The sequence below is a fragment of the Rutidosis leptorrhynchoides genome, chromosome 11 (assembly GCF_046630445.1).
Source record: "Rutidosis leptorrhynchoides isolate AG116_Rl617_1_P2 chromosome 11, CSIRO_AGI_Rlap_v1, whole genome shotgun sequence".
NCBI lineage: Eukaryota > Viridiplantae > Streptophyta > Magnoliopsida > Asterales > Asteraceae > Rutidosis > Rutidosis leptorrhynchoides.
Window position 1 is genome coordinate 370450795 of NC_092343.1, and position 72089 is coordinate 370522883.

Below are 72089 nucleotides of genomic sequence, written 5' to 3' on the forward strand. Positions count from 1 at the left end.
TTGTAAATTCTGCCATTTATTCTAGAAAAATGAAAACGACGAACGGCTAATTGGAGATGGCCACAAACATCTCAAATAATCACTGGTAAATAAATCTAAGCAATTCATATAGCCAATTCGTACAGTTTTACAAAATACTACGGACTTCCTGATTTGGATAGAATTTAGACATGTTGTTTTGTAACACATATAACGCATAGCAAACAACGGTTTCAGAAGCTAACATACAAATGACATATGTGCAAAAACATGTAAATAACCACATACCAGAAGCACAAGTCCTAAGTCCATCTACAAATCAAGTTATGTCATTCGCTGCAAATTGTTTGGACAGATTCAATTCGTTTCAGGAGGTCATATTCGAACGCATATAACCGAACATCTAGGAACAATTAGCATGCATACTCTACATGAAAAGTGAAGTACTAATCATATAATTTTCAAAAATCCTCAGCTCATAATCCAGAAATCAATTTAAATGGCGTTTTACATCTGTTTAAAACGTTGATCAACAAAAGTCGGGTCTAATAATCAATTAAGCATAACGGGAGTTTTAAAAATCCAATTAACATGATATCCGAGTCTATCTTGAGTGTTTTTCACTTGTATTTTCAACCATGTAACATACATAAACCAATTCATCACCAATCAATACCAGTTTTCAGATTAATGCATAAAACACAACGATAATTCAATTGATCATAACTTGAGTTATACATAGCGAAAATATGCGATTCAAAAGAGCAAACTTATTAATTTTTCACAAGGATTTCATTTATAATTATTTCATAAACTGAAAATATCATGTTCATATCAGTAGCATATTATTCAAAAACGTGATCATTCATAAAAACGAGTTAAAACTTCAATTAAGCATAACATGAGCATACGGTAACGAAAATTCGAAATTCCAAAGCCCAAACTTGTTAGTTTTTCAAGAGGATTCTGATTATCTCATAATATTATACATTCAACAAGTTTAAGTTTCTGACCTCACACAAAACAAATTCATGATTCATCAAAAAGTCATCAAACGGTCAAATTAACGAATACTATCATGCATACATATAAGGACTTGAGCACTAGACACTATATCTACCCTAAAATGTAACGAAAGCATGAAAACCTAAAAATTAGAGTTTTTGAAACTTACCCTAATCAAGAAATTATTGGTATAGATGTGTAGAGCTCTTCGAGAGGAGTCCGAATATGTAAACGATTTTATGATCAAGTGATTATTGAAGGTGTTCTTGAGGATGAAAGATTGATGATGATGATGAATAGTAATGGGTGTTCTTGATAAGAGAATAAGATAGATACGTATGTGTGTTTGTTTGGTGAAATGAATCTAGATCAGAAATATAAGTAGAAAAGGGAAGTCACGGTTTAAACTGTAGTAGTCACGGGTAGTTATAAGATATCACGGGTGTAATAATTTGATAAACACGGGTATTATATCTATTTGCAATTATAATTATAGATGTCACAATTTTTAACTGTATGGTCACGGGTTCTATTAAATTCTTATCCGTTATCTAAAACCCAATGTATTTTACTTTAATATGATTTACTTAATTGATTTATTTTGTATTTAAAAAAATACATTTATATATTGTTCAAAACCTTTTAGAATCTTGACGTTATACTTAGTTGATGTGTTTCATAAAATACTTATTTATTATATTTTTAAATTAGATACTGAAAACATGAATGTTTAAACTAATTTTCTCGCGTTTAGTTTAAGAATATCCTAATTAATTCAGTTGATTTTCAAAATTCAATTATTATATAACATGATAACTATTAAAATTAATAATCATACGTTTTGTTGTCTTAAAATATATTTTTCTCGTTTTCACTAACCGTAGTGTTTTTAAAAAAATAAAATATAACCAATATTAATAATAGTATATTTAAAAAAAATACATACAAAATTGTAAGTTTTAAGCAACGGTTGTTAAGTTCTCAACGAAAAGTTAACGGAAAAAGTCGGGTTATTACATTACCTACCCCTTAAAGAAAATTTCGTCCCGAAATTTTAGTTGGTGTGATTAAACGGCGTTTAAGAAACAAGTGAGGATAGAAATGTTCGTCTTGACGTAGAAAGATCGAGCATCTTGTAGGTAAAACGAGATCATAGTCTTTTGATACGAATACCTTTGAATAAACTGCTCGGAGTGCAAGTGTGATATGACAGAGATGAGAAGGAAATTACGGGTGACTCGAATGATGTCACATATAGAGTCTCAGTATATTCAGATGTCAGCAAAAAAAATAAAGGATTTATGTAACATGGTACGTGGTACGTGGTGAAAGTAAAGTTGATCAAGCATTACTACCATCACGTTCCATTAAAACTTCCACATGACTTACCGTAATATAACCACGTTGATCAAGCGTCATTATATTACACTAACTCATGCTTCCATTCCAACATTACTCGAAAATATTTATGGATATAAAACAAGTGTCGTTTTTCAAAATTTATAAATCAAAATGATTTCAAAAAGGGGTGCACTAAAAATAGTACGAGAATATAATATTTAATTAATTTAATAATATTGAATGGGTAATGACATAAGAATGTCTTTGAAACTATTGAGAATCTTCGTGAGTCGGATAAGACTTCTTCCGATTTACAATTCAAGATGTCAGGAGTTTCTGAATCGAAGCATATAAGCACATAATATAACACATATGATATCTATAAAAATATATAAGTAATAACTCATGTAGGAATGTCGAAAATTTCGAAAGTCCTGAATGACGCTTCCTGGTTTTTCAATGACCGGGGTGTTGAAAATGAACTCGTTTGAGCATGAGAAGGCTTGTAATCAAAGAGAGAATTACATTCTCACCGATAGTGATAATAATATTATATTAATATCAGAATATGCACATAATCACATATAAGTGTAACGACACGGTTCTAGACTAGATCACTAATGTATCCTAACGGTCCACGTCAGACACATTAATGCACCTAATTCCCTAGAACCAACGCTCTGATACCATCTCTAACGACCCGCCAAAATCGCTATTGACGCAGTACGTTATCTACGGTCCCACAGCGAGGTTTCGACCTCTATATGATACGTTTTGATAAAACATTGCATACATAGAAAGTTTACCAAAATATAGACATATCCCAAATATATATGACAACTTATACAAAATGACTAAATCATCAATTTATTTAATAACAGATTATAACAATAATATTTGAATGCAATGTCTTTTTGAAAATATGGCATAAAAGACTCCATGCAGCACCTTGAGCAAATAGCAAGCAGACAGCGGAAGCACTTTTGAAAAACCTGAGAATAAACATGCTAAAAGTGTCAACCAAAAGGTTGGTGAGTTCATAGGTTTATCATAACAATAGTTATCAATAGTTTCAATAGACCACAAGATTTCCGTTTATAAATATATGTACACTCACAAGTGCATAAAAGTATTCTATAAGTTGTAGGCACCCGGTAACAAGCCTTAACATTCATGTTTTACCCTCTGAAGTACACCAAATCAGGTGTGTTTAAAATAACCTCGAAGTACTAAAGCATCCCATAGTCAGGATGGGGTTTGTCAGACCCAATAGATCTATCTTTAGGATTCGCGCCTACCGTACATAGACAAGTAGTTTAATGTTACCAAGCTAAGGGTATATTTCTGGTTTAAACCCACATAGAATTAGTTTCAGTACTTGTGCCTATTTCGTAAAACATTTATAAAACAGCGCATGTATTCTCAGCCCAAAAATATATATTGCAAAAGCAATTAAAAAGGGAGCAAATGAAACTCACCTTTGTAGCCCAATAAACAATTCACGTAGATGTAACCAATACTCGGAATGCAAGTAACCGTAGACCTCATCCTAAAGAATATATGTTGGTTAATAAATGTCTAACAAGCTAGGTCAGGTCATAGGGTTCGTATAGTCCTATTGCTCAAGTCCGACTCATAAATTTAGCAAAAGTCAACAAAAGTCAACGCAAGTCAAAGTAAGTCAAATGTAAGTCAAACGCAAGTCAAACACAGTCAACATGGTTAACAAAAGTCAACAACCGCATAAAATTACACAAGTTGGTCAAGTAGTCAAACATAGGTCAAACTTAAGTTATTCATTTTTACTTAAAAAAATTTATATTATTTACATATATGTATTTTTTAGTATTTTGCAGCTGATTCCGGGTCCTACCAAATTTGATATAATACCTTAGGTCGTGACCATTGGAAATTATGTCATCCCACCTTTCTATAGACAGTTTATTTGACAAAAACGGAGTTACGGTTTTAAAGTTATGACCTCACGAAAACAGTCTCCCGAAACATAAAATGCTGATAAAATTTTTGTTAAGTGTTCAAAATCAGCAACGATTGCCCATTTTCTCGCTTGTTTTATACCTGTTTAGACTCAACAAAATTATACAAATAATATATCATTTTAAAGTTTGTCGCAAATACTTTCAATACCAAATAATAGTTTTTATCTAAACTTAACTGATTTCCACTTGCGAGTCCTCAAAGTAGGTCCGAGAGTCATTTTGACAATTTTGTTAAGATACTAAAATTTTCGGTTGACGATCCAAATTTGAATCCGGCTGACCTGACTTAACCAAATTTTTATCACAGCTCAAAAATGACATTTTAGATGTGTTGGTGATTTTTGTTTTCCAAAATTATGCATATGGGTCAATTTATGCACGTTTGATCCGAATGAGTCATAAAACTTTCTTTAATCCAAATTTGACAAAAACTCATTTTTAAAGCACCAAAACTTGCAAACATACTTAAATCAATATACGGGATGTGTTACATACCTTTGGTTCTCAAAATTTCGCATATGGGTCAAAGTAGGCTCGTATGACCCAAATGGATCATAAACACCCATTTTGACCAAAACATGCCACAACTTATTTTTTAAACACCACAACCTTTAAACTTACTTAAATCGACGTTTGGGAATTTTCTACACTGATCGTTACCCATTTTGACCCATTAAACCCATTTGGTCAAACAAAGTCAATTGCACATAATATTTAGCTTAAATAATGTAGTCAACTTCCAGAATTTTTATAAAAATAAGTACAGGTCCGTTTGACTTAAAATACACGCCAAAATCTCCGTAACTCAAAGTCCTAAAACATATCCAGAGATCAGACTCTAAGTCATAATAGAAAAATCGCAGCAGTCTCAAATGCGCCCGACAGTTTTTCAGAAAATTTTCAGCGCGCGCCAGTTTTGTAAATTCTGCCATTTATTCTAGAAAAATGAAAACGACGAACGGCTAATTGGAGATGGCCACAAACATCTCAAATAATCACTGGTAAATAAATCTAAGCAATTCATATAGCCAATTCGTACAGTTTTACAAAATACTACGGACTTCCTGATTTGGATAGAATTTAGACATGTTGTTTTGTAACACATATAACGCATAGCAAACAACGGTTTCAGAAGCTAACATACAAATGACATATGTGCAACAACATGTAAATAACCACATACCAGAAGCACAAGTCCTAAGTCCATCTACAAATCAAGTTATGTCATTCGCTGCAAATTGTTTGGACAGATTCAATTCGTTTCAGGAGGTCATATTAGAACGCATATAACCGAACATCTAGGAACAATTAGCATGCATACTCTACATGAAAAGTGAAGTACTAATCATATAATTTTAAAAAATCCTCAGCTCATAATCCAGAAATCAATTTAAATGGCGTTTTACATCTGTTTAAAACGTTGATCAACAAAAGTCGGGTCTAATAATCAATTAAGCATAACGGGAGTTTTAAAAATCCAATTAACATGATATCCGAGTCTATCTTGAGTGTTTTTCACTTGTATTTTCAACTATGTAACATACATAAACCAATTCATCACCAATCAATACCAGTTTTCAGATTAATGCATAAAACACAACGATAATTCAATTGATCATAACTTGAGTTATACATAGCGAAAATATGCGATTCAAAAGAGCAAACTTATTAATTTTTCACAAGGATTTCATTTATAATTATTTCATAAACTGAAAATATCATGTTCATATCAGTAGCATATTATTCAAAAACGTGATCATTCATAAAAACGAGTAAAACTTCAATTAAGCATAACATGAGCATACGGTAACGAAAATTCGAAATTCCAAAGCCCAAACTTGTTAGTTTTTCAAGAGGATTCTGATTATCTCATAATATTATACATTCAACAAGTTTAAGTTTCTGACCTCACACAAAACAAATTCGTGATTCATCAAAAAGTCATCAAACGGTCAAATTAACGAATACTATCATGCATACATACAAGGACTTGAGCACTAGACACTATATCTACCCTAAAATGTAACGAAAGCATGAAAACCTAAAAATTAGAGTTTTTAAAACTTACCCTAATCAAGAAATTATTGGTATAGATGTGTAGAGCTCTTCGAGAGGAGTCCGAATATGTAAACGATTTTATGATCAAGTGATTATTGAAGGTGTTCTTGAGGATGAAAGATTGATGATGATGATGAATAGTAATGGGTGTTCTTGATAAGAGAATAAGATAGATACGTATGTGTGTTTGTTTGGTGAAATGAATCTAGATCAGAAATATAAGTAGAAAAGGAAGTCACGGTTTAAACTGTAGTAGTCACGGGTAGTTATAAGATATCACGGGTGTAATAATTTGATAAACACGGGTATTATATCAATTTGCAATTATAATTATAGATGTCACAATTTTTAACTGTATGGTCACGGGTTCTATTAAATTCTTATCCGTTATCTAAAACCCAATGTATTTTACTTTAATATGATTTACTTAATTGATTTATTTTGTATTTAAAAAAAATACATTTATATATTGTTCAAAACCTTTTAGAATCTTGACGTTATACTTAGTTGATGTGTTTCATAAAATACTTATTTATTATATTTTTAAATTAGATACTGAAAACATGAATGTTTAAACTAATTTTCTCGCGTTTAGTTTAAGAATATCCTAATTAATTCAGTTGATTTTCAAAATTCAATTATTATATAACATAATAACTATTAAAATTAATAATCATACGTTTTGTTGTCTTAAAATATATTTTTCTCGTTTTCACTAACCGTAGTGTTTTTAAAAAAATAAAATATAACCAATATTAATAATAGTATATTTAAAAAAAATACATACAAAATTGTAAATTTTAAGCAACGGTTGTTAAGTTCTCAACGAAAAGTTAACGGAAAAAGTCGGGTTATTACAGTAAATGTCATTGTTTTGGACGGTGATTGGTTGTAAAAAATTGACCACCCTTTGCACTTTTTCGGGAAAGATGATAAGTTTCAAATGACCAAAGGTCGCATTTCAGTATTGATCGTGGTAAGTAAGTATGTGTAATCTATCGATTGAAGGTTCCCTGATAATGATTCAACCGATTAAATAAGTTAGAGTAATTGGGTATGACCGTTTGGACTTGAATGTGAATTGGAAATTAGAGGTCGTGGTAAACCTGTGACTTTTGTGATAGTGACTGACCAGATTCCGATTAAGGGGGTAGATTTGTAGCACCCTCAACTAGGCCTAGTAGTAAATGACCTTTTTACCCTTAGTTAATATTAATTTATTAATATTAGTGATTTTAATAATTTTGTGTTCATAATTATTGGTGTATGGAAAAAAGTGCGTTTTGTGACAAAGGTCACAAAACATGTTTCGTTATGTGAATTGGACCTCGTTAGGACCGCTTAATGAGGTACATTGTGTTTCAGATAACTGGTAAATACCCGTGTGAAATGGGGAGTGGGGTTTCCTCACCATGAAGAAACCCAATTGAATATATACACTGCTCGTTACCTATCTTTCCTATTTTAGAAACATAAATCCTAAAAACACCTACTGCTCTTGAAATCCATAAATCAATAAGTGAAAATCATAGCTCGTTATCTTGTGCATCAGATTATAGTGTTTTCAGGGATTAAAACAAGGTAACCATCTATGATTATGATTTTGGTGAATTTAAAGTGGGTTTTGGGTTAAAATGGATTTTGATAGTTTTTAGGTTTGATTCTTGATCTTAAGTGGTTGTGATGCTTGATTGTTGTTAGAAATAGCTTCTATATATGTTATATGGTATTATTGAGCCTTTAGATCGATCAAAATAAGTAGAACTCGAGTTTTGGGTGCAAAATACCCAATAACATTGAATTGGTGTTGTTCTTCAGCTCCCACACGTTTGACAGCTCAACCGCATGAGTGACCACGTGTTTGAGCTCAATCGCGCGTTTGACCACGTGCTTGAGCACAACCACGCATTTGAGCGCAACCACACGTTTGAGCACAACCACGCGGTTGACCATGCAGTTGAGGACTCAACCTTGTCAACCCATACTTAATGACATTGCAGCCACAAGTGTGATATTTTCAGCACGCACGCGAAGTGCTAATCGTGTGATTTGAGGCTCGTACATGCGTTTAATGATTCGTTGTGCATGTAAAAAAAATATAACATATGATTATGATTAAATGATGATTTTGATATGTTTGTCGGGTTATCCGCGCGTACCAGATGTTCTGTGTGCGGGACTCGGTTATGTGAACGGGTAAGTTACATCTTGACCCGTGTGATGTGGTTAAATGTTTTAAGTATTCTAATGATAGAATATGATTGAGAAAAGTGTACTAACTCATTATATGATGTTCTCAGGTGATAAAGGAACGGAGAAGACTCAGTAACATTAGACCACTGAGTTCTTGCTGGTAATCGGTGAGTGGGACTATCCTTACGGATATTGGAATTTGGTAACAAGTGTAGTTACTACCCGTTGTTATGCTTAATACAGATTATGATAATCTATATATGCATGTTAATTACTGTTGTAATGATAAGTAGTAGGTTATACTACTGTTACTAGGTTTCGCGATTAGATTGAATAAGGAGGATATCTGATTAGAGTGCCCTTTTGCTAATAGCGATGTTACCCACGATGAGATTGTAGGTAGTTTATGTGCACATGTGGGAACTAGCCGTGTATAGAAGGGTCAGTACTGTCCGTGTTTAGAAGGGACGGAAGAGGTCAACCATGTATAGAAGGGTTGGGCTCAAGGGTTACAATTGACGTATGTAAACGTCGGGAGAGTTATACCATGAGACAATAACTGGAGCTATCGGTACAGCTCTAGCTTGATCAGCTAGTAGTTGTAGACCTGGCAGGGTCAACGATCCTCTTGGGGTTTATAGTCATTAGTGTTATGTATAGCCGTTAGTGCTATGAGAGTGAATAACGGTGTAGAGCTATTGATACCATTAGTGAATAGCGATGTAGAGCTATGGATACCTTTGTTGTATAGCTATCTAAGGCTATCTTAGGGTAGTGCCTTTAGTGCATTTAATGAATAGCTTGTTGATGCTATTGCTACTCTGTTAATGGAATAACTGCTTAGCTCAGTATGATATGGATGTGTAATGCTATATTACGCGATAGCTATGTAACGCTATGTCCACATGCCCGTGACCAGATGCATGCTCCCTAAAAGCTAGGCTTGATACTTTGTATTAGTATCTATTGAGATATCTCACTCACTTAGCGTTGTGCTAATCCCCCACATTTTCTCCCATGCATGTTATATTGTTTTGCATGCTAGAGACGGGAGAAGATAGTCGTACTTGCTTATGTTTGACACACTGAAGAACTCTGATGTTTGATAGTAACTATTTTGAAAAGTAACACCAGTTGGATTGTAATGTATATTAATAAGATGCTTTTAACATATGAATATTATATGTTTTAAATATTTCGACTGTGATTTAGAAAGAAAAAAAAAGGTACGGTGTTACATTGACTCTCTCATAGAGGGTAAACCTCGGGTAATTAAGCCCTCTGAGTGCGAGATTTGGTACCGGGTGAATTGCGCATTATGCGCACCCTCTAGTCACACTCCCTTTCTGAACGATTTGGCATAGCCAGGATCGAACCCGGGTGATGTGCGTCATTGGGCAACTCGGTGACCACTCTGGTAAGCATGTTTGGTTCGTTCAACATCATTTGTCATTCATATATAAAAAAACAAATGCACTAAATATTGAACGATTTAGCATTCGGTGCGGCAAACAAACCACCCATAGTCTTGGAAAGACTGAATGAAAACTAAACATTGCCCGTTATGACTAAGAACTGTATATTTTCTGGATCTCACGGTGAATATGTGAGATTATGAGTCGTGATTCCAGTTGCATACACCTCTTTACAACCAACTTTTCTAACGTTTAAAATAGGAGAGATTCATCCATTACCGGTCCAAGCAGGAGCCGCACAAATATTACACAGTTTAAAAAGAACTTAAAGATTCAGGACCTCATATTCAGGACCTCATCAGTTTGACATCATAGATGGTATAATAGCACTGTTTAAACAAAAATTCAAATTTGTTTGTTTCAACATAAGAGTACGAAAGAGGGCCTAGTTGGTTTTTCAATACATACATTGAAATTCCTTATAATAGTAAATATTAATATTAATATTAAATGCATACATAAACGATTCGAAAACTTGTTTTAAAGTTGAATGCATAGTAGAACGTATAAAATTCAGTACTCTTGAACTATAAATCCTATTATAATTAAAAGTATAAACAATTTCGAGACCATAAAAAATCGAATTAGAATTTATACATATGTGCAATTTAGTATTCGTGACAATGACAAAACAAACCAAAAGGCAACCACCACCTTCTTCATAGAATAATCATACTTATACTTATTCCTTATTCTCTATAAATAGTCTCACACTTTGCATTCTTACTACCAAGTGTGCTTCTACCTTCAAAAACGAAAACTCATACAAACATGGCGGTTAACATAAGCGACATTAAAACATCATCGGATGGAGTGTGGCAAGGCGAGAACCCTCTTCACTATGCATTTCCGTTATTAATTATTCAAACCGCGCTTGTTATTTTCATTAGTAGATTGCTTTCGTTCTTACTCAAACCTCTCCGACAGCCTAAAGTTATTGCCGAAATACTTGTAAGTTCCCTTGCTCTAAAAAAAAGCAACCTCAGTATTCATATTTTGACAATCATTATAGGTATGTAAACACTACTAGAAACCCCACCATTGGGGACGGCATTTTCCCATCTTTCGGGACGACATGTCGTCCCCGAAGATCTTTCCGGACGACATCTTGTCCCGAATGCTTCGTCCCGAAAAGTCTTTGGACGAAACCGTTTTTTTCTTGGACGATCATGGGTCCCACTTTGACTTTTCTATTTCTGTTCGAGAATAGAGGTCGACTATTGGGGATTGTGTTATGATGTTATAGTTATGGCCTATGGGTATAGATACAAGGAATAAAAATGTTGATGTTATATAACTTTTGCACAAATTTCATGTATTCTGTTGTGAATACTGCTAGCACCATGTATGTTATCATTTGTTATGAGAAGTAATTTAATAAAAGTTGGATTTGAATATATTCTCCTATGTAAAAGGCCAAAAAATTATAAATTATTTGTTAGTCCGATATGGTAAAGGAAACCCAGTTAAACAGCTTGCATCTTACATCTGAACAAATATATTCACAATCTCCGAGTAACCTGAAACGGAAAAAACCTTATTCCTGGGGCGGATGTAGTGTATGCCGAGTGGTTGCACGGGACACCACTGAAATACGCGATATAGTAAAAAAAAATTTGTGTTTTTAACTAGTGACACCAGTGATAGTGTAATTTTTTTTAGTGGCATCATTGAAATAAACCATGTAGAATTTTTTTTGGGGGTTTTAGCCGGTAACACCGGTGACTACCAATCCTAGATCCGCCGTTGCCTTATTCTGTACAACTATTGTTTAGTAACTAACATATATTGCACCATTTTAAAAAAAAAAAAAAAAAATTCAGGGTGGAATTCTACTTGGGCCATCAGCATTAGGCAGGCACAAGGAATTTATGCAATGGGTTTTCCCAGCTTGGAGCACTCCGATTCTCGAATCCGTAGCAAGTATTGGTCTATTGTTCTTTCTTTTTCTCGTAGGTCTCGAACTCGACCTCACCTCCATCGGCCGCAGTGGAAAGAGAGCCTTCGGGATCGCTACCGCCGGAATCTTATTACCGTTCATTTTCGGGATCGGGATCACGTTTCTACTAAGAAAAACCATCGTAGGAGCCGATAAAGTCGGTTTCGCTCAATGCTTATTGTTCATGGGAGTTTCGTTATCCATCACCGCTTTCCCTGTACTTGCTCGAATACTAGCTGAGCTTAAATTGTTAACCACACAAGTTGGAGAAACCGCAATGGCAGCGGCAGCATTTAACGATATTGCCGCTTGGGTTCTACTAGCTCTAGCCGTGGCTCTAGCTGGCGGGAGTCATAAAAGTCCGTTGGTGTCGTTATGGGTTTTGTCGTCAGGTGCGGGATTTGTCCTTTTTATGGTACTTATAATCCGCCCAACAATGAGCCGGGTAGCCCGGCAATGTACGAAAACAAAAACGAGCTCTCATGATCATATGGAGGAATTTTATGTATGTTTGACGCTAGCAGGAGTGATGTTATCGGGGTTCATGACCGATCTTATCGGGATTCACGCAATATTTGGTGCGTTTGTTTTTGGTCTAATGATCCCGAAAAAGGGAGAATTTGCGGGGAAGTTGATAAGAAGGATAGAAGATTTTGTGTGCGGGCTTTTGTTGCCGTTGTATTTTGCTTCAAGCGGGTTGAAAACCGATGTGAATAAGATACGAGGAAGTAAGTCTTGGGGGCTTTTGGCGGTTGTAGTTTCGACTGCGTGCACTGGAAAGATTTTCGGAACGTTTTTTATGGGAGTGTTGTGTATGATTCCGGTGAGGGAGTCGTTAGCTTTAGGAGTATTGATGAATACGAAAGGTTTGGTTGAGCTTATTGTTCTCAATATCGGCAAGGAGAAGAAGGTACGATTTTTATGAAGTTACACCATAGTTTTGTGACTTCCATTAATGGAATAAATAGATTGATAGTGAAATTATAAAAAGAAAGCATAAGACTCCTATATTTTAAACGGGTCTAAATATACCTAAAGTGTTTGTAAAATATGCCTAAAATGTTTACTGTACTAAAGTATCTTAGTGTCATTTTGTTATAAGCAAGTGTTTCAAAGGTTGTAGAAGTCACGAATCGTAGACGAGTCGGTCAAGTCGGGAGCAAGTCAGATGTTGACCAACATTGACTTTTAAGTGTTAAGTAATAAATAAATTAAACCTATTTATATTACACATAAATATAATTATATTAAACATAAACGTTTCAAACATACATATATGTCAAACTCTCTATTTTTTAAAAATACAATAAAATTTGACTTAACTTTGACCGACTTAGCGACGATTTTGACCGAGACCTGCTTTTACCGACTTTAACTCGACTTTTTAGTGTTGACCGACTTTTAAGACATTTTTGGACGATTCGGGATGGGCTAGTGTCCAAACCTATGTGTGGGCCGAGTCAACCGAGTTACACAATAGTGGTTTCAAGTCAGCTAGGCCGAAATCTCCAAACTATACACACATGTACCTAAAAACTACATGTTTTGACCCACACATTTAGACACTTAACCATCTACCAGACATGTCATTTTTTCACTATTCTAATCCTTGCATCAAGTTAAACATGCTAAATTTTAACATGTTTTAAAACAGGTACTCAATGATGAGATGTTTGCGATACTAGTAATGATGGCGCTGGTTACCACTTTCATGACTACACCAATGGTAATGGCGGTATACAAACCAGCCCGAAACATTGCTTCCGTTGTCCATCACCGTTCACTTAAAGAATCGACATCTTATCATTTACAAACTCTACAAGCTGAACTACGGGTCGTAGCTTGCATTCATGGCTTACGCAACTCACCATCGATCATAAATCTAATCAATTCTATCCAATCTCCCAACACCTACTCCAACATGAAGCTCTATATCATGCACTTGGTTGAACTAACCGATAGGTCGTCATCCATAGTCATGGTGCACCAAGCACGTAAGAACGGGGTCCCGTTTTTTGAGTCAACCGCTCTGAAAGCAAATAAAGTGAAGACGAGGTCATCAACTGCGATTTCACCACTGCCAACGATGCATGAGGATATATGCCAGGTGGCGGATAAGAAAAAGGCGGCAATCATCATCTTACCCTTCCATAGACGATGGGGTAGAAAAGACAACGAAGAAGATGTAGCTGACATTGGACCAGGTTGGGAAGTGGTTAGCCAACGGGTTCTTACACACGCACCGTGCACGGTGGCGTTGTTGGTGGATCGTGGTGGTCTCGTTAGCATCTTGAAAAGGGTTTGTGTGGTTTTCATAGGTGGTCCGGATAACCGTGAAGCACTTGAATTGGGTGGCAGAATGGCGGCACAACCTGTTACTAAGGTGACCGTCATTAGGTTCCTAGTCGAAAATGGAGACAACAGTTGTGTTGATGAAGATATAGAAAAGGTATAATTAAATCCCAATCTCACCTCTACTTTTTAATTAACTACTAAATTTAACAAATTATTAAAACAGAAATTAGACGAGATGACGCTAGAAGAATTCAAAATGCGATGGGAAGGAGAGATGGAATACGTGGAGAAGACAACTCACAACATAACAAAAGAACTACTCGAGATAGGGCGTAGTAAAGAGTTCGAGCTTGTGATTGCAGGCAGGGGAAGATTTCCAGAGTCACTAATCGGAAAAATCGGTCAACACGAAGTTCGAGATTCGAGAGAATTGGGAGTTATTGGAAGCTTACTAGCATCGTATGATGACGGGGTTGCATCTCCTGTGTTAGTGGTTCAGAAACATGATCTAGCTAAAGAAGATTCAAGGTCGAACTATGTGTAACCAACACTTGGTGTAATATCACGATGGCATAGTTGTAATTAGTACTGTATCATATGAACTAATAAAAGTTGCATCTTTTTCCAACAAAAATCAAACTACTCGAGTACATTCATCAACTTTGTTAACATGAAATATAATGATTTATTGTGGCTGACAATTATGCAAATCTAAGGTAACATTTCCAGAGCCACTAACAATCGACAAAATATAATTTCTTCAACGGTCTATCACATACAAGCAGTGTTGTAAACGATGTCTGGTGCGTCTGTTGCGACGCCTGTTGCGGCGTTTTGGTGGCTAACCCGTCTCGACCCCGTCCCGTCTTATAATAAGTCGGTGAACGGTCAAAAGTCGGGTCAAATGCGTGAAAGATTGGGTCAACGCCGGTCAAAACTCAAATTCGGTTAAAATCGGTAAACAGTCGGTCAAATCGATAAATATCGACATAGTTTAGTGTTTACATTTTGGTGTTACACAAACGATAATTGCAATTATCGGTATAAACTGGTTAACGAAGGTTTTTTGGCTTTAAAATATATGTATGTGTACATTTATATATATATAAGTCAACGTCAGTCAACGTCAGTCAACGTAAGTCAGCGTCCATCTCGACCCCCGACCGTCTCGACCCCCGACCGTTTCGACCTCGTCTCAACGTTTTAAGGTCCTGACCGTCTGGACCCCGTCTTGTGTCTTTTTCATCCTTGCATACAAGTACATAGAGTATATTTGAAACGAAAACTTTAGTAACTTCAGTTCCCTTTAAGGTGGGCAATTAGCACACAGTGTTGAGAATTGTACACATTATAAACATTTTCCTCAACCTTACATAAAAAGAATTAAAAAAAGGTTAAAAAAAACAATCTGACCTTAGAGAAAGCGTGCCCTAGACCAGTTTCCATCTGATTTACCAGTATGACTAGTTTCCATCTGATTTACCAGTATGACTTGCGGTTTTACCACCGGACTTGTAAAAACTATCGTACCCGTCATCTTTAACGTCATCCCAACCCGCCCAGTTATCCACGTTACTGGGTGGGGCCCGTGTGGTAGAATTATGCTTCCTATTGCCATCGTTATCCCAATCATCCCAAGAACCTGATTTGGAATTTGTTCCGTTAAAATTTCTACCTGATGAGACTGGATTGGAATTCGATGTTCCGTTTTTGTGTTCCTCACCAAACTCGTGATAAAACCCGTTTCCGTGTGTTTCGTTTCTCTGCCAGCTGTCACTCGTCCACGTGGGATTTTCTTTTGATAATTCTTCAACTTTTTTGGATGCAAACGCCATAACCCCCTTCATGATTCCCCATGTCTTTTGTCCGATTTCTGTAGTCTTTGCGGTGACAACATTAACAGTTTCATTCACTTTGTAATCATATCCACCATCTCTGACCTGTACATTGACATTATGGATTATCACTCGCATTATACAAAAAACTAAGACAAATTAAGAGAATTTATCAAAGATGACAACATACAAAAATGTTAATAAACCAACATACGTGGTAAAAAAAATTATATACAAAAAGATGAATAACCAAAAGACCTTTGTAGTGAGTTCCTTTGTGCCAGCTTGAACAACACTAGCAGCCGATTGTGCAGCAGATGCAGCCACAATAGATAACTTACCGAGTCCCTGTATAATCAATAGATCAGCAACCAAGAAACACAGTGTAAAAAAACACATAAGGTTTAAACATATAATTGTGTTCGTTCAAACAAAATGTCCATCTGCGGGGTCCGGTTCAAAAGAGCGCAAGTATGTGTTGTGATTAATAATTATAATTATAATTAGATAATTAGATATCTAACATGAGTATTGAACAAAATATAACTACTTCTAAAATCATTAAACCAAACTACCTGAGTAATTAACGGACGAAATCACATCCCATTGTGCATTACTCCTCGCCGCCACCGGAGTCGATCCAAATCCAAAATATTTCCCACAAATATTTATGTCAAGGAACATGGTTACGAACATGGTTACGTCCGCTGCCTCATTTTATCACAAAACATCAAAATTAACATATTCAAATGTGAATATGAAGAAACATTAAGAGTTTAACGAATGTTCGATCATTAAAAGTGATATGATAAGCTTTGTTTTATTTATTTTTATTTTTTTAGGAATGAAACCAGCAAACAACGAAGGATTTGGAGAAAATGATCAAAATTGATAGGGTATGTAATGCTTTAGATTTATCAATTGCTTCTTCTTTTTAATTAATTTAAAAGTAAAAATGACCAGCTGAAGTGTTTACTACGTTTACTTAATTAATTGCTTTTGTAGATATTATCCAACTCATGGCCCAACCGTTGCCACCAGCGAGCCAACAGCAAAACTCACCCTTGTTTCAAGATGACATGGGACCTCAACTAGAACCATATTTGGGACAACAAGCACAATTTCAAGGATTTGGGGGACAGAATGCTCAACAGTTGCCAAATCTGGGCCAACAAATGCCCCCTCTATTTCAAGCTGATATGGTTCTTCAACTAGGACTCATGTTTTCACCAGAGGAACGACCACCGTTCGTGTTTCAAGCTGATTTGGGGGGTTCAAAAAGCACCGATGTTTGCAGTAGGCCAACATCAATACCAACACGTGTTTCAGGATGTTTTGGCACCTCGGCAACCACTGCCGATGTGTTGGCACCTCAGCAACCACCTGAAACATCGGCAAGTGGTTGTTGTCCTGCTTGTAAAAACATCAACAGTGGTTGCTGAGGTGCCAAAACATCCTGAAACACGTGTTGGTGTTGATGTTGGCCTGCTGCAAACATCAGTGCTACTTGAACTCCCAAATCAACTTGAAACACGAACGGTGGTTGTTGTCCCTCATGTGGAAACATCAGTCCTAATTGAGGATCCATAACAGCTTGAAATAGAGGGGTATTTGTTGGCCCAAATTTGGCAAGTGTTGAGCATTCTGTCCCCCAAATCCTTGAAACTGTGCTTGTTGCTCCAAATGTAGTTCTAGTTGAGGACGCATGTCATCTTGAAACAATGGTGGGTTTTGTTGCTGGCCTACTAGCATGGTTGCAAAAATCGGGAGAACTCGGCGACAACTCAGCGAGAACTCGGCGAGAACTCGGAATTTCATTCCTGGCGAGAACTCGTTTGGAAATCGGTCAAAAAATCGGTCAACGACCAAAAATCGGTCAAATCTCGGAAAAATCGGTCAAATCTCGGAAAAATCGGTCAATTCTCGGAAAAATAGGTCAAATCTCAAAAAAAAACGGTCAAATCTCGGAAAAAACTCGATAAAATCCCAAAAGTCAACGAAAGTCAACCGCCGATAACTCCCCGAGTTCTCCCCGAGTTCTCCGAGTTCTCGTTTTGGAGACCCTACCGAGAACTCTCCGAGAACCGATTTCTGCAACCTTGCCTACTAGTGGCAACGGTTGGGCCATGAGTGGGATAATATCTATAAAAAACATTTAATAAAGTAAACCTAGTAAACACTTCAGCGGGTCATTTTTACTTGTAAACTAATTAAAAAGAAAAAGATAAGAAGCAATTAATAAATTTAAAGCATTACATACCTTGCCAATTTTGATCATTATTTCTAAATCCTTCGTTGTTTGCTGGTTCCATTCCTTAGAAAAAGAAATAAATAAATAAAACAAAGCTTATCATCATTTTCAATGATTGAACATTCGTTAAACTCTTAATGTATTTCCAGATTTACATTTGAATATGTTAACGTTGATGTTCTATGATAAAATGAGGCAGCAGACATAACTATGTTCTTTTGAGGGCGGCAATCCATTCGGCCGAGCTTCATTCTCCGTGATTTTCCTCACAAAAAAAACCTCCTTCCCCGCCGCAGATCCCTCCAATTGCGATCTCGTATACATCCCATCCTCACACGATCTCGACCTGGTAGGTCCCACACCATTTCCCCCAATCCACCACTCCTCAAATCACCAGCCGTCTGATTCCTCCTTATATTACTATCAACTCCACCATTCCCCCAATCACTATCCTAACCGCCGCTACTCGCCGCCGCCGCCAACTTTCTACCGTTATCGGCACCGGTGCCGCCAGTTTCCTTAACAACAGGTGGATCCTGCCATGACTTACCATCAGCTAGGGTTTAAATTCTATCTCTATAAACAGACGCAGCGTTAGTATTATACTTATTAACAATTAACAATAACCGTTTCTTTAGTAATTCCGTATTTTGATAAAAAAGTTATTTAGGGTTTCGTTACCACCGGAATCCATTTTTTTGAGCTGGACCTCTGACCATGAGTCCATGATGACAGATCGGACAAATGAAATGTGAACACCGAGTCCACGGTGTTTACCAGAACATTCTAGACACATGAAGATTCCGTAAGATACGGAAGCCCATTGAGGGTTTTTTTGTGAACAGTCTACACAGATTTTGTTACCTGGTTGAGATTAAAGGTCCCGGAGACGACGTGAAGCTGACGCTGCTGACGTCATATCGGAGAATGGAGGAGGATCTGCGGCGGCAGAATTGTATGGTGGATTAAGTGTAAAGTGTGTGTGAGGTTGGATGGGTTTTACAGTTGGAAGTCACGATCTAATGAAGTAATGAGATGAATGTGACGGGTGGCACCGAAAAAATAATAAAATAAAAATAAAAAATGTGTTTAATTAGAAATGTTTACGGTTATAATTATTCAAATTTTTAAAATAATTTTTAAAATAACGAGTATTGTATTCATCAAATGATGAATAAACCGAACAATAATATACAGTGATATAGTGATAGAGCGAACAATAACAATTACTATTACTATATATTTACTCTATATATATATATATATATATATATATATATATATATATATATATATATATATATATATATATATTAAATTAATTGTGATGTGATAAATGACATCTAATACGGACCCGTCACGTCTTTAAAAATTACTATTATACTGTAGTAATCACTGTATCAATTATTTCTTTTAATGTTATACTACTAGATTTATGATCCCGTGCGTTGCACGGGTATCATCCGGTACCACTATATTGAAATTAAAAATTGTATATGAATCAAGGATATTGTACTTGAAAATTATTTCTTCATATAATTATTCATTACACAACTTAAAGTTTATGGATTACTGTAGACATGAAAAAAAAAATAGAAAAAAAACGCTCTTTAAAGTGGTAAGTGAATAAACATGTCAAGCTTCAGTCGACTTTCATTTCGAAAACAGGTAAATCCATAAAACACAAAGAGGTTTGGTTTTTTCTTCGACTTCTCTTGTTTCAACCTCCGTTTGTATCTGGGTTTTGCCAAATTGAAGCACGAAACTCTTTTAATGAATACATTAACAAATCAACAATCAATTATTTATAGTCTCATTTTAACGTCTCATCTATTAGCCTAACAACAATACAGACTTAGAAATAATCAATTATAAGAACAATACATGCTTAGCCCGTGCGTTGAACGGGTGGTAAACATAACCGTGCAAAATTAATCGAATTTATCAACATATCAGTGTTGTGAGTCGACATCCTCCATTAAGTCAATCGTTTATGTTGTATAAATTGAAATTGAAATTTAAAATTATATATTAAAAAGGAGATTAAATTAGTAATAAAAATTACCTCAAGCAATTCTAAACTTTCTTGAGCCCTTTTTTTTTAAAAAAAAAAAAAAAAACTTTCTTGAGCTCATAAGCAGGAAAAAAAAATTTCCAAGTCACCATCAAAGAAAATCAAATGCGTACATTGTCTTAGAGCTCGTGCCTTTCAGAATTCAGACCCGAAAACCCATTGAGAATCCCCATAACTCCGATATAGCAGTAGCCTCATCCAACCCAATGGAGAGTTCAACCATAACCGAACACCACAGTAAGACCTCAATAGTCCACCTAACAGTCTAACACGTAACCCAACTTAAAAACACATTATTAGTAAAATGGATATCAGCATCTGAGTAACCCAGTTATTCGTCAAGGTGTAACAATCAATTAATATTTGAGATGAAAGGTTAGTACCGTTTCCATGGACGAAATTCCTAAGAACTATCTGCAGTCAAAATGTTATCTGAATCTGAATATTTTATTATATTAATAATTGATTCATTTGCTAATTTAGATACAAACACAATATTATCACAGAACCTAACTTTCTAAATCAAAGTTAGTTGAAGACTCAACGCATTTTAAAAACACTGATTCAGTTTCAACCCATTTCCATTTGATCTATTTTTTTTTTTTAAGTTTGACTCATTCTACCCATTTGATATAAAAAAATTAATCAAGAACGACCACATTATTTATGAGTGGGATGTAATTTCCGTATTTACAATAGAATACAAATCAACTTATTGTTCGTTCTGGATCTAAAAGTATCACCCGGCATGTTCGAGACGAAACCTCCTCTATTTTCAATACTGCTCCTCTCCGTATTGGGCTCATGATCAATATTCATCTGAATTGCCTTCTTTCTTTTGAAAAGAACTGCACGAGAATCTCCAATGTTTGCTACCCATAGCTTGTGTCCGTTGATCAGAACTGCAGTAACGACAGTGAGCCCACCCCTTCCGAGGTCAGGAAGGTGTGAAAGAATCGCCTGATCAGTTCTTTCATACGCTTTGGAAATTAACGGTTTGGATCTGTCCAGAATTGACAGTGTTTTTTCAATTGTTCTACCTGAAATTGTTTTGATCCATTTGATCCATGACTGACCTACCTGACCCGCCCATATTGTCATCTATAAAACAATTAAAAAAACACTAATGTGGCACCTTTCGATATGTGTTGAACTCATTTGGTGTAGCTTTATCTGTCTCGACTCGCATGCGTATCCAGATTTCTTCCTCTTTATTCCAAGCACACTCAAAGATTTTCACCGATTATGATGCAGGATCGATATCATCTGCAAATTCACAAGAAACCCAAAAATGAAACTCTAAAATAATGTATTTAGAGGTGGTGGGCAAATTCAACCTATTTTCGTGTAAATGCGTTGATTTAGGTTATGTCTTATATAGATAAGGTCAGAGGAGTTAAGCAAAAAGGTTCACCTATACAGGGGTTGAAAAGGTCAAACTGGTTGATAGTAGTTTTAAGTGTGTACTCTAATGCATAAAACCTCCTAAAATACTTTATCATACGTAATTAGTCTTGAAATCATATTAAATGCAGAATACATATAGAAAATCCAAAAAAAAAAAAAAAACAGAATACAACGACCAAACTGACCCTTTAACAAATACAACCTAAGTTATCGCATAAATCATAATAAATGCTCCGAATGCTTATAAGAATCCCAGGCTCCACAGCCTAACAAACATCTACGCCTTTGCAGGCTCAACAACTGGGCAGCAACAACACCAATATATTTAAAAGTTTTGAATAATGTTTGTCTTGGGTTAACCCAAAATTATTTGTATGACACGTTAGCCAACCCACCCATCTTGCCACACGTTGTAGAGATACATAGTGTGCAAAAGCATATATGGAATAAACTGATAAACTTATAAATTACAATCAAACAAACACTTTGAAAGCATCACATGTCCTTCATGATAACCATCTGATTGCCTAATTGCTTTGTTAGCAAGCAAAAATGTTTAGAAAGACTGTTTTGGTTATAGTTAACATTTCACTGAATCAAAGTACCAACAGTATATACTAAATTAAACAGGTGAATTAAAAAACACTTAAAAGGAATGGTTCAGATACGTCATCAGGTGAAAGTTCAAGGTATTTTGATTTGAAAATAATTTCCCAGTCTTAAACAATCTGGGTTGACCCATACCCAATTTGATAATTAATTTGCGAAAAAGCATGTTTGGGATTTTTTTTTGCCCGCATGGCGCAACTTATTATGCCCTAATCAATGTAAAATTTTAGTTTAATTCATGCTATTCAAATCTATGCAGTAGCAGAATAGTTACTAATTTAAGAGTAGTACCTCTGTCATTTTAAATAAAGGCTGGTAAATCACTACTTTTTTAGCCCCAAGAAGTACTGATATTAATTAGTGTGTGAATACAAACATTTTAACAAATTGGTTTACGGAGGGTAGCCAATTGTTATACTTCCTACTGCCACTAACACATTTCAGTCACAAATCTACCCACATGAATAACAAATAACATACAATTAATATAGATATTTTAAAAAATCTATCTGCTTTTTTATGAATGTAGGGTTATTTATTCAAGTATGAAATTTACAATAAATAATACTGTGACGACCCGGAAATTTTCGAACAAATTTAAACTTTATCTCTATATCATTAGATAAATATTTCAAACATATATATTACGTACAAATTTACAATTCTAAATAAAAATATATATATTTTTTAACTTAGTAATAAAATGTCCTAATTTAAAATAATATATTTTGGTAAACAACGAGTCACTGATTTATAGAAGCAAATGACCAAAACACTCAAATAAATAAAGTTATACTTTGAGTGGGATTGTTTTCATTGTTTAAATCTATTGTTTTTATAAAGGTACGAGTCACTAAACGTAAAAGGCTAGTTTTCTCAGCGTACGAAACGTCGTTCGAAAAACCGAAAGTGGTATATGAGTCGAGTGACAACGTACGAGTCATTTGAATAAAAATTACATTTTTACTACGCACGTAAATATAATATAATATTTAATTAATTCTAAAGATTAAATATATTATATATTAAATAATATATAAATTATGTATCATATGTAATAATGGAAGTGTCGGCAGCGTTTAAAATCATGGATATGAGCTGGAGAATGCTTGCATGCGATCGCATGCACATGTAGTAGATACCCCATGCGATCGCATGAGGTGAGTTAGATGGCCAAGTGTATTTAAAAGCTCGATCGTCTCATTCTCTGATTCATTTTCATTTTCAATCTCTCGCATCTCTCTACATATATATATAATTTAAATATTTTTATTATTATTAAGATTAAGATTATTATTATTAATCTTAATATTATTTAGTATTAGTATTAGTATTATTAGGTAGTGTTATTATTAGTATTATACATAAAATACTACTACAAGAGGCACGCGCGAGTTATTTCAAAACACGTTTTGTGAGCGGGATAGGGCTAAGGAAATTATGGGTTATAGCTATGGAGGTGATGGGTAATGTTCATGGGTATGCTTGTGAGATCAATTTAGTGTTTATCATCTCCGTTGCGTGTACGTACCTTTCCTGCAATATTGAATCTCAATATTGATACGTAAGCACTCATAATTTAATTTTTACATATTAATAGTGTATCCCTGACTAGTGCTCGAGTATATAGGATTATGCATGCTTGTACTTTTGATATTGTCCTTAGATAGGTTATGTTGAATCTTGAATTAGTTACCTATACTGTTGAGATAAGGTATAAGATATGCATGTCGTTGGAAAGCTAGCGAAAAATCAATAACTTTTCATTTAGAAATCGTGTGGTTTCGATGAACGGATTAAAAGATATGGTCAACTAAATTATGATTAACATTAGTTAGAATTGCTTTTGAAACTGTAAATTAATATTTAAACAACTTGTCTATGAGATTGATAAATTGAATTTTTAAATATTACTAATCGAGTAAATGAATTTCTATATAATGCACGTCTCGTCTTGTTGAGCAATTGTCAAAGTTGACTGTCTTATCATGTTATAAATCTTTATAAACACTACAATCTGATTTTACAAGTATTGGAAAACTATGTAAAATAATAAAATATGTTCGATTGCCATGATAATTCAAATATAATATAGCTCATGAAATAAATAATATTTTGAGTTTGATAAACTATAAATTCGTTCAATTATCTAGACTTATATTATGTTAATAGACATGTATAGATTTAAAGACCATATTGGGTAAGATTAACTTTTGAGATGACTTTTGTTAACTTTTGTATGTCGGTCTCGAGCATTAGGATTGTGATACACTATGACCAGACCTAATTTGTTAGACATGTATTGACCAACATATGTTCTCTAGGTTGAGATCTACGGTTATTTTACATTCCGAGTTTCGGTCACATTCCGGTGAATTACTTTATGTGCTGTTAAGGTGAGTTTCATTTGCTCCCTTTTTAATTGCTTTTGCAATCTATATTTTTGGGCTGAGAATACATGCACTTTATTTTAAACGCAATGGATACAAGTACATACTAAATTCTACACCGAGTTTGAACCGAAAATCCCTTAGCTTTGGTAACTAGTAACTGCCGGTTATAAAAATTGGTGGACGTGAGTAGTAGTATATGGATCCATAGGGCTTGATATCCCCGTCCGAGCTAGAGCACTAGCCTTTTAACGGACGTATGCTATTTGAGAAGCGTACACGTTGGTTTGCGTGTATTATTAAGATGATTATACAAAGGGTATAAAATATATATATACGTTAAGTTTAGTTACCAGGGTGCTCAATTTCGTAGAATCTTTTGATAAACATTTCGGATGAAATAACTGAAATCTTGTGATCCACCTTTATATACAGATTATGCGCAACATTAAAACTATGAACTCACCAACCTTTGTGTTGACACTTTTAAGCATGTTTATTCTCAGGTTTCTAGAAGTCTTTCGCTGTTTGCTTATATGTGATACAAGCTATGTGCATGGAGTCATAAATGCTTTAAATCGAGAAAACATTGCATTCACAAAATCATCACCTATCTTATTTAGACTGCATTATCAACGGATGTATTATGGTAAACTATTATTTATGGTGATTGTCTATATGTAGAAATCATCAAACGTTGAAAACCTTAGAAATTGATATTCATTTATTGTGTACCTTTTGAAAAGAATGCAATGTTTACAAAACGTATCATATAGAGGTCAAAACCTCACTATGAAATCAATGAATGATGTATTCGTCTAAAGGGATTTGGACGGGTCATCACAGTTGGCATCAGAGCTGGTATAACGCCGTCCATGTGTGGCGGGTTAGTCGTAAAGGAGGTTCTCACAGTGTTACCTGTGACGAAGCATTGGCTCTTACTCCTTGCGATCCCTTACGAGGGTTGGCAGTAGCCGAGAGGCAGGCCCTAAAATCAGTATCTGAGGTACACTCAGTGGTCACCGGGCGGTTAGCTGGGAAGGCACTGGGTGGGACGGTGGTTGTCCCCACTGTATTTACAGTTGGTGTCAGAGCTTGAGGTCATAGGGAACCAGAATTTGCATTAGTGTGTTTAACTGGTAATTGTTAGGATGCATTAGTGAGTCTGGACTATGACCGTATCTGTTTTTACCGAGTTTTACTTATCATTTCTTGTCGGAAATTACCTGCTTATCATTCCTAAGTCTAGACACGTCTTACTGCATTTACTGCATAGATAATGTACCGACAAAATTCATATCTTAGCATATCTGTTACTGTAAACTTTACCTGACATCTTCCGAAAATTTCTCCGTAATTTACGGGATTTTAGTATTATATATACATATGTAAATTATGTATTGAAGAGTACCAATCTAAATTCTATAATCTATTTCATATCAAAAATCATCTCTCTAATTATGCAAGATGGATCCCGTATCTAGTTCAAATTCCTTAAATTCCGACAGCTATTCCGATATGGATATTCACCTGAACTCCGAAGAAAGTGTAACCAGAATGGATCAACCAATCAGCCATCACCTATTCTGGATGAATTAGGGATGGGTTCGTAGCTTACTTAATCATTGGAGACAAGGAGAAGGCGATCCCTTCCATCCACCACATTTCCCTCTTGGCGAAGAACCTGAAGCACTTACCGGCGAACCTGTTCATAATACCATTTTCTCTCTCATCTCCAGAGTATCTCGTCATGATTATATACTATCTCGAATTTTAGATCTTATTCATCCGCTCGTCTGAACCGACAATCACCCCGGTGTAACAGAAGAAGTTAACGAGCTTCGCGCTCAGATAGTGGCTTTAGAGAATATGGTGCAAGGGTTACAAGCACCAGCAGCAGCACCGGCAGCAACAGTAGCACCACCAGCTACACCAACAGTACCATCACCACCACCAACAATAACATCTGCATCCCACACCTCAACATCACAATCTGTACCTCGAACATCAACATCATACGCACCATAGATACCAAGGAATACCAACAACAACAACAAACGATGACGTATTGATTCATAACTTCATCGAAGAAATATTCGGCAGAGAATATGTAGTTTCTAAAAGTTTTAGAGATTACTTATTCCAGTTCTAATTGTAAACCAGATGAGTGAACAAATAGAAATGATGAAATAAAACCCTGATTGTAGCGACCCGACCAAATCATGTTTGACGGCGCCGTCTACTTAGGTCCCGTTACGTGGTCATAAGCATTTAAAACAACGTTTGACCGAAGATATGTCGCATTCATTTCAAATGTAAAGATTGTTCAAAGTTTACAAGAATAGTTCCACCACAAGTTACGATACAAAGTTTTAAGTACAAATGAAACTTATGCGACACAATTCAAAAGTAGCCAAAAGACGCTCCATGTATGCATATATACTAGACATCCAATGCAAGTATCAAAATAATGAGCGGAAGCATGTATCATGTATCGTTCAAGGACCTGAGAAAAACATAGAAATCTGTCAACGAAAACGTTGGTGAAATCATAGGTTTAAGTAAGTAAGTACAAGTGAACCACAAGATTTGCAACCATGAGATAATAGTAATACATTCCAAAAGTTTGTTTCACGAGCACCCAATTATCAATGCTTAACATTCCTTCCATAGAACCCCATCACAATAGTGTTAGAACATACACTGTTTCTCGAAAATACATTTCATTCGTAAACGGTAGCGAACAGTTTGAATGAGGGTTTGTCAAACCCATATGGCCATATAACATAAGTTCTCGCTTACACCCGGCAAGTGTAACTAATGATAATCTAATTGAGGATTTTTGTTCAAACTCGTATGTAGAATGTTTGTTTTCCTGTACTTGTGTTCACTTAGTAAAAAGAAACGTTTATGTTTTTCTCATCTCAAATGTAAGTGCAAAAGAGTAAAAGTGGGACTATGATCTCACCTTGAGTGCACGTACGAAAAGTACTTCACAAATTAACGTGTGCGAAGGATAGTGCTAGTCTTGACCTAAACAAATAGGTCGTATCAATAACGGTAAACACGAAGGGTCAAAGTTGCTCAATTAGTCCTATGGCTCAACACGACTCGATTATGAAGCATGTGAAGCATATAGTCAAGTTTCATGCAAGATACATGTATAGAAACAAGTTAGAAAGATTGCATAATCAATTGGTTAAGTTTTACAAAAAGTCAAACTTTGGTCGGTCAAAGTCAACGAAAAAGTCAACATGTTCGGGTCGGGTCCCGAACAAATTTTCTATGCTAATTATTCATATATAAGTATATTAAAACAAGTTTCATGTGAATCGGAGGTCGGTAGCTAGTCAAACATTTCACGTGAAATGGGACACGGAGGTCAGAATCTGTCCAGGTTGTTCTGCGCGCCGCGCGGGGTGAGGTGCGCGCCGCGCCACCTGCTGTTCAGCTATTTTCCTGTTTTTCAAAGATATGCACGAACCAAAACCAATTCTAACACAACACTTGACCCGCAAATACTTATAACGCTTATCATACATCGTTGGAAAGGTGTTTTGACGAGGAATGCAACTAAACACATATCATCAATCAAACTTCCACTTATAACAACCAAAAACCGCAATTAATGTTCCTCATTCAATTCATACAAGTCATAAATGCCATTTAATGATTCGGTAACCAAATTACATGAACAATATGCCGTTTCGAAGGTAATTAAGCATACAACACAACCTAACACTTACAATTAGCATTTCGGGTCATTTAAAGCATCAAAAGTCCATTTCTAGTTCATGAAACCCTAACTCAAATTCACCAAATTTCATAATCAAGTTTAGAAGGTTTCTTTAACCAAACCATACATCATAACGAAGCTAGTAACACTAGGAATAAGATTAAAACATGAACTCTTAGCATCAAACAACATATGAACACTCAAAACTCAAGATTAAGCATGTGAACTTTCAATATGAACTAGTTACATCAAAATAGCAAGAACAAACATACAAATCACATAATCATACTAGACTTGAGCCATAGAAACTAATTAACAACCTTTTAACTCAAAAATCTCAAGAACACATAAAATTAGTGATTTTAGAAAGTTACCCAAATGCAATGAGATTGGTATGGAATCGAAGAGGAGATCACGAGGAGTTCAAATATGTAATTTGTTTGGCCCGAAGCTTGATCGATTGAATATGGATGAAGATTTGCTTTTTGATGAATTTAAAGAAAATATGAAAGTAGAGAATAAAAAGAGAAAAGAAAATGAAAAATGGAGGTGGAAGATGGTTGACTAGTCAAGTGCTAGTCACCATTTTGGGGTTTTGGCAAAACAAGTCCCTCAAGTCGTAGTCGGGTGCGTTAAATTACCTAAACGAGATAATTTGAAACGCGTATTAACGGGAGATGTTATAAACATATATCGAAGTTTAAAATAGTTAAACGGAAAAGTAAACGGAAAAAGGCGGGATGTTACATTACCTACTCCTTAAAAGAAATTTCGTCCCGAAATTAAGCATGCGTAGTAATCGTTGTCTCTTCCTCTGAATCCGACGGTTCCGGAATCGGAAATAGATGAGGGTATTTCTTTCGCATTTGATCTTCCCTTTCCCAAGTAAACTCGGGTCCTCTTTTGGCGTTCCATCGGACCTTAACAATCGGGATCCGGCTCTGTTTCAATGTCTTGACGGAGGTGTCCACAATTTCAACCGGTTCCTCCACAAAATGAAGTTTGTCATCAATAGTAAGTTCCTCGAGAGGGATGACGATATCGGGTTCGGCAAGACACTTTTTCAAGTTAGATACATGGAGGGTAGGATGAACGGAGTTCAATTGAGGCGGAAGATCTAAACGATAAGCAACGGTTCCAATACGCTCCAAGATTTCGAAAGGACCAATATACCGTGGATTTAGCTTCCCGCGTTTCCCAAAACGGATTACACCCTTCCAAGGTGCGACTTTTAACATGACGCGGTCACCGACTTGAAATTCAAGGTCGTTGCGTCTTTTGTCGGTATAGCACTTTTGACGACTTCGGGCCGTCCTAAGCCTATCTCGGATTTGAACGATCTTCTCGGTTGTTTCATGAATGAGTTCAGGTCCGGTAATTTGTGTGTCGCCTACTTTGGCCCAACAAAGAGGTGAACGACATTTTCGGCCATATAAAGCTTCGAACGGTGCGGCGTTAATACTCGCGTGATAGCTATTGTTGTAGGAGAATTCGGCGAGAGGCAAGTGCTTATCCCAAGCTTTTCCAAAGTCTACAACACAAGCTCGTAGCATGTCTTCCAAAGTTTGAATTGTGCGTTCGCTTTGTCCGTCGGTTTGTGGATGATATGCGGTGCTCATGTCTAAACGCATTCCCAACGCTTCTTGCAATGTACGCCAAAATCTAGAAACGAAACGGCCATCTCGGTCGGAGATAATCGATAAAGGTACACCGTGTCGGGCTACGATCTCCTTAATGTAAAGTTGTGCAAGTTTCTCCATTTTGTCCGTTTCTTTCATGGCAAGGAAGTGTACGGATTTGGTGAGACGGTCAACAATAACCCAAATGGTATCATAACCGCCCGTCGTTTTTGGTAGCTTGGTGATAAAATCCATCGTTATCCTTTCCCACTTCCATTGTGGGATCTCGGGTTGTTGAAGTAGTCCGGACGGTCTTTGGTGTTCGGCTTTGACTTTGGAACATGTCAAACACTTGGAAACATAAGTAGCTACGTTCCTTTTGATGTTCGGCCACCAATATAGTTGTTTAAGGTCGTGGTACATCTTATTGGCACCGGGGTGAATCGAGTATCGTGACTTATGGGCTTCATCTAAAATAAGGCTTCGTAGGTCCCCATAACTAGGCCCCCAAATCCTTCCGGCATAATATCGGAGTCCGGTCTCCCTAATTTCGAATCGAGAGACGAGAATGTTCAAGAGCTCGTGTGAAAGGTTTTCATCCTTGAGAGCCTCATCTTGGGCTACCCGAATTTGGCTATTAAGGTTGGTGTGAATGGTGATGTTTAAAGCTCGGACACGAAGAGGCACCGCTCTTTCTTTTCGACTTAAGGCATCGGCTACTACGTTTGCCTTCCCGGGATGGTAACGAAGCTCGCAATCGTAATCGTTCAAAGTTTCAATCCACCATCGTTGTCTCATGTTTAGTTGCTTTTGATCGAAGATGTGTTGAAGGCTTTTGTGATCGGTGAAGATAGTACTCTTGGTTCCATAAAGATAGTGTCTCCACATTTTAAGTGCAAAGACAACGGCTCCGAGTTCGAGATCATGTGTCATATAGTTTCGTTCATGAATTTTGAGTTGTCGAGAAGCATAAGCAATGACTTTCGTTCGTTGCATCAATACACACCCAAAACCATGTTTCGAGGCATCACAATATACAACAAAGTCATCATTGCCTTCGGGAAGTGACAAGATAGGAGCGGTGGTTAGCTTCGTTTTCAAGATTTGGAATGCGGATTCATGTTCGGTCGCCCAAATGAATTTCTTTCCCTTGTGAGTCAATGCGGTTAGAGGACGTGCAACCAAAGAGAAGTTTTCGATGAATCTACGATAGTACCCGGCGAGACCCAAGAATTGACGAATGTGAGTAGGAGTAGTAGGAGTCTCCCATTTACTAATGGCTTCGATTTTTGTGGGATCGACTTTAATACCTTGATCACTTACAACATGACCAAGAAATTTAACTTCCTCTAACCAAAATTCACACTTGGAGAATTTGGCATAAAGTCGTTCTTGTCTCAAGAGTTCAAGCACAAGTCGGAGATGTTGTTCGTGCTCTTCTTCATTTTTAGAATAGATCAATATGTCATCGATGAACACAATAACGAATTTATCGAGATACGGTTTGCACACGCGGTTCATAAGATCCATGAACACCGCCGGTGCGTTAGTGAGACCAAATGGCATGACAAGGAATTCATAACTACCATAACGAGTTCGGAAAGCGGTTTTAGAGACATCTTCCCCCTTAACCCTCAATTGATGATAACCCGAGCGGAGATCGATTTTCGAATATACACAAGACCCTTGTAGTTGATCAAAGAGGTCATCGATTCGAGGAAGAGGATATCGGTTCTTAACCGTCAATTTGTTTAGTTCACGATAGTCAATGCACATTCGTAGGGATCCGTCTTTCTTTTTAACGAACAAAATCGGAGCGCCCCATGGTGAATTGCTAGGTTGGATAAAACCACAATCAAGTAGTTCTTGGATTTGACTTTGCAATTCTTGCATTTCGGATGGAGCGAGTCTATATGGTGCATGTGCTATGGGTGCGGCTCCCGGAATAAGATCGATTTGGAATTCAACCGGTCGATGAGGTGGAAGACCCGGTAATTCGTCGGGAAATACATCGGAAAAGTCACTAACAATTGGCACATCATCGATATGCTTCTCTTCGGACTCGACTTTCTTAACGTGGGCAAGGATCGCAAAACAACCCTTACGGAGTAGTTTTCTAACTTTAAGGCACGAAACGAGGTTGAGTCTGGTGCAACTCTTATCGCCATAAACAATCAAAGGTTCACCATTCTCGATAGGAATTCGGATTGCGTTAAGATCACAAAGGATGTGAGATTTCGTTTTGACTAACCAATTCATACTGATTATTACATCAAAGCTTCCTAGTTCCATGGGTATCAAGTCAATTTCAAATTCCTTACCCAAAATGTTTAACGTACACCCCCGGTAATATGTGTCGGCACTTAATAGTTTCCCGTTAGCCACTTCAATGGTATAAGTGGTATCTAATGGAAGAGGTGGAGTGCTAAAAGAATGAGTCAAAGTCTTGGATACAAAGCATTTATCGGCACCCGAATCGAATAAGCAAGAGACATAAGAATTGTTGAGAAGAAACGTACCCGTGACTAATTCATTATCATCTCGGGCTTCCTCGGTGTTGATGTTGAAAGCTCAGCCGCGCGTATTGGTGTTATCTTTCCTCTTCGGGCATGCATTTCTATAATGGCCCGTTTGGCCACATTCATAACAAGTGCCCGTCTTTGGTGCATTGGGCCACTTTCGAGCGACGGGAGTGGCACTTTTACAATCGTTGGCCTTATGACCAACTCCTTGGCACCGGTGGCAAATTAACTTACTACATTCGCCAAAGTGATGTTTGTTGCATTTGTTGCAAAGAGGTAGGTTCCCGGCATAACCCTTCTTGCCGTCGGAGGTGTAAGGCTTCTTAGCAAAGTTGTTGTTGTTTGATTGGGAGGGTTCCCACTTTCTTTTGTTGCCGCCCGATTTATCCTCGGCCTTAGGTGCCGGAACTACGATTTCGTCAACCATTTCTATCAATTTGCTGGCCATGTTCAAAGCTTCTTGATGATTAGTGGGTTTGGATGACATTACTCCATGTTTGATACTCTTTGGAAGACCATCCATGTAAAGTTCAACCCTTAAAGCTTCGGGGTTCACAAGATTTGGGCACATCAAGGCTAGTTCGGAAAATCGTTGGTTGTAAGCCTTGAGATCATTTCCGATCGCCTTTAAAGTTCTTAGCTCTTGTTCGAGCCTTCGGGTTTCTTCACGAGGGAAATATTCGACAATCATCTTTTCCCTCAAGTCGGCCCAAGAGAGGGCGTGAGCTTCATCGGTACCCACCAATTGTACATAAGTATTCCACCATGTAAGAGCGACACCGGCGAAGGTGTGAGTGGAGTATTTGACCTTGTCTTGGTCCCGACAACCGCTTATGCTAAAGACGGCTTCCGTTTGCTCAAACCATCGGGTGAGCACGACCGGTCCCCCGGTTCCATCAAAAGTGTGAGGTTTGCACCCCATGAAAGCTTTATAGGAGCATCCCTCGTTTGAGTTTCCGGCTCCATTGTTGTTGTTATTGTTGTTGTTGTTGTGGTTGTTATTATTATTGTTGTTGGATGAGTGACCGACCATGGCCGCATCTACGGCGGTGGCTATCATCCGTTCGAGAGCTTGTTCGGGAGTTTCATTGCGGCGTACACGACGAGGAGCCATTGTTCCTTCAAAACAAAAGGATACCGTTGGTTAGTATTCTAAATAATACTAACCGTGATATGGAATAAAGATAGAGAGAAAATTTTCCTTGACTCGCCTTAAATTCTTTATGCCACAATGTCGGAACGTTCATATGAGTCACCGTAATATAATCCCGGAAATTATATTACCCTGATTCATATGTGCATTCGACATCATTTCATATAGTCAAGGTGGCATGTCAATCAAATTAAACAACGTGAGATTAAGATGAACTAAGAGTAGATATGAGTAGAAGCGTTCGAGTATAAATGCACAAGTAGTCAAGTAATTCCTACTTCAAGTCTATATGCCGGTTGTAGTCTAGACTCACCAATGTACCCTATGACTCGAGGTTGACACCAATGAACTCTAAATCCCTACAACCAACGCTCTAATACCATCTGTAGCGACCCGACCAAATCATGTTTGACGGCGCCATCTACTTAGGTCCCGTTACGTGGTCATAAGCATTTAAAACAACGTTTGACCGAAGATATGTCGCATTCATTTCAAATGTAAAGATTGTTCAAAGTTTACAAGAATAGTTCCACCACAAGTTACGATACAAAGTTTTAAGTACAAATGAAACTTATGCGACACAATTCAAAAGTAGCCAAAAGACGCTTCATGTATGCATATATACTCGACATCCAATGCAAGTATCAAAATAATGAGCGGAAGCATGTATCATGTATCGTTCAAGGACCTGAGAAAAACATAGAAATCTGTCAACGAAAACGTTGGTGAAATCATAGGTTTAAGTAAGTAAGTACAAGTGAACCACAAGATTTGCAACCATGAGATAATAGTAATACATTCCAAAAGTTTGTTTCACGAGCACCCAATTATCAATGCTTAACATTCCTTCCATAGAACCCCATCACAATAGTGTTAGAACATACACTGTTTCTCGAAAATACATTTCATTCGTAAACGGTAGCGAACCGTTTGAATGAGGGTTTGTCAAACCCATATGGCCATATAACATAAGTTCTCGCTTACACCCGGCAAGTGTAACTAATGATAATCGAATTGAGGATTTTTGTTCAAACTCGTATGTAGAATGTTTGTTTTCCTGTACTTGTGTTCACTTAGTAAAAAGAAACGTTTATGTTTTTCTCATCCCAAATGTAAGTGCAAAAGAGTAAAAGTGGGACTATGATCTCACCTTGAGTGCACGTACGAAAAGTACTTCACAAATTAACGTGTGCGAAGGATAGTGCTAGTCTTGACCTAAACAAATAGGTCGTATCAATAACGGTAAACACGAAGGGTCAAAGTTGCTCAATTAGTCCTATGGCTCAACACGACTCGATTATGAAGCATGTGAAGCAAATAGTCAAGTTTCATGCAAGATGCATGTATAGAAACAAGTTAGAAAGATTGCATAATAAGTTTGACAAAAAGTCAAACTTTGGTCGGTCAAAGTCAACGAAAAAGTCAACATGTTCGGGTCGGGTCCCGAACAAATTTTCTATGCTAATTATTCATATATAAGTATATTAAAACAAGTTTCATGTGAATCGGAGGTCGGTAGCTAGTCAAACATTTCACGTGAAATGGGACACGGAGGTCAGAATCTGTCCAGGTTGTTCTGCGCGCCGCGCGGGGTGAGGTGCGCGCCGCGCCACCTGCTGTTCAGCTATTTTCCTGTTTTTCAAAGATATGCACGAACCAAAACCAATTCTAACACAACACTTGACCCGTAAATACTTATAACGCTTATCATACATCGTTGGAAAGGTGTTTTGACGAGGAATGCAACTAATTATAACAACCAAAAACCGCAATTAATGTTCCTCATTCAATGCATACAAGTCATAAATGCCATTTAATGATTCGGTAACCAAATTACATGAACAATATGCCGTTTCGAAGGTAATTAAGCATACAACACAACCTAACACTTACAATTAGCATTTCGTGTCATTTAAAGCATCAAAAGTCCATTTCTAGTTCATGAAACCCTAACTCAAATTCACCAAATTTCATAATCAAGTTTAGAAGGTTTCTTTAACCAAACCATACATCATAACGAAGCTAGTAACACTAGGAATAAGATTAAAACATGAACTCTTAGCATCAAACAACATATGAACACTCAAAACTCAAGATTAAGCATGTGAACTTTCAATATGAACTAGTTACATCAAAATAGCAAGAACAAACATACAAATCACATAATCATACTAGACTTGAGCCATAGACACTAATTAACAACCTTTTAACTCAAAAATCTCAAGAACACATAAAATTAGTGATTTTAGAAAGTTACCCAAATGCAATGAGATTGGTATGGAATCGAAGAGGAGATCACGAGGAGTTCAAATATGTAATTTGTTTGGCCCGAAGCTTGATCGATTGAATATGGATGAAGATTTGCTTTTTGATGAATTTAAAGAAAATATGAAAGTAGAGAATAAAAAGAGAAAAGAAAATGAAAAATGGAGGTGGAAGATGGTTGACTAGTCAAGTGCTAGTCACCATTTTGGGGTTTTGGCAAAACAAGTCCCTCAAGTCGTAGTCAGGTGCGTTAAATTACCTAAACGAGATAATTTGAAACGCGTATTAACGGGAGATGTTATAAACATATAACGGAGTTTAAAATAGTTAAACGGAAAAGTAAACGGAAAAAGGCGGGATGTTACACTGATCGGAATGGTGCACAATTTACAAGCTAGATCTGTTTTACCAGCAGCATCAACAGTACCGTCAGCATCACCAGCACCGTCAGTACCGTCAGCATCGTCAGCATCAGCAGCATCTACAACATTACAAGCTCCGCCAGATCCATAATCACCGCAAACATCATCACTAATCAACAACACGTATATCTTATTAACGATTTATGAAGTATTAACTCATTCCCTCTGAAGAAATTACATGTATATTTTATATATATATGAATTTTGAGATCAAAATAAATCTTTTCGTACTAAGCTATTACGTGTGAATCTTAACTAGTAGGTACTACTCGGTTAATTCATATTACTAATATGCTATGATGTACATCATTCGTTAACTACTTAACCATCGTTAACTACAATCTATGTTTCAACTCAATGAATTCCATTTCATAATAAACTTAGTATATTAATCAACTACATGTTTGATTTTACACTTTTTTCTTCGATGTACTCGAAACTTTCTAGAAAACATCATTTATCTTATGAAGTTCATAAGAATTCCACGAGCACTAATATCATTCACAGAGGAAATATCAATAAAAATAAATAACGAAATATTGATAATCCACGAAGATTACGAAATTTCTAAAGTTTTAGAGATTATTCATTTCTAGTTCCAGCTGAAAATCAAATGAGCTTAATATGATATTAACTCATTAAATCTGTATTACATTTGAAAAAAAAATATACATACTAATATTTTCATAAAAATTGTAATAAAATTCTCTTGTACAAAATATTATTTGTGAAACTTTTAACGGGTAGGTAATACCCAAAAGATATATAAATTCACAAATAATATGTTACATTCTTCGATTCTGATTCAACAAATCATCAACTATACTCACTACTTTCACAACGATATACATTCTTTACTAGAAATCAAAAAAAAAAAAAAAACATTCGCATTCAAAATTTGATTACATATTCTGATTTTGAAAAATCAGAATCCAAGCCAAGATTTAACAGAAAACATTACTCTTAGATTCTTACATCTTTCAAATGCCATACTTTGAATTCAAAACTGTACTAAAACATCATATGTATACATATAACATTCTTCTCTTAATTATGAGCTTTCATTCTGAAAATCTGAAAAGCAACCAGTCTACGAATCAATACTCTGAATGTTGAAAAAGCTGATGAAGCAGCAAAAACTGTAAACGACCTTAACAATAAAAAGTTGATGATAAAGAATAGTGTGCTGGCAAAGCTCAGAAAAAGAGAAAGTTTGGAACTGGAAAACGAATTGAGCAAAGTATGAAGGAGGCTGTGGACAAATCACAAAGACTAAATTCGCCTTCAAAGAATCCAAATGATTCAGTATCTGCTGAATTCATTAACGAATGCCTTGCTCCTAACTCTAAACCTTTACGGACAAATCTTCTTTATCATCTTTCGATATTAGAAATTATAAGATATCATCGTATCTTTCATTATAAATATCCTCGATATTTCTGAAGATATTTTTCTAACTATACTTATCTGAAATCATTTATCTCTTCGCAATATCAGTGTTACATCAGAAAGGAAACTGTTTTAGTTTCTAAAATCTGAAAAGTTTGAACTTAAATTATGAATGTTATTGAAGTAGTGTTGGGAACTGAAGCATGAGTTAATATAATATAATATAATGATACTTGATCAACGTGATTATATTACAGTAAGTCATGCTGAGTTTCTAATGGAACATGACGATTCACATACCATATCGTCATCATGTGTCATGTTACACGATTCTTACATTCTACCTCATCTCCAAACGTATCAAGAACATAATTTCTTGATAGTCCTATCTTTTCCATTGAATTCTGGTAATTTGACAAATCAAGACCGTGCCATTGTCATTTCCTTCCTAGAACATTAACAATGTTCATTCCGAAATTTATATATGCGAATTCTGGACCATTACAAGAGATGCCTAATCACAAGAAGAAGAAACGAAGGGACAAAGCTCCGAAATAGAAATTGGAGTATAAATCGCAGCAAATAAGAGAGAGTATTAACTGTGGATGACAATGATTATAGAAGACAGAAGTAGGGATATTGAAATATAAGGGGAGATATAAAACCCGATAACAACGCATAAATTACAAACCGTGAATATCAATGTTTATCGCAACATAAAGACACGGGAGAATTAAAAGCACTATAACCCCAAGAGCAAAGTAGAAGTAAGCAGATTCCTCTGGTGGAAGTTGGAAAAGGAGAATGATTGTTGCGATAGTAAAGATAAGGACAAGGATCAGAGCTGGATTAAGCATTTTCACAATCTTTTGAATTTGAGAATTAAGTATAGGAATGGTAAAAGTGACAAACCGGAAGAAGTTAATTTATAGTGAAATATTTGATAGAGAAATCAAGGCAGATCTTCGCATTTAATTAGAGAGATCCTAATTTCCTTATTCGCTGAAGAATCAAATCTTTTAGATTTAGCAGATTTTCTTTAAATCCCTTGAATCCCGGAATTCAACGAAGACAACGGCAAAAGTTAAGACAAAACTTTAGTTCTCATTTCATTCCTTTTAGGATAGCTTCACTCGTACTCTTCAATTAATCGAATCGTTTTATCTATATTACTCAATAGTGATAAAACTCTATATACCAACTCATATTTGTCATAAAAACATTTTTATGATTGGCCATGACGACTACGATCAAATTTCGGGACGAAATTTCTTTAACGGGTAGGTACTGTGACGACCTGAAAATTTTCGAACAAATTTAAACTTTATCTTTATATCATTAGATAAATATTTCAAACATATATATTACGTACAAATTTACAATTCTAAATAAAAAAATATATATATATTTTAACTTAGTCATAAAATGTCCTAATTTAAAATAATATATTTTGGTAAACAACGAGTCACTGATTTATAGAAGCAAATGACCAAAATACTCAAATAAATAAAGTTATACTTTGAGTGGGATTGTTTTCATTGTTTAAATCTATTGTTTTTATAAAGGTACAAGTCACTAAACATAAAAGGCTAGTTTTCTCAGCGTACGAAACGTCGTTCGAAAAATTGAAAGTGGTATATGAGTCGAGTGACAACGTACGAGTCATTTGAATAAAAATTACATTTTTACTACGCACGTAAATATAATATAATATTTAATTAATTCTAAAGATTAAATATATTATATATTAAATAATATATAAATTATGTATCATATGTAATAATGGAAGTGTCGGCAGCGTTTAAAATCATGGATATGAGCTGGAGAATGCTTGCATGCGATCGCATGCACATGTAGTAGATACCCCATGCGATCGCATGAGGTGAGTTAGATGGCCAAGTGTATTTAAAAGCTCGATCGTCTCATTCTCTGATTCATTTTCATTTTCAATCTCTCGCATCTCTCTACATATATATATAATTTAAATATTTTTATTATTATTAAGATTAAGATTATTATTATTAATCTTAATATTATTTAGTATTAGTATTAGTATTATTAGGTAGTGTTATTATTAGTATTATACATAAAATACTACTACAAGAGGCACGCGCGAGTTATTTCAAAACACGTTTTGTGAGCGGGATAGGGCTAAGGAAATTATGGGTTATAGCTATGGAGGTGATGGGTAATGTTCATGGGTATGCTTATGAGATCAATTTAGTGTTTATCATCTCCGTTGCGTGTACGTACCTTTCCTGCAATATTGAATCTCAATATTGATACGTAAGCACTCATAATTTAATTTTTACATATTAATAGTGTATCCCTGACTAGTGCTCGAGTATATAGGATTATGCATGCTTGTACTTTTGATATTGTCCTTAGATAGGTTATGTTGAATCTTGAATTAGTTACCTATACGGTTGAGATAAGGTATAAGATATGCATGTCGTTGGAAAGCTAGCGAAAAATCAATAATTTTTCATTTAGAAATCGTGTGGTTTCGATGAACGGATTAAAAGATATGGTCAACTGAATTATGATGAACATTAGTTAGAATTGCTTTTGAAACTGTAAATTAATATTTAAACAACTTGTCTATGAGATTGATAAATTGAATTTTTAAATATTACTAATCGAGTAAATGAATTTCAATATAAGGCACGTCTCGTCTTGTTGAGCAATTGTCAAAGTTGACTGTCTTATCATGTTATAAATCTTTATAAACACTACAATCTGATTTTACAAGTATTGGAAAACTGTGTGAAATAATAAAATATGTTCGATTGCCATGATAATTCAAATATAATATAGCTCCTGAAATAAATAATATTTTGAGTTTGATAAACTATAAATTCGTTCAATTTTCTAGACTTATATTATGTTAATAGACATGTATAGATTTAAAGACCATATTGGGTATGATTAACTTTTGAGATGACTTTTGTTAACTTTTGTATGTCGGTCTCGAGCATTAGGATTGTGATACACTATGACCAGACCTAATTTGTTAGACATGTATTGACCAACATATGTTCTCTAGGTTGAGATCTACGGTTATTTTACATTTCGAGTTTCGGTCACATTCCGGTGAATTACTTTATGTGCTGTTAAGGTGAGTTTCATTTGCTCCCTTTTTAATTGCTTTTGCAATCTATATTTTTGGGCTGAGAATACATGCACTTTATTTTAAACGCAATGGATACAAGTACATACTAAATTCTACACCGAGTTTGAACCGAAAATCCCTTAGCTTTGGTAACTAGTAACTGCCGGTTATAAGAACTGGTGGACGCGAGTAGTAGTATATGGATCCATAGGGCTTGATATCCCCGTCCGAGCTAGAACACTAGCCTTTTAACGGACGTATGCTATTTGAGAAGCGTACACGTTGGTTTGCGTGTATTATTAAGATGATTATACAAAGGGTATAAAATATATATACGTTAAGTTTAGTTACCAGGATGCTCAATTTCGTAGAATCTTTTGATAAACGTTTCAGATGAAATAACTGAAATCTTGTGATCCACCTTTATATACAGATTATGCGCAACATTAAAACTATGAACTCACCAACCTTTGTGTTGACACTTGTAAGCATGTTTATTCTCAGGTTTCTAGAAGTCTTCCGCTGTTTGCTTATATGTGATACAAGCTATGTGCATGGAGTCATAAATGCTTTAAATCGAGAAAACGTTGCATTCACAAAATCATCACCTATCTTATTTAGACTGCATTATCAACAGATGTATTATGGTAAACTATTATTTATGGTGATTGTCTATATATATAAATCATCAAACGTTGAAAACCTTAGAAATTGATATTTATTTATTGTGTACCTTTTGAAAAGAATGCAATGTTTACAAAATGTATCATATAGAGGTCAAAACCTCACTATGAAATCAATGAATGATGTATTCGTCTAAAGGGATTTGGACGGGTCATCACAAATACAGATCAACAGATTTAAAATTTTAAAGAACTGGGAAATTTGTAACATATATAATGAATACTTACGAAGATGATCATGTAACCAAATCTTCAAATTGTAGGAGAATACTGATCCAGTCAATGAATCTTGTGTAGTGAACGTTTTATCAACCATCGTTCTCGATTATCATTAACTATAAACTTACAAATAATTTTTTTAAAAATGTAGCTGCTTTATATGACATTAGGGCTGAATTTCAAGTATGAAATTCAGATTCACAATCAATAATCAGTAACAACAAATTAGACTGAGACGACCCGACCCAATCCATAGGGATGAATACAATAACATATGATAACATTGCGAGGTACTTGACCTCTATATGATACATTTTACAAACGTTGCATTTATTCTTAAAAGGCAAACTATCATTACATCAATATTTGACATTTTCGTCTAACATTTCATAATATCCAAATGACCTAATCTGTCATTTACTTATTTATATTCTCTATTGAACTCCAATGACTAGAATGCAACGTCTTTGTATCATGGCTTAAAAGGTCCCAAGTAGTATCCTTAACATGAGCTAATGCACAGCGGAAGACTTAATTCATACCTGAGAATAACATGCTTTAAAACGTCAACATAAAGTTGGTGAGATATATAGGTTTGATGCTAGCAGCGTTATAACAATGGAACACAAGATTTCATATATAAACATTTTAATAAAAATATTCTAAGTGGTTGAGCACTTGGTAACCATACTTAACATTTAATCACGTCGCATATTCCCTTTATTATGAAATCTTACTACACTGTACCAAGGTGTAGTCACGAAACGAAGTACTGTGCAACCGTTGAATACTGGTCGTCCAGTCCGGTTGGGGTTGTCAGGCCCGATAGATCTATCAACAGGATTCGCGTTTACAATACCGCTGTAAATATTAGTTACCAAGCTACAGGGAAGTATGCCAGTGGTACAACTCAACGTAGAATATATTTTCAGTTACTTGTGTCCATAGCGTAAAACATAAAATACATGTATTCTCATCCCGAAATATTTAGAGTTTAAAAGTGGGACTATATACTCACCTAATGTATTTTGTAGTAAAAATACATATAACACCATTTGTAACTTATAAGGTTGGCCTTCGAATTCACGAACCTATATCAAATATATATATATATATTAAAACTTATTATATAATCACGTAAGTTTATATATTAATTTTAATAATATACTTTATATTTTTTTTTCTTATCTGATTAATAATTAGTTAATATATATATTTTTTTAAACCTAAGTAAGTCCTTGAATATTAATATATCACATACTAATAATAACTGATAATCTTTATAATGATAATTTTTAATAAAAGGATAAGTTTAATAAAAATGATATTTAATAATAATAATGATAATTTTAATATTTATATTTCTAATAATAATAATAATAATAATAATAATAATAATAATAATAATAATAATAATAATAATAATAATAATGAAATAATAATAATAAAGATAACTACCTCAAAGAATTTGGCCTAAAAAAAAATAATTCTCATGCCCGGGCTCGAACCCACGACCTCCCGCTAACCCAATATCTTCCCAAACCATTCGTCTAACTTAGTTTTTCTGAATTAGTTCACAGCTTATACTTATATAACCTCTATGGTAACGGTTTCTTCTTCATCATGATATCGATACAGAACCTAATTATCATCATCACCGTCTTATTACCACAACCGTATCTCAATCATGGTCTAATTATCATAGTTACCATCATAATCATAATCATCTTCCATATTAATAATCGTGATTTATCATCCCCATCATTACAGTTCGTCATCAACCTCATCATGATCACTAACGTTCTCATAAAACAGATCTCGGTATTATGTTGATGGAGTGTGGGTTTTACAATTCGAAACAGCCCACATGAAAACCTAGCTGGACCTCGGCCCACAAGCATAATCATAACAGTCTAACTATAACTAAACGATCCATTAACTAACCAAGGTTCACAGCCCATTTATACAAACCAACTTCGCTGCCCAATCATGCAGAAATAATTGAATCGGGTCTTTCTAACAGTAGCATGATTAATTAAATGGTGATGGTTTGAGCCGTAAAACAGAAGTAATTAATATCAACAGGGTGTATTCGTCCTCTTTTCATCAACTTGACATCATCTAGCTTAAATAAAGATCAAGTAGGTTATCTTGATTGTAATATGTCGGCCATATAATTGTTTTTAGACCCACCAGCACATGCATCTCGAATTCTTTCTTTATTTAAGCTTTCCATAAAGCAGCTTTAATACATTTAAATTTATAAACTCTAAATTGTATATATATATATATCACCTGTTTTTCGTAAATTTGAAGATTGCTCTACCCATGTTACTAATACCACAACTTCCATCTATTTATCATTGTTAACACAACTAAAACCAAAAACATGCGGCAGCGGGATTCATCATGCAGTGATGAGAAAACTAAATAAAGAAGAAAAAGTATAGTGGCGGTTAAGGTGGCATTCGAACAAGGAGATGTAGTGGTGGTTGTTTTAGGTGTCATGGTGGTGAGGTGATGCTCACGATGGTGGTGGTTCTAAGGTGGTTCGATGAAGTGGGTTTCGGTTACAAGGATTTGGAGAGAAAGAGATAGTGAGAGAGGTGTAATATGGTGGTGATTAACGATGGTGGAAGGTGGTAGTGATGGTTGTAGGATGTCGACGGATGGGGTGTGTGGTTATGATTATGTCCAATGAAGGTGGTTAACGATCGTGTAGTGGGTTTTCGGTTAACAGAAACATGAAGGGAAAATAGGTGATGGTTTGCAATTTGATTCATATTCTAATGTTTTGATTTGAACGTGTTAAGACAGAGTGTCGAAGCATATAAATAAAAAAAAACTTTAATAGCTATAAACACATACAGACAGTTGTAAATTGATATTTTTGGTGGATAATCGATTTAATCTCCCAGTACAATGAACAACTAATCGTTTTATAATGGAAATTGGGTTGATCGAATATTTGAGCTGGAGAAAAGGTCATGAGGAAAAAAAATAAAGGTTGATAGTGAAAGGAACCCAATTGATATTGATAGGTAAGAAATTTAAGTAGGAAATAAGATATGTAATTTGATGGGATCGTGCACTGCATTGGATCCTTTTCCATATTTTTATCTATATGAAATTAATACTAATAATTTGTATATATCCAAATATATATGTATTTATATAATAGTAATACATTTAATATTATTAATAACACTAAAAATAATAGAAGTAGTATTAATGTTAAGTATATTTATAATTATTAATAATAATATTAATAATGATATAAAAATATTAATGATGATAATAATAAGTTGTATAACAATAATTGTAATAATTTAATGATTTTTGTATTATGATTAATAATAATAATGATAATATTATTAATAATATTATTAAGGATAATAATAATAATAATATAACATTTTATGCATTCTATTATAGTTTCATTATAAGTGTTTGTATATTAAATATAATTGTCTTATATATATATAGTTACTTAATATGTTTTATAAAAATAATTCTGACATATAATATCTATAACTTATATATTCTAACATATATATGATAATAATTATTATAAAAATCATATATATATAATACACGTAATAGTTCGTGAATCGTCAGACATGGTCAAAGGGTAACTGATTATCCGAATATGGGTTTCAAACTTTCTAGACTCAATATTACAGATTTTGCTTATCGTGTCGGAAACATATAAAGTTTAAGGTTTAAATTTGATCGGAAATTTCCGGGTCATTACATAGACATTCATAAAGGCTGATAAATTTAGAACATTCGATAACGAATAATTACAAAGATAAACATGTAATTGGGTCTTCATTATTGTCATTGTAAAAAAAGAATTGGAGATCTTAGATTACCTTTGACAATGACAATCATAAATTTTCAGATTACATAAATTGTGATTAAATGAATTGTAGAGAATCAGAATCATCAGAATCATCGATTGGATTTTAATCGTATTATTGGTTATGGAATACACCGCAGTATTGCTTCTAGTTGCGAGAGAACGGATTAAATTACAATATCTGATTGTAACTGGGTAAAAAAGCCCTAATCGTATTGCCAGTATAGAATGGCACCGTATTTGTTGCTTCTAATCGGAATCACATAAAGCATCAAAATAATTGATTTGCTTCTATCAGAAAAAAATACTTAAAAAAAAAAATTACCTGGTTCGATTTTAGTGACAACATCATAATCGATGTTCTTCAGAGAAGCGACATTTTGTTGGGCAAGGAAGGTTACAGTGAATTCAATCTGTGATTACAATGAATTCAATCTTCATATCAATAACAACTGCTACCATGCGATTCATATTGCTTGTGAATCATATAACCATCTGTTGACACATTGAATCAATTGATGTATTAGGGTTTGTAACTGATGGATCGGAGATGCCAGGGTTTATATTAGATATGTTGGGTTTGATTATTTTCCGATTTGTGTTTTAGGGTTTGTATGGGATGGGATGCAGAATCGCCAAAGGAGAAGAGAGGCTGGTCTAGGAATTTTGGGAATGGATGTACGGGTTGTGTTTGTGACAACGTGGCATGATTAATTGCTAATTGTGATTATCATAGGATTAACACGTCAGCATGTGAGATTAAGAGTAACTAATAGTTTGACACGTCAGCAAATCCTTCATGATTTATAAGTTGCTATAGATTTTAACCTACCCTCATAATACCCTATTCTCTCTTCTCATCTTCAATTTCGTCTTATACCATCCAGACCCTTCTTCCCCTTCAAGGCCTCCCCTCTATTCAACATCTCTTCATCTCCATCATCAGATAATTCACCTCGATCACCGGTGTTAATGGATATGGTGGTAACAGAGACCGGAAGAGAAATGCCACCTGGATTTAACTCGGTTTTTAATTTGGTGGTTTTATGTTGATACTCAGCCAATTTGGTAGACAGAGTATTTGGGTTGTTTTGATTAAAAAATTAGGGTTACGTTTTTATTGTGATTCATCACAAACCGTTGTTATCAACCTTTTTTTCAATCGGTTGAAGGTATTACTTTTGTAACAATTTTTTTAATTCCATGTTTGATTATTTGTTTTTTTACTGATAACAAATTACTAAAAGGAGAAAAAAATCAGAAGCTGTAAGGTGTTTTTTTTAATATTGTAACTTTATAAGAAATTTTTTTATTGCAGGTTAAACTATCTGAATACTAGGTTTTAGATTCTTTCCATCTTCTCCTCTGATTGATTGTTGCTGCAGGTTTCGATTGTTGGTAAGACTAGGTTATAATTTTGCTTTTTTGATGATTTTTTCCTATTTCTGGTGCCTTTCGTTATAATTTTGTATCTAAGATTATTGATTAATGGTGTCCCTTTTTGTTTTATGTTTTGCAGGCGAGATTGGCTGGTTCCTTTTTTGTTTTATGTTTTGATGTTAGTGTCATAAAATCCTAATTTTTATTTCGCATTGTAAGTTGGAATTAGATTTTCAAATTTAGTATATCTGGTGTTTGTAATATAGATTATGTGGTGCTTTTTGATTTTACGATCTATCTATATCAATAAGCTTATGATTTTAAAGTATTAATATCAAGAGATTTAATGTGTGGAATTGTTTTGGTTACAGGAGATATTTTCATGACCCGTCCTAATCCATCAGGACGAGTACATTACACTTGGTTACATCGCGAGGTACTTGACCTCTATATGATACATTTTACAAACATTGCATTCGTTTTTAAAAGACAAACTTTCATTGCATCGAAAGTTGACGGCATGCATACCATTTCGTAATATATCCAACTATAATTGACTTAATAATAATCTTGATGAACTCAACGACTTGAATGCAACGTCTTTTGAAATATGTCATGAATGACTCCAAGTAATATCTCTAAAATGAGCAAATGCACAGCGGAAATTTCTTTCATACCTGAGAATAAACATGCTTTCAAGTGTCAACCAAAAGGTTGGTGAGTTTATTAGTTTATCATAAACATTCATTTTCATCATTTTAATAGACCACAAGATTTCATATATTTAATTGTACACGTAACCCGAGTACAAAAATAACACGCGTAACCCGCGAATTAAAAATCATTCATATGGTGAACGCTTGATAACCGATTTAACTTTAATGCATAGGATATCCCCCAAACAGAACCTCTCGTCTGTATAATAATAATAATCTCGAAGTACTAAAGCATCCGTACCCCGAATGGGACTTATCGAGGTCCATAGATCTATCTTTAGGATTCGCGTCGATTAGGGGCCATACCCGTTTCCTAATCAATAGTTTACCAAGCTAAAAAGGGGTGATATTCAATATTCATAATCCAACCATATAATGTAGTTTTTGATCACTTGTGTCTATTTCGTAAAACATTAATAAAATCAGCGCATGTATTCTCAGTCCCAAAAATATATATAAAAAGGGAGTAATGAAACTCACGATACAATATTTTGTAGTAAAAATATTCATACGACGATACTGAACAATGCAGGGTTGGCCTCGGATTCACGAACCTAGATCATTCATATATATATTAAAACATATAGTTGTAATCAAACAAGTTTATATATTTATTTTATTAATATACTTATTATATTAACAATTTATTAACTATATTCATTTGTATATTTTAAATACTTAGAATATATATATATATATATATATATATATATATATATATATATATATATATATATATATATATATATATATATATATCAAATTAAAGTATATGTAAGTTATTTACTTTAAATATCCTATTTTGATGTTTTGAAGTATTATCTCATGTATTAAAACTTAATATATTTATCTTCAATCTTTGAAAGAAGTTCTTAATATAATTTAAAAAGGTAGATTATCAATGTTTCTATATTAAATTAAAATATTTTCGTGTTAGTAATAATAATCATAAAATAATGATATTACCCATCTACTACTAGGAGAACTAGGCATTGCAACCCCATTTGTCCACGTGGCAGTCCCCCTCACAAATTTTTACTGCTCATGCTTGGGCAACTCTCCACCACACAACAAACAAATAGCGTGCTAGGGTAAACAAGAAGCCATACCCTCTGATCTTCACCATCTTCTCTGATCCATTCCTCTCATCAACACCCCAAAAACCGATCTCTCACTCTCAACATAAAGCACGGATTCCTTCTTCCTCTACTGCGATTCAGGAAAAAAATGCTTCACCGATTCCTGCCTCTTCGTACTGAATGCGATTCAGTTCATCCTTCTTCCAGGTAGGTTTTTTTATTTGTTTTTTTTTAATTTACATCTGTTTTTTACTCGTTATACAATTGGTAATAACACAGGTCCAGTACTACCATCAGTGATGTCGAAATCTCATCCGATTTACAGGTATTATAATTTATCTATTTTTTTTCTTAATCAAATTTCAGTTCTATGTTTATAGTGTTACTATTGTTTTAGGGTTTGATTTCTGTGTTGATGGTCGAATGAATTAGTATTATTGAAATTCAAGAACAGTGACTACTGAAAACTATCCGATTTACAGGTATTACGAGTATAATTTATCTAAATTTTTTTCTTAATCAAATTTCAGTTATATGTTTATAGTATTACTATTGTTTTAGGGTTTGATTTCTGTGTTGGTGGTCGAATGAATTAGTATTATTGAAATGCAAGAACAGTAACTACTGAAAACTCACAATTTGAACCACATAGATAACAAATTCACAAACTTGTCGACTGAATTTGTGCGACTTATATGATATTTGATGAGTTCTTATGGTTCTTACTTTTGTCCACAATCCTGTGCAGGTGGTTAAGGTCAGTTTCATCTGTTGTGCTGTTTGGGTTACAAGTTTCATGCAAACTTATATATGCTTACCATCTTTAAGATTGAATATACTCTTACTCTACACAATAATTTAGATGCTTGAGAAACATAGAGAGAAATAAGATAGTTGTTTGAAGTGCTTTTTTGGATGGATTACAATGTTATACTTTGACAATCTTTTCAGCATATGATAGCTGAATGATGATTAATGTACTTAAACACTAATTAATTGGTAAATTTAACACCTATATTTCCTATTTTTAGTTAGCAAAAGAAACTTGGGAAAATGTTTGTTTCAATAAATACGTTTGGAGGCACTTCTGAATAAACTGTGCAACTCATTGTTGTATATGTTGTCCAAGTTTGGTTTCCCGTAGTTGCTTGATGCTAGACTATACGTGTAACATAACACAATACAGAGGATACCTGGTGAATAAATTATTTCAAAAAAATGTTATTAACGTAAATATTATGAACAAAAAGAATATTAAGATATGAGTTCCTTTTTTGCCGCACCATCAAATTGAACGGGTCATAATTTCCTTCACTAAGATCAAGGGTTTTGGGCTGTCATGCAACTTGATAATAGAAAATTTTACAACTTATCGCCTGTCATGCAACTTGGATGAAATTTATGTAGTAATTTGTATTCGTTCCTAAATTGATTGATAATAGTACAGTTAATTATACCAAGTAGTCGAGTGCTTCGATTTCTGATGAGTTTTCAAGTCATGGTTTTTGGCTGTGTTTTATGGTTTCTGCAGATACTCATTCTAGAAATGTTTCTGAAAATGGACATACTGAAAACGTTAAACCTTCATGCCCTGCAAAGGTGTCCCAGGCATTTATTTCTTTCTATGTCATACTTTGTTAATTGATATTTATCATATGTTGTTATAGTGTTATTCATGTATGTGTAACATTATTTTTATATATATATATAAAATATAGAATGATAATGCGGGAGCAGATTTGGATGACAAGGCAGGCACCGGCGATCTGATTGATAATCGTGAGTATTTCTTTCTTTTTTTTTTGGCTGTTTGGGTTAGCTTAATAAAATTAACACCTAATTGAAAGGTTAAATACTCTGTTTATTGCATTTTGAAAATATTATTAGCTGATAAGCTGCCCAAATAAGACAACCGAAGCATGCACTTAGTTTATCCGTCTCATCTTGGTTTTTTGAAGGCCAGATTATCGGTACAGATATATATGAACTATATTGAATAAAAGCTAATGAGTAAGCTCATTATGCATAAATTTCAGAGTCAGTAAGCGGGCTGGACCAAGTTGAACATATATCTCAGCATAAGCCAAACTCTGTTGAATCAGATAGCCAAAAGGATGAAGGTGAGAATTATACGTGAAGAATGTTATTTTTTGGTCCATATCGATACTTGCTAATAGTCATTCGTTTACATAATTTAGGGGATAGTGCTCCAAATATGTCGCCTGGAAAGTTGTACCGGGCTGCACTCTTGAAAAATAGATTTGCTGACACTATATTTAAAGCTCGAGAAAAGACACTCAACGAGGTTAGTCGCAACAACAGATTTGTATGTTTGTAATGTTACAATGTTCCACAAAATTATTAGTGTCATGATTGATGATACCAACTGGTAAATTTATGAACCAGGTTGAAAAGGGGGATCCTGAGAAACTGCGATGTGAGAAGGAGGAATAAGAAAATCAGAAAAGGAAAGGTTGACGTTCGTTTGAGATTGTTTGTTTTAGCAGAACATGTTTTTGTGATTGTCATATCATCAGTTGATTTATGAATTGTTTTATTAATTATCAGAAAAAGCTCGGTCGCAAGCAGCAGCAGAGGCCGCAGAAAAGGCTCGAAGACGAGCAGAAGCAGAAGCCGTGTTAGAAGCAAAATGGAAGAGAGACCTTGAGAGGGAAGCTGCTCGACAGGCATTATTAAAGGTATCCCTCTGTCTATGTTTTATCTTATAAAAACTATTGTTCAGTACTTAGAATATCGTAACTGCTGATTAAGAAGATAAATTAATCTTTAATGAAAGAAATTAACAAGGGAGCATGGACAACATAAGAAGATGAAAAGCTAGCCGAAGCTATAGAGATGCACGGTCCTAAAAAATGGACAGTAATTGCTACCAAAGCAGGTATATTATACATGTGTAGTTATGAATAAGAGAATGTGTATCAGACTTAAGTTAACCTGTTTATATTTTGAAGTTGGAGGATCAATAGTTCTTAAGGATTACTGGGAAGCAGCCACTATTGTGTTCTTATTAAATATATCAGAATGGCTTGAGACAAGGGCAAGTCACAAGGTATACTTGTACAATATTAAGTTCCTGCAGATATTTATTATTATATAATAATGTAATGAAATGTAATGTAATACGAGAAACTTAATTTGGATCATTTTTTGAGTTCAATTTGAATAATTATTAAACATGTTATTGTCGTTCATAACTAAGTTCAACAATCATAACTTTTAAATCATTCAGATTTTGAATTATTCAACGTTTAATCATTTTGTTTTAGTAAATGCACCCTTAGTGTTAAAAAATTTGATCAACAAATTAAATGGGTTTAATATATAGGCGAATGCTGTGATGTCATTGAAATGTCCCGTTCTTATTGATTAAAAACGTTCCATATTAATTGATTTCGTTGCGAGGCTTTGACCTCTATATGAGACGTTTTTCAAAGACTGCATTCATTTTTAAATCAAACCATAACCTTTATTTCATAAATAAAGGTTTAAAAAGCTTTACGTAGATTATCAAATAATGATAATCTAAAATATCATGTTTACACACGACCATTCCATAATGGTTTACAATACAAATATGTTACATCAAAATCAGTTTCTTGAATGCAATTTTTACACAATATCATACAAACATGGACTTCAAATCTTGTCCTTATTTTAGTATGCAACAACGGAAGCTCTTGATATTCACCTGAGAATAAACATGCTTTAAATGTCAACAAAAATGTTGGTGAGTTATAGGTTTAACCTATATATATCAAATCGTAACAATAGACCACAAGATTTCATATTTCAATACACATCCCATACATAGAGATAAAAATCATTCATATGGTGAACACCTGGTAACCGACATTAACAAGATGCATATATAAGAATATCCCCATCATTCCGGGACACCCTTCGGATATGATATAAATTTCGAAGTACTAAAGCATCCGGTACTTTGGATGGGGTTTGTTAGGCCCAATAGATCTATCTTTAGGATTCGCGTCAATTAGGGTGTCTGTTCCCTAATTCTTAGATTACCAGACTTAATAAAAAGGGGCATATTCGATTTCGATAATTCCACCATAGAATGTAGTTTCACGTACTTGTGTCTATTTTGTAAATCATTTATAAAACCTGCATGTATTCTCATCCCAAAATATTAGATTTTAAAAGTGGGACTATAACTCACTTTCACAGATTTTTACTTCGTCGAGAAGTAAGACTTGGCCACTGTTGATTCACGAACCTATAACAATATATACATATATATTAAAGTATGTTCAAAATATATTTACAACACTTTTAATATATTTTGATGTTTTAAGTTTATTAAGTCAGCTGTCCTCGTTAGTAACCTACAACTAGTTGTCCACAGTTAGATGTACAGAAATAAATCAATAAATATTATCTTGAATCAATCCACGACCCAGTGTATACGTATCTTAGTATTGATCACAACTCAAACTATATATATTTTGGAATCAACCTCAACCCTGTATAGCTAACTCCAACATTCACATATAGAGTGTCTATGGTTGTTCCGAAATATATATAGATGTGTCGACATGATAGGTCGAAACATTGTATACGTGTCTATGGTATCTCAAGATTACATAATATACAATACAAGTTGATTAAGTTATGGTTGGAATAGATTTGTTACCAATTTTCACGTAGCTAAAATGAGAAAAATTATCCAATCTTGTTTTACCCATAACTTCTTCATTTTAAATCCGTTTTGAGTGAATCAAATTGCTATGGTTTCATATTGAACTATATTTTATGAATATAAACAGAAAAAGTATAGGTTTATAGTCGGAAAAATAAGTTACAAGTCATTTTTGTAAAGGTAGTCATTTCAGTCGAAAGAACGACGTCTAGATGACCATTTTAGAAAACATACTTCCACTTTGAGTTTAACCATAATTTTTGGATATACTTTCATGTTCATAATAAAAATCATTTTCTCAGAATAACAACTTTTAAATCAAAGTTTATCATAGTTTTTAATTAACTAACCCAAAACAGCCCGCGGTGTTACTACGACGGCGTAAATCCGGTTTTACGGTGTTTTTCGTGTTTCCAGGTTTTAAATCATTAAGTTAGAATATCATATAGATATAGAACATGTGTTTAGTTAATTTTAAAAGTCAAGTTAGAAGGATTAACTTTTGTTTGCGAACAAGTTTAGAATTAACTAAACTATGTTCTAGTGTTTACGAGTTTAAACCTTCGAATAAGATAGTTTTATATATATGAATCGAATGATGTTATGAACATCATTACTACCTCAAGTTTAGTAGGTAAACCTACTGGAAGTGACAAGAAATGATCTAGCTTCAAAGGATCTTGGATGGCTTGAAAGTTCTTGAAGTAGGATCATGACACAAAAACAAGTTCAAGTAAGATTTTTACTCGAATTAAGATAGTTTATAGTTATAGAAATTGAATCAAAGTTTGAATATGAATATTACCTTGAATAAGAAAGATAACCTACTGTATATAACAAAGGTTTCTTGATCTTAGATGATTACTTGGAATAGATTAGAAAGCTTGGAAGTAAATTAGTAAACTTGAAGGGATTTTTGAAGTGTTCTTGAAGTGTTCTTCCTATGATGATTATAGCTTGATTCTTGAAGTGATTTTTGATGAAGATGATGATTAACTATTGGAAAAATACGTTCATAATAGTGTGTGTGTATGTTGAGAGAGAATTATAAAGAGAATTGGAAGTGAAATGGAGTGAATGATGAGTGGTAATTGGTGAGTGGTGAGTGGGGTTAAAAGGAGTTCTAGTTAGTTGACTAGCTCATGGTAGAAGTTAAAATTGATTAGTCATACATGAAATAATCAAGAGTGGAATCTCATGCTAGTTCCTATTGGTATATACCCATAGTAAGTACGTTTTGAAGCTGTGTATAATACGGGTAAGAATACGACTAGAATTCTTGATGAAAGAAAAGAATGGGAAAGTAACTGTAACCATTTTCGCTAAGTATGAGTGTTTTGATATATGTCTTGAAGTCTTCCAAAAGTATTTTAATACATCTAAATACACTACATGTATATACATTTTAACTGAGTCGTTAAGTCATCGTTAGTCGTTACATGTAAGTGTTGTTTTGAAACCTTTAAGTTAACGATCTCAATTAATGTTGTTAACCCATTGTTTATTATATCTAATGAGATGTTAAATTATTATATTATCATGATATTATGATATATTAATATATCTTAATATGATATATATACATTTAAATGTCGTTACAACGATAATCGTTACATATATGTCTCGTTTCGAAATCCTTAAGTTAGTAGTCTTGTTTATATGTATATAACTCATTGTTAATATACTTATGGAGATACTTACTTATCATAATCTCATGTTAACCATATGTATATCCACATATATATCGTCATGTCATTTTTACAAGTTTTAACGTTCGTGAATCGCCGGTCAACTTGGGTGGTCAATTGTCTATATGAAACATATTTCAATTAATCAAGTCTTAACAAGTTTGATTGCTTAACATGTTGGAAACATTTAATCATGTAAATATCAATCTCAATTAATATATATAAACATGGGAAAGTTCGGGTCACTACAGTACCTACCCGTTAAATAAATTTCGTCCCGAAATTTTAAGCTGTTGAAGGTGTTGACGAATCTTCTGGAAATAGATGCGGGTATTTCTTCTTCATCTGATCTTCACGCTCCCAGGTGAACTCGGGTCCTCTACGAGCATTCCATCGAACCTTAACAATTGGTATCTTGTTTTGCTTAAGTCTTTTAACCTCACGATCCATTATTTCGACGGGTTCTTCGATGAATTGGAGTTTTTCGTTGATTTGGATTTCATCTAACGGAATAGTGAGATCTTCTTTAGCAAAACATTTCTTCAAATTCGAGACGTGGAAAGTGTTATGTACAGCCACGAGTTGTTGAGGTAACTCAAGTCGGTAAGCTACTGGTCCGACACGATCAATAATCTTGAATGGTCCAATATACCTTGGATTTAATTTCCCTCGTTTACTAAATCGAACAACGCCTTTCCAAGGTGCAACTTTAAGCATGATCATCTCTCCAATTTCAAATTCTATATCTTTTCTTTTAATGTCAGCGTAGCTCTTTTGTCGACTTTGGGCGGTTTTCAACCGTTGTTGAATTTGGATGATCTTCTCGGTAGTTTCTTGTATAATCTCCGGACCCGTAATCTGTCTATCCCCCACTTCACTCCAACAAATCAGAGACCTGCACTTTCTACCATAAAGTGCTTCAAACGGCGCCATCTCAATGCTTGAATGGTAGCTGTTGTTGTAGGAAAATTCTGCTAATGGTAGATGTCGATCCCAACTGTTTCCGAAATCAATAACACATGCTCGTAGCATGTCTTCAAGCGTTTGTATCGTCCTTTCACTCTGCCCATTAGTTTGTGGATGATAGGCAGTACTCATGTCTAGACGAGTTCCTAATGCTTGCTGTAATGTCTGCCAGAATCTTGAAATAAATCTGCCATCCCTATCAGAGATAATAGAGATTGGTATTCCATGTCTGGAGATGACTTCCTTCAAATACAGTCGTGCTAACTTCTCCATCTTGTCATCTTCTCTTATTGGCAGGAAGTGTGCTGATTTGGTGAGACGATCAACTATTACCCAAATAGTATCAAAACCACTTGCAGTCCTTGGCAATTTAGTGATGAAATCCATGGTAATGTTTTCCCATTTCCATTCCGGGATTTCGGGTTGTTGAAGTAGACCTGATGGTTTCTGATGCTCAGCTTTGACCTTAGAACACGTCAAACATTCTCCTACGTATTTAGCAACATCAGCTTTCATACCCGGCCACCAAAAATGCTTCTTGAGATCCTTGTACATCTTCCCCGTTCCAGGATGTATTGAGTATCTGGTTTTACGAGCTTCTCTAAGTACCATTTCTCTCATATCTCCAAATTTTGGTACCCAAATCCTTTCAGCCCTATACCGGGTTCCGTCTTCCCGAATATTAAGATGCTTCTCCGATCCTTTGGGTATTTCATCCTTTAAATTTCCCTCTTTTAAAACTCCTTGTTGCGCCTCCTTTATTTGAGTAGTAAGGTTATTATGAATCATTATATTCATAGATTTTACTCGAATGGGTTCTCTGTCCTTCCTACTCAAGGCATCGGCTACCACATTTGCCTTCCCCGGGTGGTAACGAATCTCAAAGTCGTAATCATTCAACAATTCAATCAACCTACGCTGCCTCATATTCAGTTGTTTCTGATTAAATATGTGTTGAAGACTTTTGTGGTCGGTATATATAATACTTTTGACCCCATATAAGTAGTGCCTCCAAGTCTTTAATGCAAAAACAACCGCGCCTAATTCCAAATCATGCGTCGTATAATTTTGTTCGTGAATCTTCAATTGTCTAGACGCATAAGCAATCACCTTCGTTCGTTGCATTAATACACAACCGAGACCTTGCTTTGATGCGTCACAATAAATCACAAAATCATCATTCCCTTCAGGCAATGACAATATAGGTGCCGTAGTTAGCTTTTTCTTCAATAACTGAAACGCTTTCTCTTGTTCATCATTCCATTCAAATTTCTTCCCTTTATGCGTTAATGCAGTTAAGGGTTTTGCTATTCTGGAAAAGTCTTGGATGAACCTTCTGTAGTAACCAGCTAGTCCTAAAAATTGGCGTATGTGTTTCGGAGTTTTCGGGGTTTCCCACTTTTCAACAGTTTCTATCTTTGCCGGATCCACCTTAATACCTTCTTTGTTCACTATGTGACCGAGGAATTGAACTTCTTCCAACCAAAATGCACACTTTGAAAACTTAGCGTACAATTCTTCCTTCCTCAATACTTCTAACACCTTTCTCAAATGTTCACCGTGTTCTTGGTCATTCTTTGAGTAAATAAGTGTGTCATCAATGAAAACAATGACAAACTTGTCAAGGTATGTGTAGTGACCCGAACTTTTCCATGTTTATATATATTAATTGAGATTTATATTTACATGATTAAATGTTTCCAACATGTTAAGCAATCAAACTTGTTAAGACTTGATTAATTGAAATATGTTTCATATAGACAATTGACCACCCAAGTTGATCGGTGATTCACGAACGTTAAAACTTGTAAAAACTATATGATGACATATATATGGATATATATATATAGTTAACATGATACTATGATAAGAAAACATATCATAAAGTATATTAACAATGAACTACATATGTAAAAACAAGACTACTAACTTAATGATTTTTAAACGAGACATATATGTAACGATTATCGTTGTAAAGACATTTAATGTATATATATCATATTAAGAGATATTCATACATGATAATATCATGATAATATAATAATTTAAAATCTAATTTGATATTATAAACATTGGGTTAACAACATTTAACAAGATCGTTAACCTAAAGGTTTCAAAACAACACTTACATGTAACGACTAACGATGACTTAACGACTCAGTTAAAATGTATATACATGTAGTGTTTTAATATGTATTTATACACTTTTGAAAGACTTCAATACACTTATCAAAATACTTCTACTTAACAAAAATGCTTACAATTACATCCTCGTTCAGTTTCATCAACAATTCTACTCGTATGCACCCGTATTCGTACTCGTACAATACACAGCTTTTAGATGTATGTACTATTGGTATATACACTCCAATGATCAGCTCTTAGCAGCCCATGTGAGTCACCTAACACATGTGGGAACCATCATTTGGCAACTAGCATGAAATATCTCATAAAATTACAAAAATATGAGTAATCATTCATGACTTATTTACATGAAAACAAAATTACATATCCTTTATATCTAATCCATACACCAACGACCAAAAACACCTACAAACACTTTCATTCTTCAATTTTCTTCATCTAATTGATCTCTCTCAAGTTCTATCTTCAAGTTCTAAGTGTTCTTCATAAATTCCAAAAGTTCTAGTTTCATAAAATCAAGAATACTTTCAAGTTTGCTAGCTCACTTCCAATCTTGTAAGGTGATCATCCAACCTCAAGAAATCTTTGTTTCTTACAGTAGGTTATCATTCTAATACAAGGTAATAATCATATTCAAACTTTGGTTCAATTTCTATAACTATAACAATCTTATTTCAAGTGATGATCTTACTTGAACTTGTTTTCGTGTCATGATTCTGCTTCAAGAACTTCGAGCCATCCAAGGATCCATTGAAGCTAGATCCATTTTTCTCTTTTCCAGTAGGTTTATCCAAGGAAATTAAGGTAGTAATGATGTTCATAACATCATTCGATTCATACATATAAAGCTATCTTATTCGAAGGTTTAAACTTGTAATCACTAGAACATAGTTTAGTTAATTCTAAACTTGTTCGCAAACAAAAGTTAATCCTTCTAACTTGACTTTTAAAATAAACTAAACACATGTTCTATATCTATATGATATGCTAACTTAATGACTTAAAACCTGGAAACACGAAAAACACCGTAAAACCGGATTTACGCCGTCGTAGTAACACCGCGGGCTGTTTTGGGTTAGTTAATTAAAAACTATGATAAACTTTGATTTAAAAGTTGTTATTCTGAGAAAATGATTTTTATTATGAACATGAAACTATATCCAAAAATTATGGTTAAACTCAAAGTGGAAGTATGTTTTCTAAAATGGTCATCTAGACGTCGTTCTTTCGACTGAAATGACTACCTTTACAAAAACGACTTGTAACTTATTTTTCCGACTATAAACCTATACATTTTCTGTTTAGATTCATAAAATAGAGTTCAATATGAAACCATAGCAATTTGATTCACTCAAAACGGATTTAAAATGAAGAAGTTATGGGTAAAACAAGATTGGATAATTTTTCTCATTTTAGCTACGTGAAAATTGGTAACAAATCTATTCCAACCATAACTTAATCAACTTGTATTGTATATTATGTAATCTTGAGATACCATAGACACGTATACAATGTTTCGACCTATCATGTCGACACATCTATATATATTTCGGAACAACCATAGACACTCTATATGTGAATGTTGGAGTTAGCTATACAGGGTTGAGGTTGATTCCAAAATATATATAGTTTGAGTTGTGATCAATACTGAGATACGTATACACTGGGTCGTGGATTGATTCAAGATAATATTTATCGATTTATTTCTGTACATCTAACTGTGGACAACTAGTTATAGGTTACTAACGAGGACAGCTGACTTAATAAACTTAAAACATCAAAATATATTAAAAGTGTTGTAAATATATTTTGAACATACTTTAATATATATGTATATATTGTTATAGGTTCGTGAATCAACAGTGGCCAAGTCTTACTTCCCGACGAAGTAAAAATCTGTGAAAGTGAGTTATAGTCCCACTTTTAAAATCTAATATTTTTGGGATGAGAATACATGCAGGTTTTATAAATGATTTACAAAATAGACACAAGTACGTGAAACTACATTCTATGGTTGAATTATCGAAATCGAATATGCCCCTTTTTATTAAGTCTGGTAATCTAAGAATTAGGGAACAGACACCCTAATTGACGCGAATCCTAAAGATAGATCTATTGGGCCTAACAAACCCCATCCAAAGTACCGGATGCTTTAGTACTTCGAAATTTATATCATATCCGAAGGGTGTCCCGGAATGATGGGGATATTCTTATATATGCATCTTGTTATTGTCGGTTACCAGGTGTTCACCATATGAATGATTTTTATCTCTATGTATGGGATGTGTATTGAAATATGAAATCTTGTGGTCTATTGTTACGATTTGATATATATAGGTTAAACCTATAACTCACCAACATTTTTGTTGACGTTTAAAGCATGTTTATTCTCAGGTGAATATTAAGAGCTTCCGCTGTTGCATACTAAAATAAGGACAAGATTTGGAGTCCATGTTTGTATGATATTGTGTAAAAACTGCATTCAAGAAACTGATTTCGATGTAACATATTTGTATTGTAAACCATTATGTAATGGTCGTGTGTAAACAGGATATTTTAGATTATCATTATTTGATAATCTACGTAAAGCTTTTTAAACCTTTATTTATGAAATAAAGGTTATGGTTTGTTTTAAAAATGAATGCAGTCTTTGAAAAACGTCTCATATAGAGGTCAAAACCTCGCAACGAAATCAATTAATATGGAACGTTTTTAATCAATAAGAACGGGACATTTCAGTTGGTATCCGAGCGTTGGTCTTAGAGAACCAGAATTTTGCATTAGTGTGTCTTATCGAGTTTGTTAGGATGCATTAGTGAGTCTGGACTTCGACCGTGTTTACTTGAAAAATGATTGCTTAACAAATTTTGTTGGAAACTATATATTTTTAACATGTGAATATTATGTGATATATTAATCTCTTAACGCGTTTGATATTATGTGATAGATGTCTACCTCTAGAACAAGTCCCATTGACTCACCTAATAATAATGAAGAGTCAAATGTAAATTGGAATGATTTGTGGACTGATTCACAAGTTCCCGAAGAGGAACCGGAAGAAGAGTCGGAACCGGAAGAAGAATCGGAACCGGAAGAAGAATCGGAACCGGATGAAGAAATAGAACCGGTGGGGGAAATAATAAAACGGTTAAGTAAAAGAAAATCCTCAACCAACCGACCAAGGTTAATTATGGTCAATGGTGTTTCCGCCAAGGAAGCAAAATATTGGGAGGATTACCAATTCTCCGATGAATCGGATTCCGACGAGAATTCCGATGATGTTATAGAAATTACCCCAACTGAATTTAAAAAGGCAAAAGAAAATAATAAGGGAAAGGGCATAAAAATAGAGAAATCTAATTCCAACCCCGATGAACTTTATATGTATCGTCAACCCCCGAAGTCCTTAAGTTGTAACAATGACCCGGGAACCTCTAAACCACCAGGTTTTTCTAAACCAATGTGGATCACGACGGCTCGTATTAGGGGAACATCATATATCCCTAGAAACTTGGCAAAACGAACCAAAACCGAAGAAGAAGAAACGAGCGAGTCGGAATAAGATAGTTGTATTCGTGTGGTGTAATATATGTAATATAGTGTTCGTATTCTTTATGATATATGTAAAAATTGCTTGTATTAATAAGTATTTTTTTATGAAACTAACTCTTGTCTATTTTACAGTTTAAAAACACAAAATGGATAGACAACCCAATATTTTAAGAGACCTACCCGGAGACATGATTGATGAAATCTTGTCTAGAGTCGGCCAGAATTCTTCGGCACAACTATTTAAGGCGAGATCAGTTTGTAAGACATTCGAAGAACGTTCCAAGAATGTCTTGGTTTATAAGAGACTTTCGTTTGAAAGATGGGGGATATCACATTGGGAAACCCATAAGTTACGATGTGTTTACTTTGACGCATATATTGCGGGGAACCCAAATGCTATTTTACGCAACGGGTTAAGAAATTATTTTGACTCAATATATCCGAATATTGGACTTCGTGATTTAGAAAAAGCGGCTAACATGCAACATAAAGAAGCATGTTATGCTTACGGATTAGTAATGTTCGCTTCTCACCAAAGTGAGAACAAGAACATCGGGCTACAACTATTAAACAAAACGTTTCCACAAGTGACGGAGTCAGTAATTGGGGTAAGAAATGAGGTTTTTAGATTATTACGGGACTGTTGGACATTACGTAACCCTCATCCCTTTGATGACGCTACAACACGCTGTCTTATCAACGGCCATAACGGTTATGTTGCACAAGACCAAGGATGGGAAGTAGTCCTAGTAAAACCAGAATGCATGACTTGTTTCTGGTCGTATGAATTACGTGTCTTTATTGCCTTTGCTGAACGACTTGTGTACTAGCTAGAATTGTCTTCACAACTATCTTGTATCAAAGTTATTGTGTGCTATATTTCATGCTTTATGTAAAATAAGCGGTATTGTAAGTTTGTAAAATATTGTATAAAAGTTTGAACGCGAAATATTATTACAATCAGTTTTTCATATAGAATTGTAGTAGTTGAATTGTATATTAGCTACTAAGTATGAACTTAACGGGTAGGTACTACCCGAATTTAAACTTATAAAACGCTAATATGAAGAAAAAGCTTTTATAAATGAGTTCATATTATGCTACGAAATACTATTAACTACTCTTAATATTCTGTATGATTAACTTGTTCCATTTAACTATTTTGAAGGAAATGGCACCGACTACTCGACACACCGTGAATATGAATGAAGAGGAATTCCGTACTTTTCTAGCTTCAAACATAGCCGCAGTACAGGCTGCGCTACATACCAACAATAACCTTGGATCTAGCAGTACAGGAAATCGTGTAGGATGCACCTACAAAGAATTCACTGCCTGCAAACCTTTGGAATTTGATGGAACTGAAGGACCGATCGGATTGAAACGGTGGACCGAGAAGGTTGAATCGGTGTTTGCCATAAGTAAGTGTACTGAAGAGGACAAAGTGAAGTACGCTACGCATACCTTCACAGGTTCTGCGTTAACATGGTGGAATACCTATCTAGAGCAAGTGGGACAAGACGATGCGTACGCACTACCGTGGTCAGCATTCAAGCACTTGATGAACGAGAAGTACCGTCCCAGAACCGAGGTCAATAAGCTCAAGACAGAACTTAGAGGGTTACGAACCCAAGGATTTGATATTACCACGTACGAAAGACGATTCACAGAATTGTGCCTATTGTGTCCGGGAGCATTCGAAGATGAGGAAGAGAAGATCAACGCGTTTGTGAAAGGATTACCGGAAAGAATCCAAGAAGATATAAGTTCACACGAGCCCGCCTCCATACAACAGGCATGTAGAATGGCTCACAAACTAGTGAACCAGATTGAAGAAAGAATTAAAGAACAGACTGCTGAAGAGGCCAATGTGAAGCAAGTCAAAAGAAAGTGGGAGGAAAACGGTGATAAGAATCACCAATACAACAACAACAGTAATTACAACAATAATCGCAACAATTATCCCAACAATCGCAACATCAATCGCAACTACAACAAACGGACCAACAACAACAACAACAACAACAACAGCAACTACAACAATCATCCCAACAACAATAATAACCGCAACAACAACAACAACAATCAGAAGCAGCTATGCCAAAGGTGTGAAAAGAATCACTCGGGGTTCTGCACCAAATTTTGCAACAAGTGTAAAAGAAATGGTCATAGCGCGGCGAAGTGTGAGGTCTACGGACCAGGGGCTAATAGAACGAAAGGAACAAATGGTGTCGGAACGAGTAATGGCGGAGCAAGTAGTGTCGGAGCAAGTTATGCCAATGTAGTTTGTTATAAATGTGGAAAACCAGGCCACATTATTAGAAATTGCCCGAACCAGGAGAACACGAATGGACAAGGCCGTGGAAGAGTTTTTAATATTAATGCGATAGAGGCACAGGAAGACCCGGAGCTTGTTACGGGTACGTTTCTTATTGACAATAAATCTGCTTACGTTTTATTTGATTCGGGTGCGGATAGAAGCTATATGAGTAGAGATTTTTGTGCTAAATTAAGTTGTCCATTGACGCCTTTGGATAGTAAATTTTTACTCGAATTAGCAAATGGTAAATTAATTTCAGCAGATAATATATGTCGGAATCGAGAAATTAAACTGGTTAGCGAAACATTTAAGATTGATTTGATACCAGTAGAGTTAGGGAGTTTTGATGTGATAATCGGTATGGACTGGTTGAAAGAAGTGAAAGCGGAGATCGTTTGTTACAAAAATGCAATTCGCATTATACGAGAAAAAGAAAAACCCTTAATGGTGTACGGAGAAAAGGGCAACACGAAGCTACATCTTATTAGTAATTTGAAGGCACAAAAACTAATAAGAAAAGGTTGCTATGCTGTTCTAGCACACGTCGAGAAAGTACAAACTGAAGAAAAGAGCATCAATGATGTTCCCATTGCAAAAGAATTTCCCGATGTATTTCCGAAAGAATTACCGGGATTACCCCCACATCGATCCGTTGAATTTCAAATAGATCTTGTACCAGGAGCTGCACCAATAGCTCGTGCTCCTTACAGACTCGCACCCAGCGAGATGAAAGAACTGCAAAGCCAATTACAAGAACTTTTAGAGCGTGGTTTCATTCGACCAAGCACATCACCGTGGGGAGCTCCTGTTTTGTTTGTCAAGAAGAAAGATGGTACATTCAGGTTGTGTATCGACTACCGAGAGTTGAACAAACTTACCATCAAGAACCGCTACCCACTACCGAGAATCGACGACTTATTTGATCAACTACAAGGCTCGTCTGTTTATTCAAAGATTGACTTACGTTCCGGGTATCATCAAATGCGGGTGAAAGAAGATGATATTCCAAAGACTGCTTTCAGAACACGTTACGGTCATTACGAGTTTATGGTCATGCCGTTTGGTTTAACTAATGCACCAGCTGTGTTCATGGACCTTATGAACCGAGTGTGTGGACCATACCTTGACAAGTTTGTCATTGTTTTCATTGATGACATACTTATTTACTCAAAGAATGACCAAGAACACGGTGAACATTTGAGAAAGGTGTTAGAAGTATTGAGGAAGGAAGAATTGTACGCTAAGTTTTCAAAGTGTGCATTTTGGTTGGAAGAAGTTCAATTCCTCGGTCACATAGTGAACAAAGAAGGTATTAAGGTGGATCCGGCAAAGATAGAAACTGTTGAAAAGTGGGAAACCCCGAAAACTCCGAAACACATACGCCAGTTTTTAGGACTAGCTGGTTACTACAGAAGGTTCATCCAAGACTTTTCCAGAATAGCAAAACCCTTGACTGCATTAACGCATAAAGGGAAGAAATTTGAATGGAATGATGAACAAGAGAAAGCGTTTCAGTTATTGAAGAAAAAGCTAACTACGGCACCTATATTGTCATTGCCTGAAGGGAATGATGATTTTGTGATTTATTGTGATGCATCAAAGCAAGGTCTCGGTTGTGTATTAATGCAACGAACGAAGGTGATTGCTTATGCGTCTAGACAATTGAAGATTCACGAACAAAATTATACGACGCATGATTTGGAATTAGGCGCGGTTGTTTTTGCATTAAAGACTTGGAGGCACTACTTATATGGGGTCAAAAGTATTATATATACCGACCACAAAAGTCTTCAACACATATTTAATCAGAAACAACTGAATATGAGGCAGCGTAGGTGGATTGAATTATTGAATGATTACGACTTTGAGATTCGTTACCACCCGGGGAAGGCAAATGTGGTAGCCGATGCCTTGAGCAGGAAGGACAGAGAACCCATTCGAGTAAAATCTATGAATATAATGATTCATAATAACATTACTACTCAAATAAAGGAGGCGCAACAAGGAGCTTTAAAAGAGGGAAATTTAAAGGATGAAATACCCAAAGGATCGGAGAAGCATCTTAATATTCGGGAAGACGGAACCCGGTATAGGGCTGAAAGGATTTGGGTACCAAAATTTGGAGATATGAGAGAAATGGTACTTAGAGAAGCTCATAAAACCAGATACTCAATACATCCTGGAACGGGGAAGATGTACAAGGATCTCAAGAAACATTTTTGGTGGCCGGGTATGAAAGCCGATGTTGCTAAATACGTAGGAGAATGTTTGACGTGTTCTAAGGTCAAAGCTGAGCATCAGAAACCATCAGGTCTACTTCAACAACCCGAAATCCCGGAATGGAAATGGGAAAACATTACCATGGATTTCATCACTAAATTGCCAAGGACTGCAAGTGGTTTTGATACTATTTGGGTAATAGTTGATCGTCTCACCAAATCAGCACACTTCCTACCAATAAGAGAAGATGACAAGATGGAGAAGTTAGCACGACTGTATTTGAAGGAAGTCGTCTCCAGACATGGAATACCAATCTCTATTATCTCTGATAGGGATGGCAGATTTATTTCAAGATTCTGGCAGACATTACAGCAAGCATTAGGAACTCGTCTAGACATGAGTACTGCCTATCATCCACAAACTGATGGGCAGAGCGAAAGGACGATACAAACGCTTGAAGACATGCTACGAGCATGTGTTATTGATTTCGGAAACAGTTGGGATCGACATCTACCGTTAGCAGAATTTTCCTACAACAACAGCTACCATTCAAGCATTGAGATGGCGCCGTTTGAAGCACTTTATGGTAGAAAGTGCAGGTCTCCGATTTGTTGGAGTGAAGTGGGGGATAGACAGATTACGGGTCCGGAGATTATACAAGAAACTACCGAGAAGATCATCCAAATTCAACAACGGTTGAAAACCGCCCAAAGTCGACAAAAGAGCTACGCTGACATTAAAAGAAAAGATATAGAATTTGAAATTGGAGAGATGGTCATGCTTAAAGTTGCACCTTGGAAAGGCGTTGTTCGATTTGGTAAACGAGGGAAATTAAATCCAAGGTATATTGGACCATTCAAGATTATTGATCGGGTCGGACCAGTAGCTTACCGACTAGAGTTACCTCAACAACTCGCGGCTGTACATAACACTTTCCACGTCTCGAATTTAAAGAAATGTTTTGCTAAAGAAGATCTCACTATTCCGTTAGATGAAATCCAAATCAACGAAAAACTTCAATTCATCGAAGAACCCGTCGAAATAATGGATCGTGAGGTTAAAAGACTTAAGCAAAACAAGATACCAATTGTTAAGGTTCGATGGAATGCTCGTAGAGGACCCGAGTTCACCTGGGAGCGTGAAGATCAGATGAAGAAGAAATACCCGCATCTATTTCCAGAAGATTCGTCAACACCTTCAACAGCTTAAAATTTCGGGACGAAATTTATTTAACGGGTAGGTACTGTAGTGACCCGAACTTTTCCATGTTTATATATATTAATTGAGATTTATATTTACATGATTAAATGTTTCCAACATGTTAAGCAATCAAACTTGTTAAGACTTGATTAATTGAAATATGTTTCATATAGACAATTGACCACCCAAGTTGATCGGTGATTCACGAACGTTAAAACTTGTAAAAACTATATGATGACATATATATGGATATATATATATAGTTAACATGATACTATGATAAGAAAACATATCATAAAGTATATTAACAATGAACTACATATGTAAAAACAAGACTACTAACTTAATGATTTTTAAACGAGACATATATGTAACGATTATCGTTGTAAAGACATTTAATGTATATATATCATATTAAGAGATATTCATACATGATAATATCATGATAATATAATAATTTAAAATCTAATTTGATATTATAAACATTGGGTTAACAACATTTAACAAGATCGTTAACCTAAAGGTTTCAAAACAACACTTACATGTAACGACTAACGATGACTTAACGACTCAGTTAAAATGTATATACATGTAGTGTTTTAATATGTATTTATACACTTTTGAAAGACTTCAATACACTTATCAAAATACTTCTACTTAACAAAAATGCTTACAATTACATCCTCGTTCAGTTTCATCAACAATTCTACTCGTATGCACCCGTATTCGTACTCGTACAATACACAGCTTTTAGATGTATGTACTATTGGTATATACACTCCAATGATCAGCTCTTAGCAGCCCATGTGAGTCACCTAACACATGTGGGAACCATCATTTGGCAACTAGCATGAAATATCTCATAAAATTACAAAAATATGAGTAATCATTCATGACTTATTTACATGAAAACAAAATTACATATCCTTTATATCTAATCCATACACCAACGACCAAAAACACCTACAAACACTTTCATTCTTCAATTTTCTTCATCTAATTGATCTCTCTCAAGTTCTATCTTCAAGTTCTAAGTGTTCTTCATAAATTCCAAAAGTTCTAGTTTCATAAAATCAAGAATACTTTCAAGTTTGCTAGCTCACTTCCAATCTTGTAAGGTGATCATCCAACCTCAAGAAATCTTTGTTTCTTACAGTAGGTTATCATTCTAATACAAGGTAATAATCATATTCAAACTTTGGTTCAATTTCTATAACTATAACAATCTTATTTCAAGTGATGATCTTACTTGAACTTGTTTTCGTGTCATGATTCTGCTTCAAGAACTTCGAGCCATCCAAGGATCCATTGAAGCTAGATCCATTTTTCTCTTTTCCAGTAGGTTTATCCAAGGAAATTAAGGTAGTAATGATGTTCATAACATCATTCGATTCATACATATAAAGCTATCTTATTCGAAGGTTTAAACTTGTAATCACTAGAACATAGTTTAGTTAATTCTAAACTTGTTCGCAAACAAAAGTTAATCCTTCTAACTTGACTTTTAAAATAAACTAAACACATGTTCTATATCTATATGATATGCTAACTTAATGACTTAAAACCTGGAAACACGAAAAACACCGTAAAACCGGATTTACGCCGTCGTAGTAACACCGCGGGCTGTTTTGGGTTAGTTAATTAAAAACTATGATAAACTTTGATTTAAAAGTTGTTATTCTGAGAAAATGATTTTTATTATGAACATGAAACTATATCCAAAAATTATGGTTAAACTCAAAGTGGAAGTATGTTTTCTAAAATGGTCATCTAGACGTCGTTCTTTCGACTGAAATGACTACCTTTACAAAAACGACTTGTAACTTATTTTTCCGACTATAAACCTATACATTTTCTGTTTAGATTCATAAAATAGAGTTCAATATGAAACCATAGCAATTTGATTCACTCAAAACGGATTTAAAATGAAGAAGTTATGGGTAAAACAAGATTGGATAATTTTTCTCATTTTAGCTACGTGAAAATTGGTAACAAATCTATTCCAACCATAACTTAATCAACTTGTATTGTATATTATGTAATCTTGAGATACCATAGACACGTATACAATGTTTCAACCTATCATGTCGACACATCTATATATATTTCGGAACAACCATAGACACTCTATATGTGAATGTTGGAGTTAGCTATACAGGGTTGAGGTTGATTCCAAAATATATATAGTTTGAGTTGTGATCAATACTGAGATACGTATACACTGGGTCGTGGATTGATTCAAGATAATATTTATCGATTTATTTCTGTACATCTAACTGTGGACAACTAGTTATAGGTTACTAACGAGGACAGCTGACTTAATAAACTTAAAACATCAAAATATATTAAAAGTGTTGTAAATATATTTTGAACATACTTTAATATATATGTATATATTGTTATAGGTTCGTGAATCAACAGTGGCCAAGTCTTACTTCCCGACGAAGTAAAAATCTGTGAAAGTGAGTTATAGTCCCACTTTTAAAATCTAATATTTTTGGGATGAGAATACATGCAGGTTTTATAAATGATTTACAAAATAGACACAAGTACGTGAAACTACATTCTATGGTTGAATTATCGAAATCGAATATGCCCCTTTTTATTAAGTCTGGTAATCTAAGAATTAGGGAACAGACACCCTAATTGACGCGAATCCTAAAGATAGATCTATTGGGCCTAACAAACCCCATCCAAAGTACCGGATGCTTTAGTACTTCGAAATTTATATCATATCCGAAGGGTGTCCCGGAATGATGGGGATATTCTTATATATGCATCTTGTTATTGTCGGTTACCAGGTGTTCACCATATGAATGATTTTTATCTCTATGTATGGGATGTGTATTGAAATATGAAATCTTGTGGTCTATTGTTACGATTTGATATATATAGGTTAAACCTATAACTCACCAACATTTTTGTTGACGTTTAAAGCATGTTTATTCTCAGGTGAATATTAAGAGCTTCCGCTGTTGCATACTAAAATAAGGACAAGATTTGGAGTCCATGTTTGTATGATATTGTGTAAAAACTGCATTCAAGAAACTGATTTCGATGTAACATATTTGTATTGTAAACCATTATGTAATGGTCGTGTGTAAACAGGATATTTTAGATTATCATTATTTGATAATCTACGTAAAGCTTTTTAAACCTTTATTTATGAAATAAAGGTTATGGTTTGTTTTAAAAATGAATGCAGTCTTTGAAAAACGTCTCATATAGAGGTCAAAACCTCGCAACGAAATCAATTAATATGGAACGTTTTTAATCAATAAGAACGGGACATTTCAGTATGGTCCACACACTCGGTTCATAAGGTCCATGAACACTGCTGGTGCATTAGTTAAACCAAATGGCATGACCATAAACTCGTAATGACCGTAACGTGTTTTGAAAGCAGTCTTTGGAATATCATCTTCTTTCACCCGCATTTGATGATACCCGGAACGTAAGTCAATCTTTGAATAAACAGACGAGCTGTGACGACCCCGTCAAAACACTTAACGGATCCGTCAGTTGGTCCCATAGCTTGATCGGACTTAAATGAATTAAATAAACAAAGTTGCATTCTTTTATTTCAAAATGTTCCCCAAAAAGGAAACAAACCAAATTAAGTAGTTTGAAAACCAACCAACCATAATATTAAACCAAAAGTTGACACAAAACATTGCTAACAAACCCACAATTTAAATTACCCAAAATAGAATGCAAACTTAAGTTTCATAAATTGTTTCATAAAATCTGCCCAAATGCATGCAGACTCTTCTAATGACAGCGGAAGCATCAAATAACTCAAGTACCTGTGAAAACATGCAAGTAAACTGTCAACACAAAGGTTGAGTGAATTATAGGTTTAAATAAATAAGTAAACTTTAGACCACAAGATTTAAAAATGTTAGAAAACATTAAACATTATTCCATTATCAATGAGCCACCTGGTAACCACTTAACCCTTTATTTACCCTTGCCAAACACAATAAAAATATACACTTGGACAGTGTATCTACAACAAATTACGAAGTACTAAACATTCCGATTATAAATTGCTAGCGCGACTAGCTCGAAATGGGGTTGTCAAACCCGATAGATCTATCCGTAGGATTCGCGTTCACCGGTAGAAACCAATGATTACAGTTACCAGACTAGGGAATATTTTTGTCCAACTCACAATGAATAATTAAATTTAACTGTTACTTGTGTCTAAACGTAAATAAAAATCTGCATGTAATCACATCCCAAAAATATACTTTGAAAAGTATGTAAAAACGGGACTATAACTCACCTTAAATAGCAACTGAAGAAATCT

At 34.8% G+C, this 72089-nt stretch overlaps 2 protein-coding genes and 1 pseudogene across 2 annotated transcripts; 1 reads left to right on the forward strand and 2 right to left on the reverse strand.

The window, feature by feature from the left end:
* The first annotated feature begins 10802 nt into the window (after window positions 1-10802).
* On the forward strand, window positions 10803-14908 carry LOC139876559 (cation/H(+) antiporter 20-like). The gene is made up of 4 exons (XM_071863896.1): window positions 10803-11002; window positions 11875-12900; window positions 13645-14439; window positions 14509-14908. Exons 1-4 carry the CDS (start codon window positions 10823-10825, stop codon window positions 14827-14829), a joined length of 2322 nt encoding a protein of 773 aa, XP_071719997.1. The 5' UTR covers window positions 10803-10822; the 3' UTR covers window positions 14830-14908.
* Window positions 14909-15748: 840 nt separating this feature from the next.
* LOC139875919 (probable ADP-ribosylation factor GTPase-activating protein AGD6) lies at window positions 15749-19290 on the reverse strand (annotated as a pseudogene).
* A 1297-nt stretch (window positions 19291-20587) lies between these two features.
* On the reverse strand, window positions 20588-21546 carry LOC139875920 (probable protein phosphatase 2C 41). Its single transcript, XM_071863218.1, has 2 exons — window positions 21205-21546; window positions 20588-20710 (listed from the first exon to the last, which is right to left on the reverse strand). The coding sequence occupies exons 1-2, from the start codon at window positions 21544-21546 to the stop codon at window positions 20588-20590; spliced, it is 465 nt and encodes a 154-aa protein (XP_071719319.1).
* Between the last annotated feature and the right edge of the window lie 50543 nt (window positions 21547-72089).

What these genes read in the sequence shown, in the direction of transcription:
- LOC139876559 (XM_071863896.1), top strand. Translation starts at nt 10,823, where the DNA reads ATGGCGGTTAACATAAGCGACATTAAAACATCATCGGATGGAGTGTGG. An exon ending in AAGTTATTGCCGAAATACTT is followed by an intron (nt 11,003 to 11,874) that starts GTAAGTTCCCTT and finishes AAAAAAATTCAG; the next exon opens with GGTGGAATTCTACTTGGGCC. An exon ending in ATATCGGCAAGGAGAAGAAG is followed by an intron (nt 12,901 to 13,644) that starts GTACGATTTTTA and finishes GTTTTAAAACAG; the next exon opens with GTACTCAATGATGAGATGTT.
- LOC139875920 (XM_071863218.1), bottom strand. Translation starts at nt 21,546, where the DNA reads ATGACAATATGGGCGGGTCAGGTAGGTCAGTCATGGATCAAATGGATC. An exon ending in TTGAAAATAGAGGAGGTTTC is followed by an intron (nt 20,711 to 21,204) that starts GTCTCGAACATG and finishes GTTACGTGTTAG; the next exon opens with ACTGTTAGGTGGACTATTGA.